Source organism: Akebia trifoliata, chromosome 6, assembly GCF_017979445.1.
Source record: "Akebia trifoliata isolate Shusen 1 chromosome 6, ASM1797944v1, whole genome shotgun sequence".
NCBI classification, from domain to species: domain Eukaryota; kingdom Viridiplantae; phylum Streptophyta; class Magnoliopsida; order Ranunculales; family Lardizabalaceae; genus Akebia; species Akebia trifoliata.
The window spans coordinates 18,845,123-18,917,211 of record NC_141380.1 but is presented as its reverse complement, the minus strand read 5'-3'; the positions used below and the strand labels follow the sequence as shown (position 1 = coordinate 18,917,211).

Here is a 72,089-nt window from a genome sequence, read left to right as displayed (position 1 = left end):
TTTAAGAATTATGCTCAGTTACCGTCGAAGGCTTTCTCGGAATTATGCTCAGTTACCGTCAAGGATTTTCTCAGAATTATTCTTAGATACCATTGATGGTTTCTCGGAATTATGTTTAGATATCATCGAGGGTTTCTCGGAATTATGCTCAGTTACCGTCGAGGGTTTTCTCGGAATTATGTTCAGATACCGTCAAGGGTTTCTCAGAATTATGCTCAGATACCGCCAAGGGTTTCTCGAAATTATGCTAAGTTACCACGGAGGGTATTCTCGGAATTATGCGCAGATACTGCCGATGATTTCTCAGAATTATAATCAGATACTGCCGAGGGTTTGTCGGAATTATGCTCAGTTACCGCCAAGGATTTTCTCGGAATTATGCTCAATTACCATCGAGGGTTTCTCGAAATTATGCTTAGTTATTGTAGACACCCCATTTTTGCACTCGCCTGATTAATCAACTCGTCAATCCGATTGCAATGATTCCCAATGATGGATGTGTATTCCGTTGCTTTATTTTGTTACCAGATGTGTTTCAGAAATCTAGATGAGGTATCTCGAATTGACAAAACCTTAGAAACCACGCTAAGCTAGGAAAATACGACCCCAGAAACATAGAAATCATCATCTTGGAGACCAAAAAGAAACTTCACGATAAAAATCACTAAAAAATTACCAAATTACCAAAATACCCCTAACCTCAAAACAACCCTAGAGCCTACGTTACGCTTAGAAAAACTCTCTCGAACACATAAAATAACAAATCGGAACCAAATAAATCATTTCACCAATTTTAACAGAATTTGACAAAATTACGAAAATGCGCCTCATAAAGTTCACAATCATTTCACATAAAAAATTTCATAAATAACACAAAATAATATTTCCATTGAATTCCTTACGAAAAAACGATTCTAAAACATCCTAGAACATTAAAAACCGACTTGAAATGTGAAAAGTCCTCTCTGGGGGCAAAACGGTAATTTCACAATTTTCATAATTAAAAAATTCGAAATTAAAAAATAAAATATTAAATAATTAAATTGAAACTTTAATAAAATTAATTTAAAAATTTGAACCTAAAAAATCGATCAATCGGACTTTCGGGTAAAATTGTTGAGGGTTCGTGGGATATTTCTTTAAGGACCCCTCCATTTGGGGGTCCAAAGAATTAAAGATATTTTAGAGGGGGGTCTCTAAAAATTAAAAGTAAATCAAGAAAGACTGAAGTCAAGGTATTAAAGTCAATCTAGTGAGACTAAAGTCAATTAAGCAAGACTGAAGTCAAGATATTAAAAGTCAATCAATTAAGACTAAAGTCAAAACATTAAAAGTCAATCAAATAAGACCAAAAGTCATAATAGAATTCTAATTAAATAATAACTCTATCTAATAGAGTTCTAACTTAAACCTTAGAAAAATGTGTCAATCACATCGATATTGGTCAGAAAAACTGCCATTTGCGCTATGGACATATCAAACCTCAATTCGATCCTCCACCGGAACTACTCCCTACTCCTTAGTGTATGGCATGGAAGCAGTCTTGCCAGTTGAAATGGAGATTCCATCTCTCAGGATTTTGTTAGAAAGTCAGTTGTCAGAAGCAGATTGGGTTCGCCAATGGTATGAAGAGTTAAATTTAATCGAGGAAAAATGACTAAGAGCGTTGTATCATGTGCAAGCTTATCAAAGAAGAGTCGCCCGTGCGTTTGACAAGAAAATCAAGGCCCGTCACTTACAAGTCGGGGATTTAGTACTCAAAGAGAACAAGGCACCTATTTTTGATCCCAGGGGGAAGTTTAAACCAAATTGGGGAGGTCCGTTCATTGTCAAAGAAATATTACTAGGAAAAGCTGTCAGACTTCAAGATCATGATGGAATCGAATTACCAGAATCAACCAACCTTGACCAAATCAAACGGTACTACATTTAAGGAGGCCATCTTTGGCCGAATCAATTCTCTTATTACCCAGTTCAATATATCCTTTCTCAACCCTTTCGCAGCCTTTTCAAAAAGAAAAAAATTATGCCTTCTTCTTTCTTAGCCCGATCACCTAACCTAAGGGAGGGAAAAATATTCGAACTACGTTTTGGTCTGATCCCAAAATTCTGGGGTACGTAGGCAACCTGAGAAGTTACTTCAGGCCCGACCACATCAAAAAAATAAAAATAGATTCCCCGACAAAGAAAAAATCTAAAAAAAAAAAAAAATTTCAAAAGAAAAAAATTGTCAAAGTGGGGAAGAAAATTAAAGGAAAAAGAAAATAATTTAAAAGGAAATGTCACACAAGGGGCATTTGGGTTTTTGAGCCTCAAAATCCTTTTCTTTTTATACCTAGTCCTAAGCTTACCCATGAAAGTCCTCCTAAGTACCGTGCGAGAAGTCAAGGAAGATAGCAAAGCATGATCAGACAGCAACTCCAGAAGTTCAGAAGGGAAGAAGAAGAAAAAAATCTGTTAAGTTGAAAACCCAAAAAAGACGGCTTAGGCAAAAATTAAGGTAAGCTCGCAAGGTTGAAGATCTGAAAGGATGACCTTGGCAACAATCAAAGCAAGGAAAAAAGAAAAAATTGTAAGCTCGCTAGATCGAAAACCTAAAAAGACGATCTAGGCAAAAGCTAGAGCATGCTCGCTAGATTGAAAACCTGGATAGGCAATCTAGGCAAAACTTAGAGCTATCAAAAAATAAAAGAAAATCTCCGTTGAGTTGAGAAGCTGAAAAGGTAGTCCGAGCCGAAATATCAGAAGTCCGAATGATCAAGTTTCAATACCCAGTTTGAACCAAATATAGACTCTGTGGATACAAGTATCTCGTCTATGATTGATCTGAAGAGTTTCATGTCCCTAAGCGAATCGACGGGGAGAAAGAACAAATTCTATGATGAATTTCAGAAAGAAATATTTTGTTCCAATGTCTTTGAGCCTGACTCAAAATCTTCAATATAAAAAGTCAAAATTAAAAGTTAAACCTTTATTGCGCTTGCGGTAATCAAGGATTTCAAACTTTCATAACAAGGGCACTTCCTTTTTTCTAAAGAGTACAGTTTCCCCCCTTATACTAGGGGCATTTATTTTCAAATTATATTCAATTATCCCTAGTGCAATGTTCCTTGTCAAACTAGGGGCATTTTTGTTCTGATGCCTGGTCAATTTCAACCCCAAAGGATAAGGTTAACTTTGCATTAAAGGTTACCCTCTTGATAACAATTTTGAAAACTCCTCAGATTCAAAGAGAGTTAAAATATTTACCAGACCTTCATAAAATCCAACTTTTTATTAAAAAAAAAGGTCAAATGCGAGGTTAATCCCCCGTTTGTTCCCTCAAAGCTTAGTTCATTATTCTTGCACCTTGGGCAGGTAGAATAGAACTTCCTAAAAAAGAAAAAAATTAGTTCATTACTCTTTCACTCCGAGTAGGTAGAGTAGAACTTCCCAGAAAAAATTAGTTCATACTCTTTCACTATGAGTAGGTAGAGTAGAACTTCCAAAAAAAAAATTAGTTCATTACTCTTTCACTCCGAGTAGGTAGAGTAGAACTTCCAAAAAAAAAAAAATTAGTTCATTACTCTTTCACCCTGGGCAGGTAGAGTAGGACTCCCAAAATAATTAGTTCATTACTCTTTCACTCCGAGTAGGTAGACTAGAACTTCCCAAAATAATTAATTCATTATTCTTTCACCCTGGGCAGGTAGAGTAGGATTCCCAAAACAATTAGTTCATTACTCTTTCACTCCGAGTAGGTAGAGTAGAACTTCCCAAAATAATTAGTTCATTACTCTTTCACCCTGGGCAGGTAGAGTAGGACTCTCAAAAAGCTTGGTTCATTACTCTTTCACTCCAAGTAGGTAGAGTAGAACTTTCCAAAAAAAAATTAGTTCATTACTCTTTTACCCTGGGCAGGTAGAGTAGGACTCCTAAAAAATTAGTTCATTACTCTTTCACTCCGAGTAGGTAGAGTAGAACTTCCCAAAAAAATTAGTTCATTACTCTTTCACCTTGGGCAGGTAGAGTAGGACTTCTAAAAAGCTTAGTTCATTACTCTTTCACTACGGGTAGGTAGAGTAGAACATCCCAAAAAAAATTTAGTTCATTACTCTTTCACTCCGAGTAGGTAGAGTAGAGTAGAACTTTCAAAAAAAAACATTAGTTCATTACTCTTTCACCCTGGGCAGGTAGAGTAGGACTCCTAAAAAATTAGTTCATTACTCTTTCACCCTGGGCAAGTAGAGTAGGACTTCTAAAAAGCTTAGTTCATTACTCTTTCACTCCGAGTAGGTAGAGTAGAACTTCCAAAAAAAAAAAAAACAAAAATAGTTCATTACTCTTTCACTCCAGGTAGGTAGAGTAGAACTTCCCAAAAAAAAATTAGTTCATTACTCTTTCACTCTGAGTAAGTAGAATAAGACTCTAAAAAAAATATAAATTTATTACTCTGTCACCTAGAGTAGGTAGAGTAGGACATTTAACTTTCTCCCAACTTTTGCTCAGATTTGTCTCAAATATCATTCAAATTTTCTCGAGTTTTGTTTTACTAAGATTTTACTCAATTTCACACAGTGCACACACTTGCACTTTTTAGTCAGGGAGAATTCTCTAAAATTCAAGGATCTGACACTGTCAGTGAGAGCTCTCGCTCAAGGACCTGACAACCTTTTAGTTCGGGGAGAGCTTTACCCTCAAGGATTCGAACACCCCGACGAATTGCTAAATCAGGCTGCAAAATGAACTGTCACTAGCTTTGGCATTCAGATATCGCACTATCTACCAAAATAGATTTGCTATCTAGTTTGCTTCAACCCTCTGCCAAAGAGGGGCATCTGTAGACACCCCATTTTTGCACTCGCCTGATTAATCAACTCGTCAATCCGATTGCAATGATTCCCAATGATGGATGTGTATTCCGTTGCTTTATTTTGTTACCAGATGTGTTTCAGAAATCCAGATGAGGTATCTCGAATTGACAAAACCTTAGAAACCACGCTACGCTAGGAAAATACGACCCCAGAAACATAGAAATCATCATCTTGGAGACCAAAAAGAAACTTCACGATAAAAATCACTAAAAAATTATCAAATTACCAAAATACCCCTAACATCAAAACAACCCTAGAGCCTACGTTACGCTTAGGAAAACTCTCTCGAACACATAAAATAACAAATCGGAACCAAATAAATCATTTCACCAATTTTAACAGAATTTGACAAAATTACGAAAATGCCCCTCATAAAGTTCACAATCATTTCACACAAAAAATTTCATAAATAACACAAAATAATATTTCCATTGAATTCCTTACGAAAAAACGATTCTAAAACATCCTAGAACATTAAAAACCGACTTGAAACGTGAAAAGTCCTCTCCGAGGGCAAAACGGTAATTTCACAATTTTCATAATTAAAAAATTCGAAATTAAAAAATAAAATATTAAATAATTAAATTGAAACTTTAATAAAATTAATTTAAAAATTTGAACTAAAAAATCGATCAATCGGACTTTCGGGTAAAATTGTTGAGGGTTCGTGGGATATTTCTTTAAGGACCCCTCCATTTGGGGGTCCAAAGAATTAAAGATATTTTAGAGGGGGGTCTCTAAAAATTAAAAGTAAATCAAGCAAGACTGAAGTCAAGGTATTAAAGTCAATCTAGTGAGACTAAAGTCAAAACCAAATTCAATTAAGCAAGACTGAAGTCAAGATATTAAAAGTCAATCAATTAAGACTAAAGTCAAAACATTAAAAGTCAATCAAATAAGACCAAAAGTCATAATAGAATTCTAATTAAATAATAACTCTATCTAATAGAGTTCTAACTTAAAAATAATTCTACCTAAAACAATTCTAATTAAAATACAATTCTACCTCAAACAATTTTAACTAAAACACAACTCTAATTAAAATATCTCTAATTAAACACTAACGCTATCCAAATCAACCTTAAAAAAAATTATATAAATAGAGGTGCTCACACCCTATTTTCGTATCAAATCATAAACCCTAAGAGAAGTAGGTCTAGAAGCTCCCCTAGCCCCCCATAAACCCTAGTTTTGGATCCCCAACTCCTTACCTAACATCCCTCCTTCAATTTTAGTCTAGAAAACACCTAAAATCCCTCCAAAAACACTCCCAAATCCGCAACAAACTTGAAGAGTTCAGATCCAAAAACAAGGAGATACCTTGATTTAGGAGATCCGAAGTCAAATCCAGAGACAGAACGAAGCAAGGGAGTACAGTACAAGGAGCTCTTTTTGTCAGATCTGAGGGAACAAAATCCTTGCTATCGGAAAGGTATGTAATTTTTTTATTTTTATCTAGGTTTTTAGCAATGTGATATATTTGGAAAGTTAGTAGAGACCGGCTTTGGCCAGGCGGGGTTGGTGCCTAACACCTTCCAAACCCGTAACATGATCCCCGAATTCAGATTTTTTGTGGTAGATTAGTTCTTTTTATCCATGTTAGAGTCAGTTTGGTTCCTAGACCACAATAACTAGGTGGCGACTCCCAAACCTCAAGGGTCAAAAGCGGATCCGCGCACCCCGCGGATCGAGGGCGCTTTCAGTTATGCTTAGTTTATGCTCATATTATGCTCAGTTTATGCCCAGTTTATGTTCAGATTATGCTCAAATTATGCTCAGTTTATGCTCAATTTATATTCACTTTGTGCTTAGATTTTACTCAGTTCCAACTTAAACTCTTTGAAATTTATCTTAGATTTTAAGTGCACACACTTGCACAGTTGTTACATTAGTCAAGGAGAATTTTCTAAAATTCAAGGATTTGACACAGTCAGTGAGAGCCCGTGTTCAATGATGGATGTTTATTCCAATGCTTTATTTTTTTACCAGATATGTTTCAGAAATCCGGATGAGGTATCTCGAATTGACAAAACTATAGAAACCACGCTACGCTAGGAAAATATAATCCCAAAAACATAGAAATCATCATTTTTCGGACAAAAAGAAGTATCACAATAAAAATCACTAAAAAATGATCAAATTACCAAAATACCCATAACCTTAAAACATCCCTAGAGCCTACATTACGCTTAGGAAAATCCTTTCAAATACATAAAACAACAAATCGAAATCAAATAAATCATTTCGCCAATTTTCACAGAATTCGACAAAATTATGAAAATGCCCCTCATAAAGTTCATGACCATTTTGGATGAAAAATTTCATAAATGATAAAAACCAACATTTCCATTGAATTTCTTACGAAAAATCGATTTCAAAACATCCTGTAACATTGAAAACCGACTTAAAGCGCAAAAAGTCCTCTCCGAGGGTAAAACGATAATTTTACAATTTTAATAATTAAAAATTCTTAAATTAATAATTAAACATTAATTAATGTAAAGTAAAATCTTAATTAAAATATTAAAGTCAATCAAGTAAGACTAAAGTCAAGAAATTAGAGTCAATCAAGTAAGACTAAAGTCAATCTTAAAGTCAATTAAGTATGACTAAAGTCAAAATCTTAAAGTCAATCAAGTGAGACTAAAAGTCAAAACCCTAATAGAATTCTAATTCAATAATAACTCTATTTAAAACAATCCTAATTAAATAATAACTTTATTTAAAACAATTCTAATTAAAATATAACTCTACCTAAAATAATTATAATTAAACAATAACTCTTTCTAAAATAATTATAATTAAACACAAACTATATCTAAAAGGCACTTAAAAAAATCTATAAATAGGGTCCCTACAACCTATTTTCGTATGAAAAAATAAATCCTAGAAAAAGTAGGTTAAAAAGCTTCCCTAGCCTCCTATAAACCCTAGTTTTGAAGTCCCAACTCTTTACCTAACATCCATACCCTAATTTTAGCTCAAAAAATACCTAGAAGCTCTTCAAAAATACTTAGAAATCCAGAAAAAGTCAAAAAATTCAGATCTAAGAAGAAAGTACCTCGTCTTGGAGATCCGAAGTAGATCCGGTAACAGAACGAAACGAGGAGTATTGTACGAAGAACTATTCTACCAGATCTGAGGGAACAAGACCGTTGACTTCAAAAAAGTATAGATTTTTTATTTTTTTTTAACGATTAGGTCTTTTTTGCAATGTAGTCTTATTTGAAAATTAGTATATACCGACGTTTGCCGAGCAGGGTTGGCGCCTAACACCTTCCAACCCCGTAACATGATCCCCGAACCTAGTTTATTTTGTAGATTAGTTTTTCTTATCTGTTTAGAGTCCAAGTTCGGTTCCTAGACCGTAATAACTAGGTGGCGACTCCCAAGCCTCAAAGGTCAAAAGTGGATCCGCGCACCCCGCAGATAGAAGGCGCTTTTAGGTAAGTTATGCGTTCCGAGTGGAGTTTGAAACTCAAAACTCCCCTCTCTCCATTCTTGCATCCGCCTATTTTCTCTATGTACGTGTTCCACTTAATATGAGACACACACTACAACATATATAATTTACCATCACATGTAATATGTATTATTCTTATTTTTATTTTAGAGAAAAAGATTTTGATTTAAATAAATCTAGAACATTAGCCCATATGATGATAATGGCCACCAATGTATACTTGGAGAGGTTATATTGCCGCTTCAACTTTCTTATGTAGCAACCCAATCAACATAAATGCATAGAGTGTTGTGCGCAGGTAGCAATTAACATTTCTAATCCCCACATAATCATGAGATTTGTTGATGAGGTTGAGCTCTTAAAGTAGCTAGAATTGACAGAAAGTATGAGGGATAATTTGGGTTTTGGGTAATCAATGCATATTTTCTTGATGATTTTTGTTGGTAATCTTGAATTATTTTGACCTCTTTTAAAAAAAATTGAATTTAGAAAGTACAACAAATATTGAAGTAAACAAAATTTTGTTGCCTAATTATATTCTCATAGATTTGGTTTGCTTTAAAGCAGTGAATGTTGTGATTAATGATGGCACAACAAGAACTGATTAGTAACAATGATGTTGAAACAGTGAATATGACTCACTTAATGTGATTTAATTTGTTTGTGCCCTGAATGTGAAGAGAATTCTTAATATATTTTTGTAAATGTTATGTGAAAGTTTGACATTTTTTTGGACTACAAAAAAACATAATAAGATTTTTTTTACTTTAGATCATCCAAAAGAATATTTAGATCAAATGGTCATGATAGTCCAATCAGGTTGATTTTTGATAATATCATATAAGGATGAATTATCTGTTGTTAGCATTTATGTGATTTTAGTCTTTTACAACTTACTTTTTTGATGATTCTTTGTGTTATTTGATCATGCATGTGAAATCGCCTCGACCTTTTCCACTAAATAGTGGATAGGGGTCCGATTGGTAAATTGGGCACTTTTAGGGAATAAGGAGTCGCCATCTAGTTTAGGTCTAGGAACCATAAATAACTCCAGATGGATATGGATCGGTTCATGGATCAAAGAAATGGGTAAGGGATCAGATTACGTGTTTCCGAAGGTATTAGGCACCGAACCCGTTCGATCAAGATGATCGGTCTCCACTACAATCCAAATTATCCTACGGTCAATGGGTAGAGACTAAAGTCAAGCTAGGGTCCTATCATCATCAAATTATATCAAATGTGCTAAACGAATCTTATGGTCAATATTTTCTCAAATATCACATGATTCTCGAATTCCACACAAAATAAAAATATTTGAAAAAGCCTAAATTCTAGATCATGCTTCGAAGTTCACATGGCAAGATTTCAATTTCAAATCTAAATATATAAAGTTTTTCTAAAACGACTAAATAAGAATTTGTGAAAATTTTCTAAAATTGAACATTGAGAATATGAAATTTCTAATTTGGGAATTCATGGAGTTTCTAAACTAGAAATTAGAAATTTCCTAGATTGAGAGTTTATAAAAATATGAGAAGCTCCCGAATTGAAAACTTGGAAAAATAAACTTCTCAAAATGAAAATTTTCAAATATAATGAGTTCCAAATTAGAAATTTATAAAAAATGATTTCCCAAAATAGAAAATTACCACATATGATAAATTCAGAAATTAGGAATTCACGAATACGAAAATTTCCAAAATAGAAAGTTATGAGCAAGGATTTTTTTCACAATGGACATTATGAACATGGACATTTCAATTTTGGTAACTCGCAAATATGAATTTTCTAAAAGAACTATGAGTATGCATTTAAATATTACGTGAGAATGACCAAGAGATTATTAACATAATAAGGAAAATCCATACACAAAAGCAACAATCATGTGGAATCAATTAATTATCAACGCATTGCAGCTCGAAACTAATATTCCACAGAATCGTTCTCAATTATATGCAAACTAATCACAAGATCACGTGCAATCCTAAAGTTGCTTAAAATCTAAAATATGAAACACGTATTGAAGTTCATATCAAAGTACCAACACCGAGTTGACTCACCATGACAAAACATCTAGCTCATTTATTTTATAGAAATCCAATGTTGAGGCTAAAAGAAAACTAAATCTGCATTGAAATCCAGCCTCGACACATATTCAGAATTCTTTGACATGTAGTCAATATCGAAAAAAAGTTTAGAACAACACACACCAATCTGAAATTCAACATGTAATTGAATTCACGTTGGATCTTAAATAGAATTATAAATCTATTAAACCCAATTTGGATTCGACTCCAATCAGTGTAAAATTGATATCAACTATATGAAGCAAGCATTGTGCAAAAGAGACGCAAAGGAGTGTTACCTGCTACAAAATCATGCCAACAAACATAAGACGTAAAACTTGAGCGACAATGATCCAAATACGACAAACGGATTCTCGTCGATCGCTGCTATCCCTTCAGGATTTATATTATTTGAGAAATGACTTGATTGCAAGTACGTTAAGTCTGTAAGAGCTTCCTAATAACAAATTCTTTGGACCTTCAACGATGATGGTTCTTATTTCTATAAGGATTGGAGAGAGACGACGTAGTGGGTTGAGAACGATGATGATGGTGTTCGGGTAAGGTATTGAACTGAAAGGACTGCAAGGGATGGTAGTGATGAGAAGGTCGTCAAAGGAGTGTTGGTTGAGAGGGAGTGCTGGTCTGCTTGAAGACGTGTGGGGTTTCTATAAGGTGGTGTTAATGGAAGCTGCTAGAGGATGTGTGGAGGCTGTTATGATGAAGAAGAAGAGGGTTGAGAGAGGGAACTCGACAGAACATGATAGAGATAGAGATAAGAGGACAGTTGCAGGCAGTGGAGAAGAAGACAACAAGGAGATTTCTGGTGGGGTGCTGTTGAGATGGAAGGAAAGGTCGTTAATGGGGGTTTAGTAGAGGACGTAATGCTGGAGGAGATGAACCCTGTGACACTCCTTCCTGATCTCTCTTTTCTTTCATTTTTTTTCCTTTTTTTCTGTTGCTTTTCAAAACTTTTCCACTTTCCTCTTTATTTAGTTACTGTCGTGTGTGATCTATGAGAGAAAAAAATTCAGAAGAGAAGTCTCTCCCTTTTGTTGTCCCAAGAACGTCAGTCTTTTTTTTATGCAAAATGTCAGCATCCTTTGATGGATTCAAAAAAATCTCTCCCTCAAGAGAACATAGGATTCTCTTTTTATAGAGTTCACTTTCTAACTTTTTTTTTTTCAATTTTCTCTTTCTTTTCTTTTTGATGCTTGTATTTAATTTCTTTTCTTTTTTATTTTATTTACTTCTTTCTTTGATCGAACTAATAGAGATAATATCTCTCTTTTAAAGTTTAGAAAGAATGGGATCATGATCCCACGCTTCGCAATACGTGGCACATTGGTGGATCATTATTGATTAAATTTTGATCTTTAATTTTGGTTGATGGTTTAGGTTGTAATTTTTAATTTTGGTTTGATTTTAATTTGATGGATTAATTATGTTTCACTTTTCGATCTTGATTGGTTGATTAAATTAAGATTTGAATTCGATTGGTTGATTGTGTTTTAATTTGAATATCGATTGGTCGATTAAGTTTTAAATTCAATTTGATTGATCGATTGAATTTTAATGTCAATGTTAATTGGTTGATCGGGTTCTAAGTTAAATGTTGATGGGTTGATTGGATTTTAATTTCAATCTGATTGGTTGGTTGGATTTTAATTTCAATTTGATTGATTGATCGAATTTTAATTTAAATGTTGACAGGTTGATTAAATTTTGGATTGAATGTTGGTTTAAAGTCTTCAAGTTGATTGTTTGAATTTTAATCTTCGTTTTGATGTAAAAAGTTTCAAGTTGGTTGTTTTATTTTGATTTTCCTACTAGTCAAGGTCTCTACGTGTAAGTTGGATATCAAGGGGCGTTTTTATCATTTTTTGATTTTTTCATAAATTTATCTGATTTCATCGATTTGGGTCCCGTTAGACTCGAAATCCTATTTTGAGTGCAATGGAGGTACTTTCGAGACTTTTCAAAAGTCTAAAATTTATGAGGGGTATTTTTGTCATTTTTTCTATTTTTGTCCATTTTGGTGAATTTTGGCGTGAAGTTTCTTTCAGATGTAACGTGATTATTTCTGAGTCTCGAGGTCATGTTTTCCTAGTATAGTGAGGTTTCTAAGTTGTCCAAATGTGTAATGAGCCTAAGCGTACGTGCTTGCTAAGTTGAGTGTATGGTGTACCGATCCTAAACGTGCGTAATTCTATGTCGCGTAGTAAGGAGAAAGAAGGGAATATAATTAGAAGAAAAAAGAAAATTAGAAGGATGCTTCTCTCAAGCTTTCGAGTTCTTTGTGCTCATCATTAGGAATCTATAGCAATCGGGTGATGGATCGCCAAGTCAGGTGGATGCAAAAATGGGGTGTCTACAGCATGTAGTGTTCTTGTTCCTTGATATTATTTTTAGTAATAGCATATAAAAATGGATTATCTGTTTTCAACATTTATGCAGTTTTTTTTAGGAACTTTTAAATTTTAATTGATCTTGGAGATGTAAGTTGAAATGCATCCCGATTCATTTGATTTGTTTTAAGTTGTCAGATGTCGAGACAAAAAGTAATAGAACCAAAAGAAACAGAGTTAAAAATTGATTCTGAAAGATGGACACCCTATCTTCATAAGATTTGGGTTCATATCTGTGTGGAATTAGTTAAGGGAAAAGACTCGATACTTCATTGAATGTATCAAGGTATTCATCTCTAATGAAACAATTCTAGACAATGACGAGGCTCAATTATACTATGAAGTAACATAATAATCATTGGGATAAAAGTAAAGCTATGTGGGCTAAATGGATTAAACTAAAACCATGTAGTGGTGTGGATTACAATATTGTTAACAATAAGGTATTAACGAGTGATGACTAGTGGAACTCTTGATTGGTCGTAATTTTCGATTAGATTACCAAATAGGAAAGTCACATTTACCTATTCAAAACTATGGAATAAATTTATTTATTATGTAGAAAAATAAAATTGATGCACAAAGGCATTATGAGGGATTGGAACATGTTGAAGAATTGGACATACTATATGGAGGGACCTATGCTACTGGAGAGTATGTCGCAAGCTCTTTTAATCCTAGTGTGCATCTATCCACTAGGTCATATAGAGTTGGAGAGCATGAGCTTTAGGACAATGATGATAATGATGGTGGTGATGATGATTTTGCATTTGTTCAAGAAATACAACCACCAGAATCCCAACCATTAGGTCTCCAGTCACTTATTGATATTTCTCCTGATATTGATGCGGGTAGTGATGGTATCCCTACATTTATTGCACCATCATGTAAGAGATATGAAGATTTCTAATCCCATTCCAAATGATAAAAAATGATGAATGCAACCATGTTGGGACAATGGATTGATCGTTTGATTGAAGCAATTTTGTTGAGGACGAGAAGAGTAGTGCATCACCTCCACCATCACCACTTACACAACTTGGTAGCATTAGGGAGTGTATTGATTTGTTGGATGAAATAATAGAAACCATCCTTAATAGTGATCGTTATCGGTTTGCATTGAAATTATTTAGTATGAAGGAGTACAGGTAAATTTGGTGCATGTTGCGAATCGATGAACTTCGTATTGGGTGGTTGGATGACAAGATGGAGGATGTTCGAGTTAATCGTTCTAAGTATTATTTGTGTGGTTTTTAATATGTATGTTTATTGTTATCTTTCATTGATGATTATGACTATATCCCACCTCTATGGTGGTATGTTATTGACAATGTCTGTTTATTTTTTTAGGCTTTGCGTGGATTGGGTAATATGCCTATTATGTGGTGAATGATAAACATGTCTGTTGTGTTATCTATGTTATTTGAGTGTTATGGTTTAGATTTATATAATTTGTAGTTGTAAATTTATACATACTTATGGATTTCGATGATGATATTTTCACGCACGATGATATGTCCAGTAACGACGAAGTTCATGACGTGAATACCATATAATCTATTGTTAGATATTTTGGTAACAGGTGTAGTTGTTGCAATACAACAATATGCCGATACCTTTATTTATAGGGAACCACATAAGAATTCTATTTATATTGGAGCAGATTATGTGCGAGACATCATTGATGGGCATGGTAACATATGCAATGATTTATTTGGATGAAACGACATATTTTCCTAAATTTGGATTACATATTAGAAGGGAGGGGTCTGTTAAAAGACAGAAAGAAGATCTCGGTCCAAGAACAAGTTGTAATGTTTGTTTATACCGTGGGTCACAATGAAAGGCATATGGTATTGAAGACCAGTTTTAGACGTTCGTTAGACACCATTCACAAATATTTTCATGTAGTTCTAAGAGGCTTAATTGAAATTTTAAGGTTTTTGATCGTTGCTCCTAATTTCAACAAAGTCTCGATGCATATACGAACCAATGGAGGATATTGGCCATATTTCGAGGTATTTTCTCAATGATTTTCTTTTATTTACCATTATTTCTAATAACGTCAAATATAGTTATTTATATTTGAAATATATAAATATAAAGACTGTGTTAGGACGATTGATGGGACACATATTAACACATATATCCCGTTCGTGCATCATAATAGATTTTGATGAGACAAAGGCATAACACAAAATGTTATGGCTACTTGTGCTTTTGATATAACATTTACATATATCGTAGTTGGATGGGAGAGATCAATTAATGATTCTCATATGTTTCTCGACACTATTACGAATCATCATTACAATTTCTACATCCTCTTCTAGGTTAGTTATTTTAAAGTTAAGATAAAATGCAATATCTATATCTTCGTTCTTAATAGGTTATTTTTTTAAGGTAAATATTATTTGATCGACTCTAGATATCCATTGATGGAAGGCTACCTTGCACCTTATCGGGATGTAACATATCATACAAGATTTTAGAAGAGAGTCGAGGTCAAGAACAGATAAAGAATTGTTTAACTATATGCATTCTTCACTTAGGAATGTATTGAGCGATGTTTTGAAGTTTTAAAGGAAAAATGGCCAATTTTGAAGCAAATGCCACCTTACAAATTCGAAACACAACGAGATATTACATTGGCTTGCATGACACTCCATAACTTCTTAAGGAAACATGCAATTGTAGATGAAGAATTCTTACGTTTTTAAGAAGAACAAATTGTGGAAGATGAAACCTAAACAAGATAATAATGGTGAGCATGTAGATCCTCGATCTCGTGTTACCATGGAGAAGACAAGGATTGAAATAACTAATGCATTATATGTTGTTTATAATAGAGCTTAAGAGTTTTGATCTATTTTGGATTTGTTCTTAATGAAAATTATATTTCTCTTTTTGTATGACATTGTAATACTTTTTATTTGATAAAATGTGGTTTATATATGGGATGTTATGTGGATGTTAGAATGTATATGGGATTGTATTATGCATGTATTTTCTTTGTTAGGAAAGTTTTATATGTCCATTTTTAAGAGGAGATGCTGCCAAAATTTTGATAGAATTATAAAATTCATAAATTTTATTAAAGTAAATAAGAAAAATGAAAGGAAAATAAAAGAAAAAGGAAAATTGATAATATAAAAATAAAAACTAAACTCTTTAAAGAGGGGGGCCTATGGTTACTCTAAAAAAAAGGACATTCTCTCCGATCATTTCCTTTTGGGGACAGCAACAAAAAGAAAAGAGGATATTTTAGGGTAGCAAGGGTCGAAGAGTAATCCTCTTAATCTCTTTCTTTCATGATTTCTTTCTTACGTCATTGCATTAGCCATTCCACGAACCAGACCCCTTTCATCCTTAAGGTCATTCTGATGATACAACAAGGGGGAGAGAACCAATCCAATAAAAGGAGAAATTAGATGAAGGAATGAAAAGAAGACACTTACCTGGTTCTTCTTCTTTAGTAGCACCATCGAAGTTAGCCTTTATCTCTCCTTCATCTACTTCTCTAGAAACTCCCATCGTCCATAACTCCTCTTGTCTTCATTATTTTTTAATTTTTTTTTTACATCTCTCTATTAACACCTATTCACTCTCTCTTCCTTTCACCACACCCACAGAACTTTTACAATTTCATCTCTTCCCATCATCAATAAAAGCCTCCCTTCATTCACAACTTCACTTTTTTTAACCTCTTCCCAGCACCATAATAACAACTCTTCTCATTCACAATTTCACCTCCTTCAATTGCTCCTATTAACATGATCAGTCGCATTGCAGCCCCATCTTCATCATTTCATTCCTAGCTCCTTTTACCACTCTTAGTTCCCATCTAACAATCACTCGCTCTTTCTTTCAGTCACATAAAATAACTCTCAGATCATCGCTCTCAAAATTTTACTCACTCTCATGATCTTCAACACTCAAGTTTTAAGAGGGACTCTTCATTACTCTGAAGGACTCTGAACACCACATTTGCATTTACTGATATCATTGCTTACCTATGAATTTGTGTCCAGGTGAACGAGCATTCAATCATGGTTTTAAGGAATTTTAATGAATTTGGTATCCAATCGGTCCTTTACTTGGGTACGTTCAAGCCACTTTAATAATTTACCAATGAACCTTAAATGAACGTGTTCATGTTTTGGAGTGATGATAGGGCTAAATATAGCCATGAGAGTTCAACCAACAATCAATTCTGTGCCTTTAAGCTAATTTAGTATTTTGGGTGCCTTAGGAGGGATCATTTTTTAACATAATTTTTCACCTCGAGAGACCCAAATTTTTGTTGGCCACCTATCCTAAAATCGTATTTTTCAGATTCAAACAATTACTTAAATCACTTTTACAAATTTCTAATTTGGGACTCGTCATATTTGAAATTTTCTATTTTGAAAAGTTTATTTTTTCAAGCTTCTAATTTGGGAGCTCATGTATTCATAAACCTCTAATTTAGGAAATTTCAAATTTCTAGTTTAGAAACTCCATAGACTGTCAAATTAGAAATTTCATATTCACAATTTTCTAACTTAGAAACTTTTCATAAATTTCTATTTTAATTAATTGAAAAAATATTTGTGTTTGTGGGTTTTAATTGAAATATTACCACGTGAACTTTGGAGCATGGAATGAAATTAAGGCTTTTCAATTTTTTTCATTTTTGTGCGGAATTCGATGAAACATGTAATATTTGGGAGAATATTAGCTATAAGATTCATTTAGCACATTCGATATAAATTGATGATGATAGGATCCTAGTTTGACTTTAGTCTCTACTTGTTGACCATAGGATAATTTTGGATCGTAGTAGAGATCGATCATCTTGATCGAGTGGATTCAGTGCCTAACCCCTTCTGAAACTCGTAATCTGACTCCATACCCATTTTTTTTACTCGTGGACCAATCTGAACCATTTTGGAGTTATTTATGGTTCATAGACCTAAACTAGGTGGCAATTACCAATTCCATAAAAATCCCTAATTTACTGATCTAACTTATTCATTATTTAGTATAACTAGGTCGAAGCGATTTTCGTGGCGACTCCACTGGGATTTTAGAGTCAAACTTGACTCGATCTAAGATTATCCCTAGGTTGACTTGTCATTCGAGTCAACCTAATTGACTCAAAGAGACTTTTAGATTAGGTTAGATTTTGTCCTTTCTTTCATGGGTATGTGATCGGATGTAATTAATTGATAATTTTTGTCATTGACTATTTTTTGTGATTGGATTGGATAAATGCATGTGACTTCCTACACATTCACAAGCATGCATAGTCATATTTGCATCATGACATGTCCTTATAAACCCCATAGCCGGATCCAAGCTAACTTGATCATTCGAGACATTGGGGATGACAGTGAACATTACAATTTCAATACAGTATCTTCGGGTATATCAAACTAGAGCACCACATACTGTTTGACCAAGTAAATTTGGGATAGTATATTGGTGTTTCAAACTAAAGTGACCTAAGCTTTGTCCTAACTTAACCTCAATTATATAGTGAGCCTAAAGACTTGAACTTAAGTATGGTCCCACTAGGCCACGAGTTGAATTGACTATGTTTACTCCTAGGTTGCTTTATAAAATCTAACAAATGGGTAAGTGGGTGGACCGATCACAACCGTTCAAATTAAACCCGCAATATCGGTTCGACCCAATAAATTCAGTTAGTAAACAAAAAGGATACTAATCATTGTAAACCAATTAAACCAGTTGGCTCAATTGGTAAATGGATCTATCCAGCCAACACCAAACTAGTTAGACCAATTGGTTTAAGTTCAAAGACTCAACCTAATTCGCACCAAGAATATACAATCAAGAGGTCAAATTAACTAGTCTAACCCAAGGTTCAACCGCAACTAAGGGTAGACCCGTAACTAACCTCTCTCACTCTTATGGTCTCTATAGACTTATAATGCATTTGGACTCAATGTTTATTGCCAGACTTAGGTTAATTTATGTCAAAATTTTAATCATATGGTTAAGAGTCAAACTTTCAAAGTCAATGGTTAATTTTTGTTTACTTCCAATCAGGTGATAATTGCTCCTAAACGTTCTAAATCACCATCTGTGCTACTTTGGATCCTTGAAAATAGTTGCCTTTCCAGGGTAACATTGTCAAGTCCAATTAGTTTACCCTTGCCATAAGAAAAAATAAGTACCATGGATGAAGCAGCATTCCGCCAAATTTTAGAATCCTTACAAGCATAGATTATTTCTTTTATTCAAACACAAATTGAAGTTCTTAAGACAGAAAAGAAAAAGAATAAAGTAATAAAATCTCAAGCTGTGTTTGACCTCACCAAAGACCTAGAAGAGGATCAATTACCCGTCGACCCTATCTTAGCTCATCAAATAATTCAAATTGAAACTGTCTTAAAGAATATCAAAGACTTCAATGATCTTGCTCTTAGATTAGAGGCAATTACATTATTTCTCACAGTCTGTCTGTTAGAGAAGTTTAAAAGGTCAGACATGGAGAAGTTTGATGCAATTGGATGCCCTATGGCTCACTTGAAAGTATATGTCGGCATCATGCAATCTCAGGGTCTGAGTGAATAACAGATGGCCCAACTTTTTCAGAGAACCCTTATAGGTCTTGCCTTACGCTGGCTAATGTCATTAGACTCATCTTGAGTAAGAACATGACATGAATTGATAAATGAGTTTATTGGTAGGTAATCATTAAATACAGACATTGAACTCACAAGAAGATATTTGGAAACGACTGAGTAGAAGTCTAGGAAAATCTTCACTGAGTTCATTACTCGATGGAGTGCTGAAACCGCTCAATTATGGGATCAACCTCAGGAAAAGGAACAAGTCAAGACCATCCTTAGGAATCTTACTCCAAATTATGCTACATACTAGATGCCTCAATACCTTTATACCTTTCAATCTGTAATACCCTATGTTTTAATTCGTATCTCGAAGAGATCAGATAATGTTAATTCAAGGAATATTCTGAAAAGATAACTTAGAGTAAAGTATCCGATTTATGTTACATTTGTTTTTTTTTAAAATTGACTTCACCATTAGTTTCAAAATGATCGTAATATATATTTTAGCCTGTAAGCAAGTTCGAATTCAAATTCGGGTAGAAAAATTAATCAATCATCGAATTTCTTGTTGAGCGTGACCCAAAATAGAAAATTTTCGTTAAAGGGAGAATCAGGAAGATTCGACCACACCATTAGGACCATAACGAAAAATTATTTGAAATGGCATACTCGTTTGTCATTTTTTGAGCCCGGATAGTTAAGTTCCGATTGAAACTAGAAATGATGGGAAAATTACAAGTATGCCCTCAGCTTTTTATAAAAGAAAGAAAACTTTCTTTCATTCTCATTTATTTCCATTTTCTCTAAATAACCTAGACATCAACTCTTTTCTCAACCTAGGGTTCTCCTCTCTTCACCTCAAGATTTATTGAGAGGAAGGACCGTTGAACCTCAACGAAGAAGACAAAGTTGTCGACTACGACGATAGCTACAACCTCACCCTCCTTGTTAACCCATTCACATTCATTTTCCTCACCCTCCATAAAAAATCAACAAGCAAATTAGGTTATCATCAAACTCAGAGCTTCAACTTGTTAGTAGAGACTCATCTTCTAGTGTAGAAGTAAAGGAGAGAGTGCCGTCGTCGAAGAAGTTGCAAACCCTCATCCACTTTGCACCAAACTCAACCCAACATCGACTCTTTTGCCATCAACCTTGATTATTGTGCGTGTTCATCACTTTCGGCGTCCACAAATCAAGTAAGGGACTTTCGATTCCTATTAGTAAACTTAGATTTCGAAATGTGCATTTAGGTTTTATAAAACTTGTTAATTGTTTGTTTTAAATCGTAGAAATCTTTGTTTGAATTGAAATTCATGTTATAAATAGATATTTGATGTGTTGTATTTATATTTTAAATGTTAAAAATTCATGGGTGGATCAAAGGGTTTGAAGAACGGAACAAAGATCCAAAGAATGAATGAAAAAATTCAAAATTTGTGAGAAAGTTCAGTGCTGTCGGCAGGACCGTCGGTCCCACCGACACCCACCAATGACCATTCTATCGGTTCCACCGATAGAATGAAGCTTCTGCCGTCGATAATTATCTTCTATCGGCAAGAACCGTCAGTTCCACCAATAGAACAACTTTCTACCGTCGACAGAACTGTTTTCAAACAGTTTCTGACTTTAACTCTTGGATTGTGATCCTTAGGACTTGCACATGATTTCCAACCCTTTATTTTATTAAAAAAATTTAAGTAAATGTTTCCATTACTTTAAGTTCTTTAATAAAATTAAGGTTTTACCCCCCCATTTCAGAACAATGAAAATGATTTTGAGATCCGAATCTCAAAGGATCAAAATCAAAATTTTGGTTTCAACAACAAAATGTAGATTTCGACGTTTTTCGGTAAATTTTCAAAATGTAATGACTTTCGCATTATTTTGAATTAGATTACAAAAACTATATAGTGTCGAATCTCGTGATCGAGACATTCATTTTCAAAAACTCGTTTTAATTTCGAGAATTTTAAAAAATTGAGTTTTCGACACTTGGTCGAATTTTCACCAGCTTTCCTTATTTTTAACAACTTTGATCCCGTGCATCGTCGTGACCTCGTTTTGAATAAACCTTGATATTTTTTCGATGGAAAGACCAAAAAAATATTTTAAAAGATTGAAAATGAATGGTTTGACTTTAAGAGACGAAAAGTAAGAATGTCGAGAGAATAATAAGGGAATGAACGGTAAAATGTCAGAATCACACCCAAAGGGTAATGTCTGCATTTTATATTGTATGTTGTGTATAGGTTGGTGAAAGGATATCCAGGTTATTAATGAAAGGGTTGCATGTTTATTTAAGATTATGTTAACGCGTGCGCTGAGTACTGTTATTTAATTTTAGGCCCGGGGACCACAGTTGCATGGTAAGAACTGGATATCCATTTTCAACCCTGTTCTGTTAATTTTCCTTTTATTTTAAATGAAAAATCATATATGTACGTAACTATTTTGTGAGCTGTTAAAGGGTTTATGAATGCCTGAAGGGATAGTGCGTCACATCATTCTGAGGGGTGCACTATCCTGGGATGTACAGTAAGGACCACCAAGCTCATACATGGTATGAGATGCGTATGAGAGTGGAGTCACAACTGGAATCCGGTTCCATTCCTTTCTTATCTTTACTAATGAATGAGTATGGATGATTGACGCTATGTGTACTTTTTAAACTGTTTAGCTGCTCATCCCTAGCTATATGTACCAGTTAATCGTAGTTTTAATTGTAAAACTTGTATGTTTTGGAATGATGCAGTATGATTATTCGATCAAGTTAGGTTAGGTTATTAGTAGGAATTGTTTGTGGACTTACTGAGCAACCATTATTACTCACCCTTTCCTTCTATATTTTTTTTAGTTGTAGAGCCTACAATTGGTGAAGCGGGTGTTGAACCATTAGCCGATGAACATCTGGTCGGTCAGATCAATGAGTAGAGTCCGTTATTCGGTAAGCATCATGTCTACTTCTACTAGGAGTCAGTTCGTCCGAGGAGAGGTCTATGTTTTTGAGATCGAGTGCTAGGTCTATGTGAGAGTGAGGAAAATTTTGTAATCCTGTATATCTTTATTCATTTCTGCGCAACTCTGACCTCGTTTTATGTTGTTTATAAAATTTTTCGTTTTTCGTTTCTTATTCATTGTGGATATGTTGCTTTATACAGGATTGTTTGAATTTGGTTTATCAGGTTTGAGTTCCGTGAAACGCTAACATAAACAGAGGAGACCATGTCGAAATTTCGAGGTGCCACCTAGTACCTCAAGGCGGGCTTGGGATTTGTGTTAGCGTTTGACGGGGTGGTACATATTATATCAGAGCTCATTAGTAGTTCCGTATTGGGATTACGAACTCTTCCGTGTCTAGAGTCCGTCGAGCTTAATAAGATTAAGATAAGATCTTAGGTTTGTTCAGTTAGTAGTAAAAATAGTGTTCATTACTAAATTCTTAATTAAGATATCGATAAATTCTTCTATAAGAACAACCTTAGCCTTATGATAATAGATGCCTTGTTGATGATGAGCAGAAACGAGATGAGCAGATGGGGCAGATGTAGAGGCCGAGGGAAAGGCCGAACTACAGTAGAAATGGGACAGGCATCGGATCAGACCTCGATCTGATAGCACAACTAATGTCATTCATTGGACAGATGGCTGAGTCCCAGAACAAGTTTAGGGAAGAGATGCTCGAGTCACAGGCTAGGCTAGCCGAGGAAGTAGCTGAGTTGAGGGAGCATCAGGCTTCTTCACAAGAGGCTGATCCTATTCCACCCCCAGAGCCACCACATGAGCCACGACCATAGGTTGTACCATTGAGGACTGCGAGAACTCTTCCACCCCAGGCACCGACAGACCCGAGGATGTGACTATAGAACTTCCAGCGACTACGTCCACCTAGATTAGGAGGTTCTTCGGACCGGGCTGAAGTCGAGGAGTAGGTTTTGAGGACCCAAGAGATTTTGAGCACTATGCAGTGCCCAAGAGACCAATGGGTACCGGTGGCCGCATTTCAATTTGACGGGGATGCCATCCATTGGTGGCATTCAGAGAAAAATGTTTTGGGGGATGGACCTTTCGAGTGGTCTGATTTCGAGAAGATGTTCCTAGACTGATTCATATCCGAGATGGTCCGAGAGATCAAGCATCAGGAATTTTCAAGTTTGGTGCAAGGCAATCTGTTCGTTACAGACTATGAGCTAAGATTTACTAGGTTGTCAAGATATGCACCCGAGCTCATTCCGACCGACCTGCAGAAAGCTCGTAGATTTTTCAGGGGACTACGACCCTACCTAAGGGCCAGGATGTCAGTGATAGAGACCATCACCTACAGAGACACAGTGAGTCGAGCTCAGAGGGTTGAGGGAGAGGATATGGAGTTACAAACTTCGAGGGGGCAGACTAGTCGACCCCAGACTTCATTTCCCCCTAGGGCCGATCCAGCCAAGAGGCCGATGTTTTCGATACCAAGTGCATCTGGACCCATGTATTCACAGTATCGAGCTCCTGCACAGCCGAGTTATGGACTAGTTGGGGCTTCAGTGAGGCCAACAGGGCCAAGGGGACCAATCAGACAGAGTGTGAGACCACCCATCCCATAAAGACCTATTCAGACAGAACCGTTAGCATGTTTTTGGTGCGGACAGATGGCATACATCAAGAGAAATTGCCTTTCATCACAGCAACAACCGAGGGTGACTCCTAGACCCCAAGGCATGGTTTACCATCTAACTCAGGAGGAGATACCAGTTTCTGACAAGGTATTAGAAAGTGCAATTTTGATTTCCAACATTAAGATTCAAGTTTTGTTTGATACCGGTTATTCTAGATCATATATTTCCATTGAGATTGCACGGTTGCTAGAATTAGAGATTTCTGACATGGGCCAGTTAATAAAACTATCTACACCGTTGGGAGATCGACAGATAACTCAGAAATTATGTTGAAACTGTGTAATTAGGATAGAGGACCAAGAGATGAGTACCAACCTCATGACATTAGATTGTTCTGACTTTGATGTCATTTTGGGGATGGATTGGCTAATGTAGAACCATGCCTACATCGATTGCTTCGCGAGATCGGTAGTCTTCAAACGGTCGGGTTATTCGAAAGTCAAGGTTCGAGGATCCAAGTATAGAGGAGATGGTCCTTTATACAACTAGTTGGGGACTTTGAGTATATCAGAACTAGAGACATCGACGAATATGGTAGAGGTAGTCAGGGGATTTGGGGATGTTTTTCCAGACGAATTATCGGGTTTGCCTCCATGTCGTGAGATAGAGTTTTCTATTGATTTGGTAACAGGCACAGGACCTATCTCCATCGCACCATACCGTATGGCCCCTGTAGAAACCCGAGAGTTGAAAACGTAGATTGATGAGCATACTAACTTGGAATTTATTCGACCGAGTTCCTCACCCTGAGGAACACTAGTTTTGTTTGTTAAGAAGAAGGATGGGTCACTCTGTTTATGTATCGACTATCGGAGGTTAAATCAAGTGACCATCAAGAATAAGTACCCCCTTCCGCGCATTGATGATTTATTCGACCAACTACAGGGTGCCCAATACTTCTCTAAGATTGATTTGCGATCTAGGTATCACCAGTTGAGGATTCGGGAAGTGGATATTTCAGAGATTGCATTTCGGACTAGGCTAGGGCACTTTGAGTATCTAGTGATGCCTTTCGGTCTAACGAATGCACCGACAACATTCATGAATTTGATGCACTGGGTATTTTGGGAGCATCTCGACAAGTTTGTCATTGTGTTCATAGATGACATCATAATCTACTCTAAGTCGAGGGAGGACCACGAGAGACACCTCAGAATTACACTTCAGATTCTACGAGAACATAAGCTATATGCCAAGTTTAGTAAGTGTGAATTCTAGTTCTAGGAGGTAAAGTTCCTAGGACACGTGGTGTTCAATGAAGGGATAGCAGTATACCCTTCTAAGGTTGAAGTCGTGCTGATGTGGAAACAGTCGAAGACAGTCACCGATATTAGGAGTTTTCTTTGGATAGTCGGCTACTATAGAAGGTTTATTAAGGGATTCTCCACTCTTGCAGCACCGTTGATGAGACTGACGCAAAAAAATATCCGATTTGAATGGGATGATAAATGCGAGACTGCATTCCAAGAATTGAAGAAAAGGTTGACGATCGCTCTAGTTTTAATATCACCAACTCCGGGTGAAAGTCTAGCAATATTTGCATATGCTTCTGGGATTGGTTTGGGAGTTGTATTGATGCAGTATGGGAAGGTAGTAGCATACGCATCGAGGAAGTTGAAAAATCATGAGAAGAATTATCCTGTCCATGATCTTGAGTTAGTCGCTATAGTGTTCGAATTACGTATTTGGAGACACTACCTATACGGAGAGAAGTTTGAAGTATTCTCCGATCATAAGAGTCTCAAGTACATATTCTCGCAACGAGAATTAAATATGAGGCAGCGACGTACCTTAAGGACTATGACTTTACCCTTGAGTATTACCCGGAGAAAGTCAATGTGGTTGCCGATGCATTGAGTAGAAACACTGTAGCTCACATGATGATGAAAGAATGGCAGTTGCTTGAGCAAGCCATAGAAATAGTGTTCGAGACTTCGAGGGAAACGTACAGACCGCACATCTACTTGGGTACATTGAAGATTGAAAACAAGTTGATAACACGTATTAAAAAAGCCCAGCAAGTAGATGAAGATGTAGGAGAATATGAACTGAGAGATAGGGACCTGACCGACTTAGATAGGTCAATAGGATTAGATCAGGTTCTCAGATTTCGAGGCAGGATGTGGATACCGAAGGACTCACAATTGAGGTCCAACATACTGGGTGAGGCACACCGTTCTCAATATTCGATACACCCAGGAGGTACGAAAATGTATAAAGACTTGCGAAGAAATTTTTGATTTTCGGGTATGAAAAAGTAATTGCAGAATATGTAGGTAGATGCCTAACTTGCCAACAAGTCAAGGTAGAACACCGCAACCCAACAGGTTTACTCCAACTACTACCCATAGCGGAATGGAAATAGGAGCATGTGACCATGGACTTCGTAGTCAAGGTTACCGAGAGCCAGTGACGGGTCAGATGCCATATGGGTAATCGTGGATCGATTAACGAAATCGGCACATTTCATCCCAATCCGAGTTTCATTTGACGTCGATAGATTGAGCTAGATAAACATAGCTGAGATAGTTCGACTACATGGGGTGCTGGTTTCTATCGTGTAAGATAGGGATCCCAGATTCACTTCGCAATTCTGGGAGAGTCTCCACAAAGCCATGGGTACTCAATTGAATCTCAGTATAGCTTTTCACCCATAGTCTGATGGACAATTCGAGCGAGTTATTCAGATTTTAGAAGACATGCTATGGGCATGTGTGTTGGATTTTGGAGGAGGTTGGAAGCGCCATTTACCGTTGGAGGAATTCTCCTACAACAACAACTTTCAAGTTAGTATTGGCATGGCACCATTTGAGGCTTTATACGGCAGGCCTTGTCGATCACCGATATGTTGGACAGAAATAGGAGATGCCATGGTGTTGGGACCCGAGATTGTTGAGGAAACTACTGAGACAGTGCACATTATACGGGACAGACTAAAAACTGCTCAGAGTAGATAGAAAAGCTATGCAGACAAGAGACGTTGACCTTTGGAATTTCAAGTTGGGGATTGATTATTTTTGAAAGAATCACTCAGAAGAGGAATCTCCAGATTTGACGTGAAGGGCAAGTTAAAGTCGCGGTTTGTGAGACCATTTGATATAGTTGAACGGATTGGTCCAGTGGCTTACAGATTGATCCTACCCCCGCAGCTTGAGTAGGTTCATAATGTATTCCACGTGTCCATGTTGAAGAAATACTTGCCAGACCCCTCACACATGGTAGACTTGCAGGAGTTAGAGGTAGACGATGATGTATCATACGAGGAAAGTGCGGTACAAATACTTGACAAGAGGGTAAAACAACTCAGGTCCAAATCCATTCCTTTAGTCAAAGTATTGTGGAGGCACCACAACGTTGAGGAAGCCACTTGCGAAAAAATGGTCGAGATGCAGGCTAAGTACCCAGAACTGTTCTGAAGACTAAGGTACTATCTTAATTTCGAGGATGAAATTTTTATTAAGGGGGGAGAATGTAACACCCCGTGTTTTAACTCATATCTCGAAGAGATCAGATAGTGTTAATTCGAGGAATATTCTAAAAAGATAACTTAGAGTAAAGTACCTGGATTATGCTACGTTCGTTTTTGTTAAAAATTGACTTCGCCATTAGTTTCAAAATAATCGTAATATATACTTTAGCCTGTAAGTAAGTTCAAATTCAAATTCGGGTGGAAAAGTTAACCAATCCTCGAATTTCGTGTTGAGCGGGACCCAAAATAGAAAATTTTTGTTAGAGGGAGAATCAGGAAGATTCGACCACACCATTAAGACCGCAATGAAAAATTATTCGAAGTGGGATACTCGTTTGTCATTTTTCGAGCCCAGATAGTTAAGTTCCGATCGAAACTAGAAATGATGGGAAAATTACAAGTATGCCCTCAGCATTTTATAAAAGAAAGCAAACTTTTTTTCTTTCTCATTTGTTTACCTTTTCTCTAAAGAACCCACACATCAACTCTTTTCTCAACCTAGGGTTCTCTTCTCTTCACCTCAAGATCCGTTGAGAAGGAAGGACTGTTGAACCCCGACGAAGAAGATAAAGTTGTCGGCTACGACGATAGCTACAACCTCACCCTCCTTGTTAACTCATTCACATTCGTTTTCCTCACCCTCCATAAAAAATCAGCAAGCAAATTAGGTTATCATCAAACTCAGAGCTTCAAGTTGTTAGTAGAGCTCGTCTTCTAGTGTAGAAGTAAAGAAGAGAGTGCCGTCGTCGAAGAAGTTGCAAACCCTCCTCCACTTTGCATCAAACTCAATCCAACATCGATTCTTTTGCCTCCAATCTTGATTATTGTGCGAGTTCATCACTTTCGACGTCCACAAACCAAGTAGGAGACTTTAGTTTCCTATTGGTAACCTTAGATTTCGAAATGTGCATTTACATTTTACAAAACTTGTTAATTATTTATTTTCAATCGTAGAAATCTTTGTTTGAATTGAAATTCATGCTAGAAATAGAGATTTGATGTGTTGTATTTATGTTTTAAATGTTAAAAATTCGTGGGTGGGTCAAAACGTTTGAAGAACGGAATAAAGATCCAAAGAATAGATCGAAAAATCCAAAATTCGCGAGAAAGTTCAGTGTTGTTGGCAAGACTTTCGGTCCCACCGACACCCACCGATGACCATTTTGTCAGTTCCATCGATAGAATGAAGTTTTTGCCGCCGATAATTATCTTCTGTCTGCAGGAACCGTTGGTTTCATCGACAGAATTGTTTTCAAATAGTTTCAGACTTTAACTCTTGGATTGTGATCCTTAGGACTTGCACATGATTTCCAACCATTTATTTCGTTAAAAACATTTAAGTAAATGTCCTATTTACTTTTCATTTACTTGTTCTTTAATGAAATTAAGGTTTTACCCCCCATTTCGGAATAATGAAAATGGTTTTGAGATCCGAATCTCAAAGGATCAAAGTCTAAATTTTGGTTTCAAGAACAAAACGTAGATTTCGACGTTTTTAGGTAAATTTTCAAAATATAATAACTTTCGCATAACTTTGAATTAGATTACAAAAACTATATGGTGTCGAATCTCGTGATCGAGACTTTCATTTCCAAAAACTCATTTTCAATTTCGAGAACTTTGAGAATTTGAGTTTCCGACACTTAGCCAAATTTTCACCAGTTTTTCTTGTTTTTAACAACTTTGGTCCCTGTAGACACCCCATTTTTGCATCTGTCTAATCAACAATTCGTCACGCGGTTACCGTGAATTCCTAATGATGAGTGTAAAGAACTCAAAGGCTTGTGAGTATTGTCCCGGATTCCTTCTGTTTCTACTCTTTTCATCTCCCCTACTCGTTACGACTCGATATAGAAACTTACACACGCCTAGGATCGCTACACGTTACACCTGATTTAGCAAGCACGTACGCTTAGGTTCGCTACACAGTTCGATAACCTAAAGACCTTACCACGCTAGGAAAATACGACTTTGAAACATAGAAATAATCACGTTGGGATTGAAAGAAACCTCACGGTAAAATTTGTAAAAATCTGTAAAAATCGACAAAATGATGAAAATACCCCGCATAAATTTTGGACCTCCGAAAGACTTCGAAAATACTTTCATTGCACTCAGAGCATGATTTCGACTATAATGAGACCCAAATCGACGAAAACAGATAACCTCACGAAAAATCACAAAAATGACCAATATGCCCCTTAAGATCCGAACTTTAACCTAGAGCCCCTAATTCTTAGGAAAACATGACAATTAAAATCTAATAAAAAAAAATCAAACCCCAAATTAAAAAAAATTAAACCTTTAAAATTTAAAATCTAATAAAAATCAAATTCAAAATTAAACAATTAAAATTTAAAGTCTAATAAAAATAAAATTCAAAATTAAACAATTAAAATTTAACCTAATAAAAATCAAAGTAAAAAAATTAAATAATTAAAATTTAAAATCTAATGAAATAAAAAATTAAATTCAAATTAAAATCAAGCATTTAAAATTAAATCAAATAATTAAAATTTAAGTAACCAAATTTAATCGATCAACCAATAAAACGAAAATCAAATCAACTTAAATTAAAAATTACATAACCCACTAAAATGAAAAATCAAATAAAAAAAAACTCAAAATTCAAACCAAAAATCTTAATTAATCGACCCACCAAAACGAATCCAATCAACAAGAAATAAAAAATCCAAGTTAAAAAAAACCAATCGACCATAGGGGGACTATCATACTACGAGTAGCACAAGATCCTCACTTCCATTCTCTTAAAAGAAGAAAGTAGAAAACGTGTAAAAGAAAAAAAAATTAGAAAGAAAAATAAAAATAGAAGTTAGATTTCTATAAAGAGAAGGACGTCTTTTCTCTTGGGGGGATCATCTTCTTCTTCTCTTCTTTCGACTCTCTCTCTCTTGGAGGTTCATCATTTCTGCCTCACCTCTCCTTCAACGTCATCTTTTCTCAAGATTTACAGCCACAGGTCCCAATCATCAGCGCCCCAGCCTTCATCTCCCTTGGCTGGTTGCTGTACCAACGCCCCATCCTTTATCTCCTTCGATTGGTTGCTGTACCAACGCCCTAGCAACTTCCTCACAGCACTGCAAAGTAGCCATAGTGCTGCCTTCATCATCTTCAACAACCCTCTCTGCAAAATGTGGTTGTTGCAGCCATTTGCTAAGCCACCTCGCGATCGACCTTCACCTCACCCTCGTCTTCTTCGTAAACCCATTGCAAACGCTTCACTCTTCCTCTCCATCACAGCAGTCACCACAGGGACTCACGAGCCTTCGATTGTACTTGAAGGGAGCAAACCATAGTTCTCAAACTAATAGGTGAGTTTATTTTTCTTTTATTTTATCTTGTTTTATATATTTTTTTTTTTTGTAATTTCTTACCTTTCCTTCTCGCTTTCTATGGCACTTTGTTGATTTTTCTATTTGTATTTGTATGATAAATTTGTCTTCATATTGAAGTTTCATGTCAATTCATGACGTCATGATAAAACTCAGTATGAGATGGATTTTTCGTGGTGCTACGTGGCGATTTCAGTTGTTTTTTTGTATATATATATATATATATTCTCTATTTTTTTTATGTTGCTATTCCTATATATTTTTTCTTTTTCTTTCTTTATATTTTTATTTATTTTCATATTTTCATCAATACGATGGAAAGAACGTTTGTTTTCTATGTGTGTTCCATATTTTTATTCTTATTGTATATCAATAGGATTAGGAAGATATTTATTATATATATATATTTTTACGCTTTTTATATTTTTTCATAGAAGTAGGACTCGGAGAGCATTTTTTTTATTTATTTTACGTAGTTTTTATATATTTTTTTCATATTGATAAGGTTAGGATAGTTCTTTTTATGTATTCTTTTCTATATTTTTCATTCTTTTTATGTTTTAGTGGAATTAGGAAAATCTGCTTTTTTGTATTATTTTGCATTATTTATTTATCTATGCATATCAATAGGGTTCGTCGAATATTTATTTTGTATATTTTCTTCATATTTAATTTTTTTATTATTTTTTTATTTTTTCATTGCATGTCAATAATATTAGGGGACTATATTTTATGCATTTTTTTATTTTATTTTTTATTAGTTATTTTCGCATGCCGATAGGATTAATAAAATATTTCTTTTATGCATTTTTTTTTATTGCATATTGATGGGATTAGAGGAGTATTATTTGTGAATCTTTTTTATGAGTTCGTGATGGCATGGTCTTTGTGTTTAAGCATGATGGTTCCATATGATTTTTGCCATAGATTTGTGATGAATTGGTGATGAGTTTAAAATATTCCCATGTGATTAGTATACCCATTGACTTGACAAATATGCTTGTTGTCGAATGATAGTTATTTGGACAAAATTAAAAATCATATATGCATGCTTGTTTTGGTTAATTTAAGGATTCATGAACACAGAAATTTTCTTGTGGATTTTTCTTTCAAATTTGAAAATTTTATACAATGATATTTGTCAATCTCCAATTTGGTAAGTATGATATCCTGGATTCTTTGTTGTTTGGTAAATTTCCAATTTTGTGATTCTTGGTAAATTCATAATCTTCTAATTTGGGATTTTATTGTTTATATAATTTTTCTTTTTAGAGATTATTTGTGGATCATTGGAAAATTCATATTTGGAAACTTTTTAATATGGGATTGCATAGTTTTCTATTTTGGGAGGATATATTCATAGGTTTCTAATTTAGAAATTTCATATTTTAACAATTTCCCAATTTAGAAGATTCTGCATTTTTATATTTAGAAGGTTTACATTCATATGAAAATTTGGGAGTTCCTAATTCAAAATTTTGTATTTCTTGAAATTTGCTATTTTGGAGGCTGTTTCTTTTAAATTTCTAATTTAAGAATTCCGCATATATTTTTGAATCATAATTTGGGGAACTTCGGATTTCCAATTTAAAAATTCTTTGAGTTCCAATTTGAGAGTTTCTACTTTGGACAGTTTAGGAAGTACTTGCATGTGGAATTTCTTAATTGATTTTAGATCATAGAACTAATTAGGGCTTTTTCAAACCCTTTTATATTTTGTGGAATTCAAAGAATGATCATGTGATAATTGAGACGATTTTAACCGTAGGATTTGTTTGGCAAACCCAACATAAATTGATGATGATGATTGGACTGTGACCTTGACTGTAGTCTTCGTATGTTGACCATAGGATGATTTTGAATTGTAGTAGAGACCGATCATCTTGATCGGACGGGTTCGGTGCCTAACACCCATATCTTTGATCCGTGGACCGATCCATATCCATTTGGAGTTATTTATGGTTTCTAGACCTAAACTAGGTGGCGACTCCCATTTATCAAAAGTCCCCCATTTACAAATCGGACCACTATTCACTATTTAATAAAAACGGGTCGAGGTGATTTCAGTCCCATGCATTGTCAGGACCTCGTTTTGAATAAACCCTGATGTTTTTTTGATGGAAAGACCAAAAAAGGACTTTGAAAGATTGAAAATGAATGGTTTGACTTGGAGAGACGAAAAGTGAGAATGTCGAGAGAATGAAAAAGTGAATGAATAGTAAAATGTCAGAATCACACCCGAAGGGTGATGTCTACAGTTTACATTGTATGTTGTGTGTAGTTTGGTGAAAGGATATTCAGGTTATTAATGAAAGGGTTGCATATTTATATAAAATTATGTTAGCGCGTGCGCTGAGTACTGTTGTTTATTTTTAGGCCGGGTGGCCACAGTTGCATGGTAGGAACTGGATATCCATTCTCAATCTTATTTTGTTAATTTCTCTTTTGTCTTAAATGAAAAATTATATATATACGTAACTATTTTGTGAGCTGTTAAGGGTTTGTGAATACCTGAAGGGATAGTGCATCATGTCATTCGGAGGGGTGCACTATCTTGGGATGTACAGTAAGGACCACCAAGCTCATACGTGGTATGAGATGCACATGAGAGTGGAGTCACAATTGGAATCTAGGTCCATTCTTTTCTTATCTTTACTAGTGAACGTATATTGTAAAGGTGGTCGTATACGAGTGGAGTGTTATTTTGGGAATCACATGCACACCTGATAGGCATAGACGAAGATAATTGGTCAGTGATCACAAACAATCTAGTAGTAGTCGAACGTTCTGACACATCGAAAAGAGACAGATTGCTTATGGTCACGTCAAACAGGTCGCCTGAGCAGAATAAATGGTCACCAGTGTGGTAAGCGCAGTGACCGGCCACAAAATCATGAACTAAAAACCAGATTTATGTTGTAACATCATGTCCCGACTGGAAGCGATCCAGTCGTGAATCCCAACGCTCAAATTCCATTACTCCACCACTTGTATTATGTATCTGTGTTATATTTCGAATTATAAATTGAAAAGCATGTCTATTATTTCAATGTTGTCAACAGTATTTACATAAAATGCAAAATGTATAATGAGTATGGATGATTGAATCTATTATTTCAATGTTGTCAACAGTCTAATCATTTGGTCCAAGCTTTGACTGAGTTGTGACGCACTAATAGGTTTCTCTTGGAAAAGTGTTCTGGCCCATATTCGAGGTTCGAGGGAACCTCTACGATTTTAAGACGGTCACAAAGCCACATATAGAGTAAGTAGGGGCTTCCTTTAAAGCTTTCCCGCTCACCATTTTTTATGGCATCTAAACCTGAGAAAGTTTCAGCTAGGTGAGAGGTACTGGGTTGGCTTTCCTTGAGAGTTGTGAGGCTATATCTATGAAGGACTCAGGGATAGTTTGGCCATAACTATTGGAAATCAGCATGTATTGGGCTAAGATTCCTAGGCACAATCGATAATCTCTAGTAGCTCGCCAGGTTTCGGGTTTTACATTGATAGGGTGACTGCGAGAGCGATACGGGCCCAGTAGGGGTACTAAATTCAATCTCCCGTCATTGACTAAGACTTTGGCTTCTTCCTTGGAAATGTTTAGTCCTGTGGCGAGTTCACCAGAATATCCGGTCTTCAATGAGGGCCTGACTAGAGGTCCTGAAGTGGATATCCTCATGATGCCGCAATAATCCTCGTGAGTGGGGCACAAATGCATATACCCCATATGGAATATATGAAGGTGGGGATTCCATCGCTTAGCCATAGCATGTAGGAGATTCCAGTCTATTTCAAACTCATGGAAGTAAAGAGCACTCCTCAACATAAATTTCCCAAAATTGATCTTCTCTACAGGGTGCATCCCTACAACGGTCGTTTTGACTAACTGTTCGATTGGATTGTCGCCTGCGACTAGCATCCTGGTTTGACACAAAAGGGTATTTTAGTACTTTTCCAAGGTCCATGTAAAAATATCAATTTTTTATTTTCTTTTGGAAATCTTATTCTTATGGAAAATATTATCTGGAAAATATTTTTTTCTGAAAAACATTTCTAGAAAATATTTTTTTCTGGAAAACATTTCTGGAAAATATTTTTTCTGGAAAAACTTCTTCTAAAGAACACTTCTTTTTGGAAAATAATTTTTTCTGGAAAACATTTCTTCTAAAGAACACTTCTTTTGGAAAATAATATTTTTTGGAAAAGATTTTCTTTCTATAAATTATTTGAAAATTTGATTTCCATTTTCAATTTAAATGACTCGGCCCACCATGATTGTTAGATCGGGATGGACTGAGTCATTATTGTAAAAGAATGGATTCTTTATTGGGTCGGTGCACCCATTTTAATTTTCAAAAACATTATTTGATCTTTGAGGACAATCATACACTCTGATCTACACCATTCACATACATTCATCAATCAACAAGTTCCAATCAACAAACAACCCGGGAACACCCACAATAAGTTCGAGTCGTGACCTATTGGGAAGGTTTCTAGACTCTAAGCTTACTACGTGCAATGCATTTTTATCTGGCCACCCTTGCCCAAGCACACCTATATACCTTTCGATACGTGGTGACTTGGTTTGATATACCATATAGGTGATAATCTAAAACCTCAATTCACTTCTCTGAAGCCAAAAACAGCCCGTTTGATCTCCAGTTGAGAGGTGGCGCACAATGCTGAGCAAGGGCCCACTTAAATACCTCTCGTCTAGAATAGACGTAGTCTATCCCCCTCGTACAGTAGGGTACAGCGGGGCAAGATCTGCTTAGGCACCGGTTTTGACCAAGAAGTGCAATTGATATACTTAGATTACTTTTTATACCCACGGGTACGAGTCAAGAGTTGTAGCTTTCATAAATGGTTTGGCATCCCACGAGGGGACCGACCACGTTGGCAATCGGGACATGTGACTGTGTGGCTTTGTAGACACCCCATTTTTGCATCCGCCTGATTAATCAACTCGTCAACCCGATCGCAAGGATTCCCAATGATGGATGTGTATTCCATTGCTTTACTTTGTTACCAGATTTGTTTCAGAAATCCAGATGAGGTATCTCGAATTGACAAAACCTTAGAAACCACGCTACGCTAGGAAAGTACGACCCCAGAAACATAGAAATTATCATCTTGCAGACCAAAAAGAAGCTTCACGATAAAAATCACTAAAAATTACCAAATTACCAAAATACCCCTAACCTCAAAACAACCTTAGAGCCTACGTTACGCTTAGGAAAACCCATTCGAACACATAAAATGACAAATTGGAACCAAATAAATCATTTCACCAATTTTAACAGAATTTGACAAAATTACGAAAATGCCCCTCATAAAGTTCACAACCATTTCACACAAAAAATTTCATAAATAACAAAAACTAATATTTCCATTGAATTCCTTACGGAAAATCGATTCTAAAACATCCTAGAACATTAAAAACTGACTTAAAATGTGAAAAGTCCTCTCCGGGGGCAAAACGGTAATTTCACAATTTTCATGATAAAAAATTTCGAAATTAATAAATAAAATATTAAATTATTAAATTTAAACATTAATGAAATTAATTTAAAATTTTGAACCTAAAAAATCGATCAATCGGACTTTCGGGTAAAATTGTTGAGGGTTCGTGGGATATTTCTTTAAGGACCCCTCCATTTGGGGGTCCAAAGAATTAAATAAATAATGGAGGGGCCTTCTCCAAAAATTAAAAGTAAATCAAGCAAGACTGAAGTCAAGGTATTAAAGTCAATCAAGTGAGACTGAAGTCAAAATTAAAGTCAATTAAGCAAGACTGAAGTCAAAATATTAAAAGTCAATCAATTAAGACTAAAGTCAAAACATTAAAAGTCAATCAAATAAGACCAAAAGTCATAATAGAATTATAATTGATTAATAACTCTATCTAATAGAGTTCTAACATAAAAATAATTCTACCTAAAACAATTCTAATTAAAACACAATTCTACCTAAAACAAGTCAAATTAAAACACAACTCTAATTAAAAGATCTCTAATTAAACACTAACTCTATCCAAATCAACCCCTAAAAATATCTATAAATAGAGGTGCTCACACCCTATTTTCGTATCAAATAATAAACCCTAGGAGAAGTAGGTCTAGAAGCTCCCCTAGCCCCCCATAAACCCTAGTTTTGGAGCCCCAACTCCTTACCTAACATCCCCCCTTCAATTTTAGTCTAGAAAACGCTTAAAAGCCCTCCAAAAATACCCCCAAATCCGTAACAAACTTGAAGAGTTCAGATTCAGAAACAAGGAGATATCTTGATCTAGGAGATCCGAAGTCAAATCCGGAGACAGAACGAAGCAAGGGAGCACGGTACAAGGAGCTCTTTTGTCAGATCTGAGGGAACCAAGTCCTTGCAATCGGAAAGGTGAGTTTTTATTTTTATTTATTTTTATCTAGGTTTTAGCAATGTGATATATTTGGGAAGTTAGTAGAGACCGGCTTTGGCTGGGCGGGGTTGGTGCCTAACACCTTCCAACCCCGTAACTTGATCCCCGAATTCAGATTTTTATGGTAGATTAGTTATTTTTGTCCATGTTAGAGTCAGTTTGGTTCCTAGACCACAATAACTAGGTGGCGACTCCCAAACCTCAAGGGTCAAAAGCGGATCCGCGCACCTCGCGGATCGAGGGCGCTTTCAGTGGCGACTCCACTGGGGACCATTGAGGATCAGACTTGAAAAACCCCAAGTATGAGAGCATTGCTAAAGCGATCTAGTTTTCATTAATTGTTAGTTCATCTATCTATTTACTTGTTTTTTATTCTTTATTTTTCTTTTGCTTTTAATATTTGATCACATGTTTAGATCATGAATATTTTTCCCTAGCATGTTCGTATTGTGTTATTACTTATAGTCCAATCAAGGGGTATTTAGAATGATCCTAAATAACTAACCAAATCAAGGAGTTTAATTGACGGTAGAATAATGATTAGTGAATCGCGTAGGGTTGTTTTCTTTTTATAAAGTCTTGGGGGATGATGTATCTTTTAATAGTTTCTTCTTTCATTTTTTTTTTTTTTTTAGTTTTTTTTTATTGTTGCTTTTTTTTAAAGATTGTTTTAGGTTCCATTGATAATGGGCTGAGGGTGTCAATGTAAAAAAAAAAAAAAAAAAAAAAAAAACTAATCCTTTTAATAGCCCCCCATTATTTATTTATTTTTTTCTGGTAAAATTTTTTTTTCTATCACAGCAACATTGGGCTGTGTTGTAGCAAAGAACAAACTGTTTTTTTTTTTTTTTTTTTTTTTTTTAAAAAAAAAAAAAAAATCTGGAATTTCTGTCAACAGCAACATGCTGGTTGGTTTGGGGTGCCACAAATAAAAGCCCGTTTTTATTTTTTCCATGCCCCCTTAACAGCATACTAATGGGAGTGGTGTGCATGCGTAGATTCTATTTTGTTCTTCTCCCACACACCGTCTTCTTCATCAGGACGCATCTGGTTTCATCGTTTAAATTCAAGAGAAACCAATTCGATCTCTCTGATTCGATCGATTGAAAGTCAGTCCAAATCGATTTGGAACTTCATAAACCGTTGCTTTTTCGTGATCTAAAGCTAAGAACCATTCTCTCTTCTTGAAACCGATTCTGGTTTGAATGTTTTTTTTTTAAAAAAAATGAATAAACATCGAAGAAAATGGCAGAGTTTTAATGAAATCACTAGCAGGAGGTCGTAGAGAGATTCCTCTCATCACAGCACTGAAATGGCGAACAATTCGTCGAAAAATCCCACGTTACAGGTTGACCTCGACGCTGGTCTGCTGTTGATCTCGACGCTGGTCTGTTGTTGATCTCGACGCTGGCCTGCTGTTATAGGATGATCTCGACGATTAAGCTGCTGATCTCGACGGTTTTACTGCTGATCTCGACGATTATGCTGCTGTTAAGGGTTGATCTCGACGTTGATCTCAACGTTAAGCTGCTGATCTCGACGTTGAGCTCGACGATATCCTGCTGTTTTAAAACAGCAAGACCGATCTCGACATGTGCCGGATGAATTCGATCATTGGCAGCGGCATATAATTTGTTTCCCAAAATTATTTTGGTTTTTTTAAGATCAGTTTGTTTTCTAAAAAGAGAGGAAATTAATTTGTTTCTAAAAAAAGAAAAAAATCAAAATAAAAAAATTGGAAGGAAGTTAGAAAAAAAACAGCAAAATCATCTTTTTGAATATTGCTAAACAGCAACACATGTTCAAGTTTTTCTGTTTTTCTGAATTTCTTTTGGGCTAGACTCGGTTTTAAAAGAGAAATAATGATAAAAAAATAAAAATAAAACCATCCTCTTTATTTCATGGATCATTATTATACACTTAATTCAAAACCCTTAGAAATTTCGAATTATTTCGGGTCACCCCAAAATGACCTTTGATTGGACTATAAAATTTATCAAATTATTGCGATGATCGGGTCTAATTGATTGCCACATACCGTATATGTGCATGTTTAAATCGTGAAGCGGACCATATTATTAATTCATGATAATTGCCTATTTAATATGCCATAATATCATTGGGAATGCATGTTTGATGTTGGTCATAATGTTGATCATGATTAACTGTTTATGTGATTGGAATAGTGCTTATATCCATATAGTTCATGTTATAATTGGTTTGATTGGGCCATGGGCCCATTTGTTTGAAAAGGCCCCGGGCACACCCTACCCTACTTTGCACACACCACATGCACGTTTACCGCTTTACTCACTTACACGTCCCATTTAGCCAACGTGGCACTAGTGCGTGGCCCGGTCTCTTCGGAGATGCGACGTCATTCATGAAACCCACAACTCCAGTCACGTACCTTAGGGTATATCGAACTGGGGCATCAATACCGTCTAATCAGGTGATTTTGAGAGACATATTGATGCACCCATGCTGGGGTGACCTGAGCCTTTGTCTTATTGTAAGCCACACAGTCACATGTCCCGATTGCCAACATAGTACTAGTACGTGGTCGGTCCCCTCGTGGGATGCCAAACCATTTATGAAAGCTACAACTCTTGACTCGTACCCGTAGGTATAAAAGGTAATCTAAGTATATCAATTGCACTTCTTGGTCAAAACCGGTGCCTAAGCAAGATCTTGCCCCGCTGTACCCTACTGTACGAGGGGGATAGACTACGTCTATTCTAGACGAGAGGTATTTAAGTGGGCCCTTGCTCAGCATTGTGCGCCACCTCTCAACTGGAGATCAAACTGGCTCTTTTTGGCTTCAGAGAAGTGAATTGAGGTTTTAGATTATCACCTATACGGTATATCAAACCAGGTCACCACGTATCGAAAGGTATATAGGTGTGCTTGGGCAAGGGTGGCCAGATAAAAATGCATTGCACGTAGTAAGCCTAGAGTCTAGAAACCTTCCCCATAGGTCACGACTCGAACTTATCGTGGGTGTTCCCGGGTTGTTTATTGAATGAATGCCTGTTGTTGGATGAATGTATGTGAGTGATGTGAATGATGAGATCAAAGTGTATGATTGTCCTCAAGGATCAAAGAAATTTTATTTTTGAAAATTAAAACGGGTGCACCGACCTAGTAAAGAATCCATTCTTTTACAATGATGACCCATTCCATCCAGATCCAACAATCATGATGGACCGTGCCAGTTAAATCAAAATGGAAATCGAATTTTCAAAGAAGAGAAAGAAAATATTTTCCAAAAGAAGTGTTTTCCAGAAAAAATGTTATTCTCTAGAAAAAATATTTTCTAAGAAAAAATGTTTTCTAAAAAAAAAAAATGTTTTCTAGAAGAAAATGTTTTCGAAAAGAAAAGAAAAAAGGAAAAATTTGCAAAAGATCTATTTTTTGCATAAAAAGTTTTTATGGACCTTGGAAAACTACCAAAAAATGTTGCAAAAATATAATCAGATTTGTGAAATAAAAACATTATTTTCCAATATTTTTCAAAAGTGCAACATAATTATTTTTCTTCTGAATAATCATTGAATGGATAAATTTTTTAATGGATTGGTGCACAAAATTCAATAAAATCTCAAGGTTCATTTAAAATGTTATCAAGGGGGTGACACTGAAATTGGTTAAATTCACCTTCAAAGAGGTTTAAGGGTTATCATTGTATCTAAGCTCAATCGTCCATCGTCTAGCTAGGGTTGTAAATCCGGTCAGTTAGAGTAAACGTCAATATCATGTCAATAGTAAGAAATGACCTCAGAATTTCTCAACATCGTCTAGTTGTTCTTTGAAGATCATAGTGCTTCAATCCTACCGGTTGTAAGCAATATCTCAGTCCTCAGTCCTAATCAAACTCGTGTGGGTACTTGTCTTGAGTTTTCATGGGTCATTTGGATTAGCTCGAGTCATTTTTTCTAGCAAGGTCATGTCTTCCTCAGATTGAGTCTACTCTTTCTTATTGAGTCAAGTTAGTTCGTCGAGTTTACAGAGGTGTCTGTCGCCCCTTCTGAATTGATCGTACAAAAGAAATTTTTGAATATCTCGAGCGCATTAATGAATTAACTAATAATCTAGCTTCAAAGACAAGAAGATAGGAGTCGGGCTCAAGAAAGCAAAGGTCATTGACCTCGGAATGGAAATAAATTCCTAAAGAGATTCAAATAGAAGCCATCTTATCTCTAGAGGAACACAAGGGGATAATGAATTCTCTCAGAAATTTCAAAAGACTTGTTCGTGTGATCATATGAGGGTATGTTAGGTACAAGCTTGGGTGTTGTTCAACATGAAATTGATATTCGTCTATATCAATGGAATCAAAGAAGATATTATAAAATGTATCAGTGCTATCCTCACTACATCTTGAGTTGCAAATCACACATTATCCATTGATATGGGGATACTTTTTGAACTGATCTCTGATAATGGGTCGTAAATCATTACTCTGTGTTCAAAGTTGAAGATCCAGAAGCACAAATCATCCCCCTACCGTCTTCAGATCAATGGAACGGTTGAAGCAATTAGTAAGAGTCTCAAAACTATCATCAGGAAAATGTGTCAATCACATCGAGATTGGTCAGAAAAATTATCATTCACGCTATGGACATATCGAACTTCAATTCGGTCCTCTACTGATACTACTCCCTACTCCTTAGTATATAGCATGGAAGCAGTCTTGCCAGTTGAAATGGAAATTTCGTCTCTCAGGGTCTTGTTAGAAAATCATTTGTTAGAAACAGATTGGGTTCGTCAGCAGTATGAAGAATTAAACTTGATCGAAGAAAACGAGTTAAAGCCCTGTACCATGTGCAAGCTTATCTAAGAAGAGTTACCCGTGCAAAAATGTCAAAGCTCATCATTTACAAGTCAAGCATTTGATAAAAAGGTCAAAGCTCATCATTTACAAGTCAATGATTTAACTATCAGAGTTCAAAGAAAATTGAACACTTCTTCTCGACTATAGGAGAAAGTCTGAACCCAATCGGAGAAATTCATTCATTAAGGAAATACTGTCTAGAAAAGTCGTCAGACTTCAAGATCATGATGGAACCGAGTTACCAGAACCAACCAACCTTGACCAAATCAAACGGTACTACATTTAAGGAGGCCATCTTTGGCCGAATCAATTTTCCTGCTACCCAGTTCATTATCTCCTTTCTCAGCCCTTTGCAGCCTTTTCAAAAAAAAAATAAAAAATAAAATGATGCCTTTTTCTTTCTCAGCCCGATCACCTAACCTAGGGGAGGGAAGGTTCGAACTACGTTTTGGTCTGATCCCAAAATTCTGGGGTACGTAGGCAACTTGAGAAATTACTTCAGGCCCGACCACATCAAAATAAAAAAAATGTATTTTCCACACAATAAAAAAAATCAAGAAAAAAATTCAAAAGAAAAGAAATATCATTCAAAGTGGGAAAGAAAATTTAAAGAAAAAGAAATAATTTAAAAGGAAATGCCACACAAGGGGCATTTGGGTTTTTGAGCCTCAAAATCCCTTTCTTTTTTATACCCAGTCCTAAGCCTACCTATAAAAGTCCTCCTAAGTACCGTGCGAAAAGTCAAGGAAGATAGCAAAGCATGATCAGGCAGTAACTCCAGAAGTTCAGAGACAAAAAAATAAAAATAAAAATAAAAAGATAAAAAATGATGAAGCCTGCTAAGTTGAAAACCCGAAAAGGGCGACTTAGGCAAAAATTAAGGCAAGCTCGCTAGATCGAAAACCTGAAAAGGCGATCTAGGCAAAAGCTAGAGCAAGCTCGCTAGATTGAAAACCTGAAAAGGCGATCTAGGCAAAAGTTAGAGCAACAAAGAAAAATAGAAAAAGATCCCAAGCTGAGAGCGGTCCGAGCTGAAACATTAGAAGTCCGAATAACCAAGTTCAATACTTAGCTTAAGCCAGGCATAGACTCAGAAGCCACAAGTATCTTGTCTATGATCGATCTGAAAATGTTTACTTCCCCAAGTGAACCAAGGGGGATAAGGGTGAATTCTATGATGAAACTCGAAAGGAAATAATTTTGTACTCTTGAGCCTGATTCAAAACCTTCAATAAAATTAATCAAAATTAAAAGTTGAGTCTTTATTGCACTTGTGGTAATCAATTATTTCAAACCTTCATACAAGGGGCATTTTCTTTCTTTTTTAATGTAACTTTCCCCCCTTATACTAGGGGCATTTTTTTATGTGTTCAATTATTTTCAAGGCCATGGTCATTGTCAAACTAGAGGCATTTTGCTTTTGAGCAGTGAGATAATGAGAACCCCAAATTTAAGGTAACCCCTTGATAACAGTTTTTCAAAAAACTCTTGAGGTTCGAAAGAAATAAAAATTCAGGTTTTAAAACTTTTTGATAAATCCTTGAGGTTCAAACAAAAGCATTTCGGATCTCACATAGGAGATATAGCATTCTTTCAGTCTCCAGATTCTTTTCCAGATTCAATCATTCTTAGAATCAATCATTTCTCTTCCAAATTCATTATCTTCCAGATTTATTCGTTCTCCGGTTTGTTCTAATCAGATTTCTCCAAAATTCATTCATCCCTCTACTAGTTTTGCTCAGTTGCCGCCAAGGGTTATCTTGGATTTTGCTCAGATTCCGCCAAGGGTTATCTTGGATTTTGCTCAGTTGCCGCCAAGGGTTAACTTGGATTTTGCTCAGTTGCCGCCAAGGGTTATCTTGGATTTTGCTCAGTCTCCGCCAAGGGTTATCTTGGATTTTGCTCAGTCTCCCCCAAGGGTTATCTTGGATTTTGCTCAGTCTCCGCCAAGTGGATTTCGCTCAGTTGCCGCCAAGGGTTATCTTGGATTTTGCTCAGTCTCCGCCAAGGGTTATCTTGGATTTTGCTCAGTCTCCGCCAAGGGTTATCTTGGATTTTGCTCAGTTGCCGCCAAGGGTTATCTTGGATTTTGCTCAGTCTCCGCCAAGGGTTATCTTGGATTTTGCTCAGTCTCCGCCAAGGGTTATCTTGGATTTCGCTCAGTTGCCGTCAAGGGTTATCTTGGATTTTGCTCAGTCTCCGCCAAGGGTTATCTTGGATTTTGCTCAGTCTCCGCCAAGGGTTATCTTGGATTTTGCTCAGTTTCCGCCAAGGGTTATCTTGGATTTTGCTCAGTCTCCGCCAAGGGTTATCTTGGATTTTGCTCAGTTTCCGCCAAGGGTTATCTTGGATTTTGCTCAGTTGCCGCCAAGGGTTATCTTGGATTTTGCTCAGTCTCCGCCAAGGGTTATCTTGGATTTTGCTCAGTTGCCGCCAAGGGTTATCTTGGATTTTGCTCAGTTTCCGCCAAGGGTTATCTTGGATTTTGCTCAGATGCCGCCAAGGGTTATCTTGGATTTTGCTCAGTTTCCGCCGAGGGTTTTCTCGGAATTATGCTCAGATACCGCCGAGGGTTTTCTCGGAATTATGCTCAGATACCGCTGAGGGTTTTCTCGGAATTATGCTCAGATACCGCCAAGGGTTATTCTCGGAATTATGCTCAGATACCGCCGAGGGTTTTCTCGGAACTATGCTCAGATACCGTCGAGGGTTTTCTCGGAACTATGCTCAGATACCGCCGAGGGTTTTCTCGGAACTATGCTCAGATACCGCCAAGGGTTATCTTGGAACTATGCTCAGATACCACCGAGGGTTTTTCTCGGAATTATGCTCAGATACCGCCGAGGGTTTTCTCGGAACTATGCTCAGATACCGCCGAGGGTTTTCTCGGATCTATGCTCAGATACCGCCGAGGGTTTTCTCGGAACTATGCTCAGATACCGCCGAGGGTTTTCTCGGAACTATGCTCAGATACCGCCAAGGGTTATCTTGGAACTATGCTCAGATACCGCCGAGGGTTTTTCTCGGAATTATGCTCAGATACCACCGAGGGTTTTCTCGGAACTATGCTCAGATACCGCCGAGGGTTTTCTCGGAACTATGCTCAGATGTCGCCGAGGGTTTTCTCGGAACTATGCTCAGATACCGCCGAGGGTTTTCTCGGAATTATGCTCAGATACCGCCGAGGGTTTTCTCGGAACTATGCTCAGGAACTATGTCCAGATTATATTCAAATTATGCTCAGTTTATATTCAAATTATGCTCAGTTTATACTCAGATTATGCTAAATTTATGCTCAGGTTTTACTCAGTTTCACACAGTGCACACACTTGCACATTTGCACTTTTTAGTCAGGGAGAATTCTCTAAAATTCAAGGATCTGACACCGTCAGTGAGAGTTTGTGCTCAAGGACCTGACAACCTTTTAATTCGGGGAGAGCTTTACCCTCAAGGATCCGAACACCTTGACAAATTGCTAAATCAGGCTGCAAAATGAACTGTCACTAGCTTTGGCATTCAGATATCGCACTATCTACCAAAATAGATTTGCTATCTAGTTTGCTTCAACCCTCTGCCAAAGAGGGGCATCTGTAGACACCCCATTTTTGCATCCGCCTGATTAATCAACTCGTCAACCCGATCGCAAGGATTCCCAATGATGGATGTGTATTCCATTGCTTTACTTTGTTACCAGATTTGTTTCAGAAATCCAGATGAGGTATCTCGAATTGACAAAACCTTAGAAACCACGCTACGCTAGGAAAGTACGACCCCAGAAACATAGAAATCATCATCTTGCAGACCAAAAAGAAGCTTCACGATAAAAATCACTAAAAATTACCAAATTACCAAAATACCCCTAACCTCAAAACAACCTTAGAGCCTACGTTACGCTTAGGAAAACCCATTCGAACACATAAAATGACAAATTGGAACCAAATAAATCATTTCACCAATTTTAACAGAATTTGACAAAATTACGAAAATGCCCCTCATAAAGTTCACAACCATTTCACACAAAAAATTTCATAAATAACAAAAACTAATATTTCCATTGAATTCCTTACGAAAAACCGATTCTAAAACATCCTAGAACATTAAAAACTGACTTAAAATGTGAAAAGTCCTCTCCGGGGGCAAAACGGTAATTTCACAATTTTCATGATAAAAAATTCCGAAATTAATAAATAAAATATTAAATTATTAAATTTAAACATTAATGAAATTAATTTAAAATTTTGAACCTAAAAAATCGATCAATCGGACTTTCGGGTAAAATTGTTGAGGGTTCGAGGGATATTTCTTTAAGGACCCCTCCATTTGGGGGTCCAAAGAATTAAATAAATAATGGAGGGGCCTTCTCCAAAAATTAAAAGTAAATCAAGCAAGACTGAAGTCAAGGTATTAAAGTCAATCAAGTGAGACTGAAGTCAAAATTAAAGTCAATTAAGCAAGACTGAAGTCAAATATTAAAAGTCAATCAATTAAGACTAAAGTCAAAACATTAAAAGTCAATCAAATAAGACCAAAAGTCATAATAGAATTATAATTGATTAATAACTCTATCTAATAGAGTTCTAACATAAAAATAATTCTACCTAAAACAATTCTAATTAAAACACAATTCTACCTAAAACAAGTCAAATTAAAACACAACTCTAATTAAAAGATCTCTAATTAAACACTAACTCTATCCAAATCAACCCTTAAAAATATCTATAAATAGAGGTGCTCACACCCTATTTTCGTATCAAATAATAAATCCTAGGAGAAGTAGGTCTAGAAGCTCCCCTAGCCCCCCATAAACCCTAGTTTTGGAGCCCCAACTCCTTACCTAACATCCCCCCTTCAATTTTAGTCTAGAAAACGCTTAAAAGCCCTCCAAAAATACCCCCAAATCCGTAACAAACTTGAAGAGTTCAGATTCAGAAACAAGGAGATATCTTGATCTAGGAGATCCGAAGTCAAATCCGGAGACAGAACGAAGCAAGGGAGCACGGTACAAGGAGTTCTTTTGTCAGATCTGAGGGAACCAAGTCCTTGCAATCGGAAAGGTGAGTTTTTATTTTTATTTATTTTTATCTAGGTTTTAGCAATGTGATATATTTGGGAAGTTAGTAGAGACCGGCTTTGGCCAGGCGGGGTAGGTGCCTAACACCTTCCAACCCCGTAACTTGATCCTCGAATTCAGATTTTTATGGTAGATTAGTTATTTTTGTCCATGTTAGAGTCAGTTTGGTTCCTAGACCACAATAACTAGGTGGCGACTCCCAAACCTCAAGGGTCAAAAGTGGATCCGCGCACCCCGCGGATCGAGGGCGCTTTTAGGCTTACAATAGGTCAAAGGCTCAGGTCGCTCCAGCCTGGGTGCATCAACATACTTCTCAGAATCACCTGATCAGATGGTATTGATGCCCCCAGTTTGATATACCCTAAGGTACGTGACTGGAGTTGTGGGTTTCATGAATGACGTCGCGTCTCCGAAGAGACCAGGCCACGCACTAGTGCCACGTTGGCTAAATGGGACGTGTAAGTGAGTAAAGCGGTAAACGTGCATGTGGTGTGTGCAAAACAGGGTGGGGTGTGCCCGGGGCTTTTTCAAACAAATGGGCCCATGGATCCAATCAAACCAATCATTACAAAATGGATCGCAATAAAACACTATCCCAATCACATGAATATTTAATCGAGATCAACACTATTCGAATCACATGATTGATCCCAATCACATGAATATTTAATCGAGATCAACACTATTCGAATCACATGATTGAAAATACACATATCAAGCATATATCCATGTTAAAAGCAAACATTTAATCCGAAATATTTATTCATGTATTTTAATCAAGGGTCATTTTGGATGGTCCAAGATAATTCCGAATTTTAAGGCACATTGGATCGAAGATAAATGGATGATCGCTAGCATGGAGATCTAAAATCAAATAACCCCCTGCCCTTTTTTTTTTTTTTTAAAATCCTGAAGTTTAACCCACAAGTGGATTGTTATTGACACATCATCTTTTGCTAGTATCACCCAAATTTCCATGTAAATCAGTAAATAATTACTATGATCAAAGTAACATTAAAAGGAATTGGTGTGTCAATAACAACTCACATAGAAATCAGAATCTTTCTCTTTTAAACCATAGAGCGGGTTGCTAATTAATCATCTTACTTTTGCTACATTTGCCAGACATCCATGACCTTGTGGGTAAATCATATAAAACAAATGTGCGAGATTTCATCTACCCATAACACGTGAGATCACATTTTTGTTTTCTTTTTTTTTTTTAAAAAAAAAAAAAAATGGAAACGAATAGAAAACGAAGTGGCCGGTCCACTCAAACAATTATCAATCTTATCAAGATTGATTTAAACCAACTAGCTCAAAATTCAACTCCAAGTAAGATTGCTTTTGGAACGTGAACCAAACAACTAAATCGGGACTCACAAAACTGATTTCAGAAATTTGATTCCATTAAAATCTGTAATTTTCTCTCAATATTCAATATTGTAAGATCTGAAATTTCGAAAAAACTGATCAGATAAACGCATTAAAACTTAAACTTTCTGAATCAAACAACCATGAAAACCGAAAATCATTTTTCAAAACATGCTCCAATCGAACCAAAAATCGGAAGTGTGGCGATGAAACTCGGTTGCAAAGAAAAACTCAACCGCTGGAAGATGGAAAAGTAGAGGGAACTCAATTGCATTCCCTTTATGAATCCTCCTCTCGTGATTTCCAAAATCGGATTTAAAAAAAAAAAATTACACTGCTGCCATTAACGTCTCATTACAGCTCAAGATTGCAGTGGAAACTCTCCACAAACTCTAATGGCCACGGTTTCATTACCTTTGTTCGTTGAATACAACTTCTTGCTTCCATTTTGAAGACCCAAGAACAGAGGAAGAATCCATGAGTTTTCTGTAAAAAATTTGTCTTTTTTTCGATGGTCCAAGCGATAGATCAATTAGTTCTATGATCTAAACCGATCTGGTAGAGTTGTTTCTTCAACAAAATGAGACAAGATACAGATTTTTTTAAAAAATCTCTTCGTTGGGGACGATAAAATAAGATGTAAAAAAAAAATCTGCGAAAGAAACTCACCTTTGAGGACGCTGAAATCGTGTTTAAATCACTTGGGAAGATGATGTGTGAATAGAAACAAAAACAGTTTCGTTATTACACACCATTCCACACACACAAACGCTGTTATTGAGTTTGGTGTGTAAACCGAAAGTTAATGTCATTGTTCATGACACACCAACCCAATTTTGTTGACAGAACCTCAAACCGAAGCATTTTCCTCTCTTCTTTTTTTTTTTTAATTTTTATTTACAAAATTCCTCCTTTGCTGTCAATGCACAGCGCCACTTTCCAAAACTCCAAAAAAAATTATTTTATTTAAAAAAAAACTAATAACACATGTTTTTTTTTTTTTTTTTTTTTTTATAATTTTTAAAACACAAAACTGTCCAATGATTAATGGCACTCACCCTTAAAAAAAATCAAAATAAAAAATAAAAAAATAAAAAATAACAGAAAAAATAAAACTACACACGTAAAATTAAATGCCAATGGTCCACCAATCATCATATTATTTTCCATACAACCAACCATTCCGAAATCCTTCATTATTTAGGACCACGTTTGATAACCCTTGATTGACTCACAAGAATAGTATGTCGAAGCCGGATATTTAAAATCAAAACACATGCTCAATAATCGGGAAAAAAAAACAAATACGCAAATAATGAATAAACAAATATACAAAGAACAAATAAATAAAAAGAAACTAGGTTATTTTAGCGATACTCTCATACTTGGGGTTTTTCAAGTTTGATCCTCAATGTCCCCAGTGGAGTCGCTACTGAAAGCGCCCTCGATCCGCGGGGTGCGCGGATCCGCTTTTGACCCTTGAGGTTTGGGAGTCGCCACCTAGTTTAAGTCTAGGAACCATAAATGACTCTACAATGGATAAAAAAGAACTAATCTACATAGAAATTTGAATCCGGGGATCATGTTACGGGGTTGGAAGGTGTTAGGCACCAACCCCGCCCGGCCAATGCCGGTCTCTACTTATCCCAAATAGATCTACATCGCTAATGATAAACTAGATTTAAAAATAATAAAAATTTACCTTTGATCTGCAAAGGTGCTATTCCCTCAGATCTGAAAATAAACAGTTCCTTGTACCGTACTCCTTGCTTCGTTTTGTCTCCGGATCTGATTCCTGATCTCCGAGGCAAGGTGTCTCTTACTTGGATCTGGATCCTTTGAATTTGTGGTGGATTTTTGGGGTATTTTTGAGAGGTTTTTGGGTATTTTTTAGGCTAAAATCGGAGTAGGGGTCTTAGGGAAGGAGTTGGGGCTCCAAAATTAGGGTTTTGGGGAGGTTATGGAGGCTTCTTCACCTACTTTTCCTAGGGTTTTTTCTTTGATACGAAAATAGGGTGTGGAGGCTCCTATTTATAAAATTTTTAGAAGCATTTAGGGTTTGATTAGGGTTTCTTTTAGGGTTTCAATTAGGGTTTTGACTTAGTCTTTAGGGTTTTAGGGTTTTGACTTTAGTCTTATGAGATTGACTTGATTAGTTTTAGATTAGGGTTTGGATTTAGGGTTTTGACCTTAGTCTTATGAGATTGACTTGATTAATTTAGATTAGGGTTTTGATTTAGGGTTTTGACCTTGGTCTTATGAGATTGACTCGATTAGTACCTTGACTTCAGTCTTGCTTGATTGACTTTAATTTTGACTTCAGTCTCACTTGATTGACTTTAGTACCTTGATTTCAGTCTTGCTTGATTTACTTTTAATTTTTGGAGAACCCCCTTCTATTATATCTTTAATTCTTTGGACCCCCAAATGGAGGGGTCCTTAAAGAAATATCCCACGAACCCTCAACAATTTTGCCTGAGAGTCCAATTAATCGATTTTTTAGGTTCAACTTTTTAAATTAATTTCATTAATGTTTCACTTTAATTATTTAATGTTTTATTTATTAATTTCGAATTTTTTAATTATGAAAATTATGAAATTACCGTTTTGCCCTCGGAGAGGATTTTTTACGTTTTAAGTCATTTTTCAATGTTCCAGGATGTTTTGGAATCAGTTTTTCGTAAGGAATTTAATGGGAATGTTGGGTTTTGTCATTTATGAAGTTTTTGTATGAAATGATCGTGAACTTTATGAGGGGTATTTTCGTAATTTTGTCAAATTTTGTGAAAATTGGCGAAGTGGTTTACTTGGTTTCGATTTGTTGTTTTATGTGTTTGAACGGATTTTCCTAAGCGTAATGTAGGCTCTAAGGTTGTTTTGAGGTTAGGGGTATTTTGGCAATTTAATCATTTTTAGTGATTTTTATCGTGAAGCTTCTTTTTGGTTTGCAAGATGATGATTTCTATGTTTCTGGGGTTGTATTTTCCTAGCGTAGCGTGGTTTCTAAGTTTTGTCAGTTCGAGATACCTCATCCGGATTTCTGAAACATATCTGGTAACAAAATAAAGCATTGGAATAGACATCCATCATTGGGAACCTTTGGATCGGGTTGACGACTTGATTAATCAGGCGGATGCAAAAATGGGGTGTCTACAGAGTCACAACTGGAATCCAGGTCCATTCTTTTGTTATCTTTACTAGTGAACGTATATTGTAAAGGTGGTCGTATACGAGTGGAGTGTTATTTTGGGAATCACATGCACGCCTGATAGGCATAGACGAAGATAATTGGTCAGTGATCACTAACAATCTAGTAGTAATCGAACGTTCTGACACATCGAAAAGAGACAGATTGCTTATGGTCACGTCAAACAGGTCGCCTGAGCAGAATAAATAGTCACCAGTGTGGTAAGCGCAGTGACCGGCCACAAAATCATGAACTAAAAACCAGATTTATGTTGTAACATCATGTCCCGACTGGAAGCGATCCAGTCGTGAATCCCAACGCTCAAATTCCATTACTCCACCACTTGTATTATGTATCTGTGTTATATTTCGAATTATAAATTGAAAAGCATGTCTATTATTTCAATGTTGTCAACAGTATTTACATAAAATGCAAAATGTATAATGAGTATGGATGATTGAAGCTATGTGTACTTTTTAAACTGTTTAGCTGCTCATCCCTGACTATATGTACCAGTTAATAGTAGTTTCAATTGTAAAACTTGCATGTTACTCACCCTTTCCTTCCATGTCTTTTTAGTTGCAGAGCCTACAGTTGGTGAAGCGTGTGTTAAGCCATTAGCCGAGGAACATCTGGTCGGTTAGATCGACAACCAGAGTCCGTTACCTGGTAAGCATCATGACTACTTCTACTAGGAGTATGTTCATCCTAGGAGAGGTCTATGATTTTGGGGCCAACTGCTAGGTCTATGTTAGAGTGAGGAAAATTTTGTAATCCTGTATATCTTTATTACTTTCTGTGCAACTCTGACCTCGCTTTATGTTGTTCATAAAATTTTTCGTTTTCTTATTCATTGTGGATATGTTGCTTTATACAGGATTGTTTGGATTTGGTTTATCAGGTTCCATGAAACGCTTACATAAACAGATGAGACCATGAAGAAATTTCGAGGTGCCACCTAGTGCCTCGAGACGGTCTTGGGATTTGTGTTAACGCGTTTGGCGGGGTGCTACACATTTTAATCAAAGAAATTTGATTTTTGGAATCACCACGTGAATAAAAATCAGTGAGTTGATCCGATAATATTAATAGTCAATGAATTGATTTATTAATATCACAAGATTAGTGAGTCAATCCAATAATGTCAACGATCAATGAGTTGATCCATTAATGTCATCATCATCATCAACTAGGGTCCCATCATCATCAATTTCTATCAAAGGTGTTAAACGAATCTTACGGCTAAAATTTTCTCCAAATATTACATGATTCCTCGAAATCCGTACAAAAGGAAAATTATGAAAATTAAATTTCCCAAATTAACAATTTGCAATTATAAATTTTTCAGAATGAAATATTATGATTTTAGTAAGGTCACCAAATCAATGAAAAATTCGAATTTACATGAATCGTCAAATTCATGTAAACTATGATTTTTTCAAAACTTATCTTTATCATGTGAATTCTCTGAATTTTGTATAGTGGAATCCCACGATTGATAATGCTTACGTGGCATCAAATATTAGTGGATCAATTCGGTCACATCTTGAAAAGTATGAAATCGATTTTTATTGCCACATACACAAAAATCAGTGAGTCAACTCACATACCCATTTTATAGAAAAATTCGATTTTAAACTTCCATTGTACACAAAATCATTGAGTTGACTCATTAATGACACTTTATTGAAAAAATCTGATCTCAAACTTTCTATCTGCACAAAAAATCGGTGAAATTTTAATCAAAGAAATTTGATATTTTGAATCGCCACGTGCACCAAAATCAGTGAGTTAGCCCACACATTTTAATCAATGAAATTTGATTTTTTGAATCGTCACGTGTGCAAAAATCAGTGAGTTAACCCACACATTTTAATTAAAGAAATTTGATTTTTTGAATCGCCACGTACACCAAAATCAGTGAGTTAATCCGATAACATTAACAATCAATGAGTTGATCCATTAGTATCACAAGATCAGTGAGTTAATTCGATAATGTTAACGATCAATGAGTTGATCCATTAATGTCACAAAATCAGTGAGTTACTCTGATAATATTGAAAAAAAATCGATGAGTCGGCTCTCTAACTTTGTATAAAAATTAACTTGACCAATTTATCAACATTAAAAGTCAGTGAATCGACCCACTAATACTTGGAAAACTCGAAGATCGCTATTAGTACCATGTAAACTAAAAATCGTTGAATCAACTCGGATACATAAAAAGTTATGAAATCAATAATAAAATAAAATAAAATAAAAAACTTACTTTCATCGAATAATTTTTGGGATTCCTACAAAAGAATCTCGAAATAGTATGTGACGTCAAAAAATATAGGAAGAAGATAAGATGATGACCGGTGTGGGATGTAAACTAAAAATCGTTGAATCAACTCGGATACATAAAAAGTTATGAAATCAATAATAAAATAAAATAAAATAAAAAACTTACTTTCACCGAATAATTTTTGGGATTCCTACAAAAGAATCTCGAAATAGTATGTGACGTCAAAAAATATAGGAAGAAGATAAGATGATGACCGGTGTGGGATATACAATAAATCAGAGATGGAGTGTTTTCATCGAGTAAATGACGTCAAAGAGAGAGGTATTTTTGTAGGTGCTGTAGCAGTGAGTTAAATTGAAGGCTGTGAGTTGGTTAGAGGGCGTTAGAGGGTTGGTTGTGTGTGTACTATAATGGAGATGGGCACAACCATGTTTAACGGTAGATAATTTGATGATGGTATGGCTGTTGGAGAAGAATGTAAAGGAAAAAAAAAGTGATGAATGGGGGCTATTGCAAGTTAATGGAGAAGAAGTTTTAATGACAGAAAAATGTGATGAATGAGGGCTGTTGGAGAAGAGTTTTAATGGCAAAAAAAAACATGATGCTTTTACCTCTAGGATCCTTTCCAACTCTTCTGACAACAAAGCTAAAAAACCCTTCACTAACTCCTAATCCAATGTCAACCATGCCTATATAGCCAACATATCCGCCATACCATTTCAACCCCTAATTCGAACCAATGCTCATGAAAATTCAGGTAGAGCTTCCCCTCTACAGTTAACAAATTTAGGGATGACACTCACCGTAACCTTCCAGAAATTATTGAAAAAAGGGCTTCTTACCCCTCTCCAACTTCGACCTTTGCTAAAATCCCTTCCAGCTTCACATAACCCTAATCTCTTTTGTGAATTCCATCAAAACCCTGGTCATCATACTAATCGATGCATCTTTTTTCGCCATGCTATTCAAAACCTCATCGATGATATAAAAAAAGTCATCATACCTACCCCAACACTGCCAAATGTTACCACCCATCCACTACTTGTATATTTACCTCTACCAACACTGAATATGGTCTCCAATATCCAATTATCATTTGACCTAGTCTTTCTCATCTACCCTATCTGCGCCAAACCATCTAATTATCCCCTTGTCGTAGTAACTTTCACTGATGAGGTATATGCCACAAGCCATGAGCCATGTGATCTAGTCGAAGATGAAACATATTGTTTATCCCCACCTCAGTATGATAGCCCATCATATACTAGTTAACTCTTGGCACAAATGATCATGAAAATTCATTCTCTATAACAGATGAAAACCCTTACTTACTGGCCGAAGAAGACGAGCCATTTTCACTTTCTTGTGATGAAGTCAAGCACGTAACATTGGGAGATAAAGTCTTTAATCCACCGAAGCTTAGCGTTGACAACCCAGCAGCCCTGACAATAAAAGAAAAAGTGGATCCCATCAAGGAAACCATTGAAGAGGATGATGTCGTGATCAAACAGTTAAAAAAATAGGTGCCAACATTTCAATTTGGGATTTGCTCATGGCCTCCATAACTTCAATAGAGGTGTTTTTGAGATTTTTCGGAAGTCCGAAATTTATGAGGGGTATTTTCATCATTTTGTTGATTTTTTTGTAGATTTTTACAAATTTTAGCAGAAGGTTTCTTTCAGTCCCTACGTGATTATTTCTAAGTTTTGAGGCAATATAAAATTGTGTAAGGTTAACATAAGATCTAAGCAATACCTAAAAAAATTGGATAAAACTAAGTAAAATATGAGCATAAACTGAGTATAATCTAAGAAAAACCAAGCAAAATCTCAACGGGGTCTGAGCAAAATCTGAGAAGAATCTCGACAGAGTCTGAATAAAATGCGATAAGAATCTCGACAGGTCTGGACAATATTAGAGAATGATCTCAACGGGTTTGTGCAATATTCTAGAATGATCTTGATGGGTTTGTGCAATATTTGAGAAGAATCTCGGTTGGTCTGAACAAAATACGTAAAGAATCTCTGCGGGTCCAAGCAAAATCTGAGGCGGATCTGAGCAAAATCTGAAGCAGGTCTAAGTATATAATCTGAGACAAATCTCAATTGGTCTGAGCAAAATTTGAGAAAAAATAGAGTAAAATCCCACTCCAAAGGATCCATTTATTTATTTTAACAAAGAGTTGGATTTTATGAACGCCAAGTCAACATTTAACTTCCTTTAAACCTCAAGGGTTTTCAAAATTGCTATCGATAGGATAACCTTTAATTCTGGATTTTCCTTATCTTCTAGGGCTGAAATTGATCAGGCTTTAGAACAAAAATGACCTTATATTGGGGATAATTGAACATGTTTTGAAAAAACATACCCCTAATATAGATGGGAAATAAATATGCTTCCGAACAAAAGGAGAAGTACCCCTCAATATGAAAATTAGAAGTCTTTGATTACCTTAAGTGCAAATAAGGATTCATTTTTAATTTTGACTTTATTGAAGATCATGAGTCAGGCTCAACCGTTGGGACCAAATATTTACTTTTGAGATTCTGGCTCACTTAAAAAAGTAAAACTCTTCAGATGAATCATAAACAAAATACATGTCACTTCTGAGTCTTTTGCCTAGTTTAAGCTGAAGCTTGGTCATTCAAACTTCTAATGTTCTGACTCAGCTCATCTTTTCAGATTCTCAAATCGTCGGAGATTTTCTTTTGGCTGCTTTATCTTTTGCTTAGATTACCTTTTTAGGTTTTCAATCTAGCTAGCGTGCTCTAATTTCTACCTAGATCGCCTTATCAGATTTTCGATCTAGCGAGCTTACAATTATTCTTTACTCTACTTGTTGTCAAGACCGTCCTTTTGGATTTTCAACCTTGTGAGCTTGCCTTGATTTTTGCCCAAGTCGCCCTTTCGGGTTTTCAACTTAGCAGGCCCTTTTTTTTTATTCCCTTTTGAACTTTTGGAGTAACTGCTTGATTTTGTTTGCTATTTTCCTCGACCTTTTTGTGCGGTACTTAGGAGGACTTCCATAGGCGAGCCTAGGAGTAGGCTAAGAAAGAAGACTTGAGGCTCAAACCCAAATGCCCCTTGTGTGGCATACAATTTTTTTTATCTTTTTCTTAGGATTTTCTTCCTCATTTTGACAAAACAAAATTTCTTTGTCTTTGTATTTTATTTATTTATAGGGGAATATATTTATTATTATTATTTTTTGAATTGGTCAGGCTTGAAGTAATTACTCAGGTTGCCTATGTACCCCAAAATTTTTGGATTAGACAAAAATGTAGTTTGATCATTCCCTCTCATGGGTTAAGTGATCAGGCTGAGAAAAAAGAAAGCAAATATATTATTATTATTATTATTTACTTATTTATTTTTTTGAAAAAGGCTGCAAGGGGCTGAGAAAAGAGATATTTAACTGGGTAACAAGTAAAATGGTTCAACCGAAGATTGCTTCCTTAAATGTTGTATCGCTTGATCTGGTCAAGGTTTGTCAGTTCTAGTAATTCGATGCCATCGTGATCTTGGAGTTTGACAGCTTTCCCAAGCAGCACCTCTTTGATAATGAAGGGACCTCCCCAATTGGGCTTGAATTTAGCTCTGGATCGAAGACGGGTGCTCAATTTTCTTTAAATATAAGTTGATCCGATAATATTAGCAATCCATGAGTTGATCCATTAATATCACAAGATCGGTGAGTCAATCTGATAATGTTAATGATCAATGAATTGATCCATTAATGTCACGAAATCAGTGACTTGCTTCGATAATATTGAAAAAAAATCGATGAGTCAGCTCTTTAACTTTGTATAAAAATTAACTTAACCAATCTATCAACATTAAAAGTCAGTGAATTGATCCACTAATACTTCAGAAACTCGAAGATCGCTATTAGTACCACGTAAACCAAAATTTGTTGAATCAACTCGGATAAGATATCCAACTTAGGCATACGCACTTACTAAATTGGGTGTAAAGTGCGTAATCTTAAGCGTGCATAAATTTCTATGTCGAGCTATGACGAGTAAGGGGATGAAAAGACTAGAAACGGAAGGAATCAATAACAATACTCACAAGCCGTCGAGTTATTTGCGCTCATCATTAGGAATTCACAACAGTAGGTTTTAATTGAAATACTGCCAAGTGAACTTTGGAGTATGGGATGAAATTAAGACCTTTCAAATATTCCATTTTTGTGCGAAATTCAACAAATCATATAATATTTGGAAAAATATTAGCCATAAATTTGTTTAGCATATCCGATATAAATTGATAGTGATAGGACCCCATCTTGACTTTAGTCTCTGTCCATTAACCATAGGATAGTTTTGGATAGTAAAAATCGATCATCTTGATCGGGTGGGTTCAGTGCCTAACCCCTTTCGAAACTCATAACCTGAACCCTTACCCATTTGTCTTACTTGTAGACCAACCCGATCCATTTTGGAGTTATCTATGGTTCCTAGACCTAAACTAAGGGACGACTCCTAATTCCATTAAAATACCCCTTTTACCAATCGGACCTATTTATTATTTAGTGAAACTAGGTCGAGGCGATTTCACATAGTATTCCAGTTTTCGAGCTCACAAGAAAAATCTCTATAAATGCTTAAAATGTTAAAAAATGACATCAAAACAGTGTAAAAAGAGAATAGGAATGAGGCATAGAGAATGAAATTCTCCAGCAAAGTGAACAAAAGATTGTATGGACATAGTGAATATGCATTCTGCTAAGAAAGCAAATGTGTGTTTTCTATGAAAGTGAATGCTTGTTCGCAAAGAAAATGAATGCTCGTTTATTAAGAAAATGAATGAGCATTCGCTATGAAAGTGAACATACATAATGAATGCATTTGTTATGCATTCACTATGACATAGTTGTAGACACCCCCATTTGAACGGGCCCCCTACTCGAAAGGACCTAAAAATAGTAGTTTTTTAATAAAAATTGGCCAACGGGCCTCAAAAGCCCGAATCATTAAAATATGACATTTTATCAAAATTGAGGGCCCCTAAGACCCCCTATGGGTCTAGTGGGCCCACCCAAAAAGATTTGGTGTACCACCACCTTCACCGCTCCGCTTCTGAAACCCAAAATACTCGATTTTTAATAAAATTTACCAACGGGTCTAAAAAGCCCAATTTGTCAACACATGGTATTTTGATCAATCCATGATCCCCAAAATCCCTGAAAAGATAAATAAATACAAAATGAGACTTGGGATACCTGCCACCCTCCCTAACCTTCACCGTTCCACCTCCAAATCCGAAAAACCTAAGCCTACCTAAAGCCCACAAACCCTCAACACTCACAAAATATATTTCTCACCTTACCCAAACTTAATCCTACATCACCTAAAAATTGAAAACATACCCACCCTCCAAAAATCCATTCCAAAATGATCCTAACCAATCTCAAACAACCCACAACCTTTCATAACCTAAGCCCAATACACTAAAGGCCAACAAACTCTTATCCATATTAAAATCCACATCCAATCCATAACCCTAACCCATAAACCACTATCCATATCAACCAATCACCATCTTAACTACCAAAGATGACACATGTCATCACCCCCTCTCACCTCCATCATTGTTACCTACCCCCATCATCTTTTTCTAATAATCCATCTACCCACATCATCTATCTCCAAAATCATCTCAACCGATATCCTTTCCTAACCTACCCACCTCACCCTTTTTCTAACACAACCAACCACCACATCACAACCCATACCATAACCCATCACTTTTCTCTAAATACTCTACCAACTCACATCATAACCCATACCTCCCCTCATTATTTCTTATAAAAATCATTTTCACAAATCAAACCCATACCCCTTATCTTCAATCCAATACTCTTTCTCTCCAATCAATTCATCTAAATCACCTCATCTCTACTTCTTTATGCCACATGTCATCATCCTCTCAATCCTCCCAAAAATCCAAACACCTAATCCCTTACACAATCCATTCTCCTAAATCTAAATACCTCACCTCTTCAACCAACCTGACACACAATCCAACACCTAACTCCTTACACCCTCATTTTCTCCATCTCACATCACTCATCTCACCAAATACTTTACCCAAATGGATTGGGTAAGATCCAAACATAACTCACTTACATTCATTACATAACTACCCTCATTCCAATCATAAATTTCATACCCCCACCTTCAAAACCTATGCTATTCTCTACTCTCCCAACAATTTACCCCACTATATTACTAAATTAACTCCTAAACATCTATAAATACCCCTCTCCTCTTTCTAAAAATGGTGATCAATTCTCCCACCAAGTCTTACACGAAAAAAAGAAAAAAAGAATATACTCTCAATTCATCTTTATTCTCTACTCTCTTCTACTTTACTCTCAACTTTCTCACATTACTCTAAAATACATAGTCATATTTTATTAAGGACTCAAAGAAGAAGGCATAGAAGAAAAATAAGGAAGAAAAGAAGAAAGACATTAAGGCTTCAAGGTGGGACATACCCCCCTCTTTCTCCCCTCTCCATTTCCCCCTTCTACCTCTCATCTCACTTCTTTTTAATTTTTATTTTAGAAATCTTCTAAGATGTGATGTTCCCCCTCTTATATCTCCGGTAGATCGAACATCGAAAGTATAGGGGTTATAACCACTTTCAAAAATAAAATCGTTTTAAAACCCTCAAATCATTTTGTGGCAACCGACATTTACATTCTTCTCGACTCATGAGAATGGATCTATAATCGAAGCCAACACTTTTCAAAAATATGATTTTCAAGGCTAATGTCCATTAGGATCATCTCTTTCGATGAGATGATCCTTACGAGCTAAAGGCAATAGTAAATCCTTACTTAAGGTCCAAGTTATCGACATGTGGCACTTTATTCTATTCATAATTTTTTAATAAGAATTCGAATATCGGTTGCTACAAAACGATTTGAGGATTTTAAAATAATTTTATTTTTGAAGGTGGTTACAACCTATATACTTTCAACCGAAGTCAGATCTATTGGAGATAGGAGAAGGAGAACATCACATCTTAGAAGTTTTCTAAAAGAAAAATTAAAAATAAGTGAGAGGGGAGGTAAAAGGGGAAAATGGAGAGGGGAGAGAGGGGGGGGGGTATGTCCCACCTTGAAGCTTTAATGTCTTTCTTCTTTTTTTCCTTCTTCTTATTCTTATATGTCTTTTTCTTTGAGTCCTTAGTAAAATATGAATATGTCTTTTAGAGTAATGTGATAAGGTTGAGAATGAAATAGAAAAGAGTAGAGAATAGAGATGAGTTGAGAGTAGATTTTTTTGTGTGTAAGACTTGGAGGGAGAATTTGTCATCATTTTTGGAAGGGGATGGTGAAAGTACCCTCGATCCGTGGGGTACGCAGATCCATTTTTGACCTTTGAGGTTTGGGAGTCGCCACCTAATTATTACGGTCTAGGAACCGAATACTGACTCTAAAAAGGTAAATACTACTAATTTACAAAAGAAAAATACAGGTCTGGGGATCACGTTACAAGGTTGGAAGGTGTTAGGCACCAACCCCGTCCGGCAAACACCGGTCTCTACTAATTCCCAAATAAAATTACATTGTTAACAAGACTTAAATAATAATAAAAAAATAAAAATAGTTATCTTTTTAGAACACAACGGTTTTGCTCCCTCAGATCTGATAGAACAACTTCTTGTACAGTATTCCTCGCGTCGTTCTGTTGTCGGATCTGATTTCTGATCTCCAAGTTAAGGTATCTTCTTCTTGGATCTGTGAATATTTTAATTTTTTTTTATATAGATTTTAAAGTATTTTAGAAGGGTTTTTGAGTATTTTTTGAGCTAAAATTGGGGTATGGATGTTAGGTAAGGAGTTAGGGCTTTAAAATTAGGATTTTGGGGAGGCTAAGGAAGCTTTTTGACCTACTTTTCTTAGGATTTTTTTAGATATGAAAATAGGTTGTAGAGACCCCTATTTATAGATTTTTTTAAGTGCCTTTTAGATAGAGTTAGTGTTTAATTATAATTTTTTTAGAGAGAGTTATTGTTTATTTATGATTGTTTTAAATAGAGTTATTATTTAATTAGGATTGTTTTAAATAGAGTTATTATTTAATTAGAATTATATTAGGATTTTGAATTTTAGTCTTACTTGATTGACTTTAAGATCTTGACTTTAGTCTTACTTTATTGACTTTAGTCTTACTTGATTGACTTTAAGATTGACTTTAGTCTTACTTGATTGACTTTAAGATTTTAATTAAGATTTCACTTTACATTAATTAATATTTTAATTATTAATTTTAGAATTTTTAATTATTAAAATTGTAATATTATCATTTTACCTTCAGAGATGACTTTTTAGGTTTTAAGTCGATTTTCAATGTTCCAAGATGTTTTGGAATTAATTTTTTATAAGAAATTCAATGGGAATATTAATTTTTATCATTTATGAAATTTTTTGTACAAAATGGTCGTGAACTTGATGAGGGGCATTTTCATAATTTTGTCAAATTTTGTGAAAATTGGCCAAATGATTTATTTGATTTCGATTTGTTATTTTATGTGTTTGAAAGGATTTTCCTAAGCATAACGTAGGCTCTAGGGATGTTTTAAGATTAGGGGTATTTTGATAATTTGATCATTTTTTAGTAATTTTTATTGTAAATCTTCTTTTTGTTTGAAAAATGATGATTTCTAAGTTTTTTGGGTTATATTTTTTTAGCGTATCGTAGTTTCTATAGTTTTGTCAGTTCGAGATACCTCATCCGGATTTCTAAAATATATCTGCTAACAAAATAAAGTATTAGAATAAACATCCATCATTGGGAACCGTTGCAATCGGGTTGACGAGTTGATTAATCAAGCCAATATAAAAATGGGGTGTCTACAGATGCCCCTCTTTGGCAGAAGGTTGAAACAAACTAGATAGCAAATCTATTTTGGTAGATAGTGCGTTATCTAAATGCCAAAGATAGTGATAGTTCATTTTATAGCCTGATTTAGCAATTCATCTAGGCGTTCGGATCCTTGAGTGTAAAACTCTCTCCAAACTAAAAACTGTCAAGTCCTCAAGCGCAAGCTCTCACTGATGGCGTCATATCCTTGAATTTTAGAGAATTCTCCCTGATTAAAAAGTGGAAGTGTGAGTGTGTGTATTGTGTGAAACTGAGTAAAAATTGAGTAAAAAATGAGCATAAACTGAGCATAACCTGAGTAAAATCTGAGCATAAACTGTGCATAACTGAGCATAATTCCTAGAAAACCCCCAGCGGCATCTGAGCGTAATTCTTTGAAACCCTCGGTGGTATCTGAAAGTACCCTCTATCCGCGGGGTGCGCGGATCCGCTTTTGACCTTTAAGGTTTGGGAGTCGCCACCTAGTTATTACGGTCTAGGAACCGAACTTTGGCTCTAAAAGGCAAATAAACTAATCTACGAAAGAAAAATATGGGTCCGGGGATCACGTTATAGGATTGGAAGGTGTTAGGCACCAACCCCGCCCGACAAATACCGATTTCTACTAATTCCCAAATAAAACTGCATTGCTAATAAGAACTAAATAATAATATAAAAAAATAAAAATACTTACCTTTTTCGAACGCAACGATTTTGTTCCCTCAGATCTGATAGAATAATTCCTCTTATAATATTTTTCACTTTATTCTGTCTACGGATCTGATCTCTGAGCTCTGTGACAATGTATCTCTTTCTTAGATCTGGATTCTTCGGATTTGTTTATAGATTTCGAGGTGTTTTTGAAGGGCTTCTAGGTGTTTTTGAGCTAAAGTTGAGGTAGAGGTGTTAGATAAGGAGTTAGGACTTCAAAATTAAGGTCTATGCGAGGCTAGGGAAGCTTTTTGACTTACTTCTCAGAGGGTTTATTTTTTCATACGAAAATAGGGTGTGAGGACCTCTATTTATAGATTTTTTTAAGGGTTTCTTTAGATAGAATTAGTGTTTAAATAAAATTCTTTTAGTTAGAGTGGTATTTTAGTTAGAATTCTATTAGATAGAGTTGTATTTTAATTAGAATTATTTTAGGTAGAGTTATATTTTAGTTAGAACTCTATTAAATAGTGTTATTATTTAATTAGAGCTAAATTAGGGTTTTGACTTTTGATCTTATTTGATTGACTTTAAGATTTTGACTTTAGTCATAATTGATTGACTTTAATATCTTGACTTTAGAATTACTTAATTGACTTTAATTGACTTAATTGACTTTAATACCTTGACTTTAGTCTTTCTTGATTGACTTTAATTTTTTGGAGAACCCCCCTCTATTATATCTTTAATTCTTTGGACCCCCAAATGGAGGAGTCCTTGAAGAAATATCTTGGCAACCCTCAACAATTTTGCCTAAGAGCCTGATTGATCGATTTTTTTAGTTTAAAATTTTAAATTAATTTTATAAATGTTTCACTTTAATTATTTAATATTTTATTTATTAATTTAAAAATTTTTAATTATAAAAATTATGAAATTACCGTTTTACCCTCGGAGAGGACTTTTCGCGTTTGAAGTCGGTTTTTTATGTTTTAGGATGTTTTAGAATTGATTTTTCGTAAGGAATTCAATGAAAATATTGGTTTGTATCATTCATGAAATTTTTTGTGTGAAATGGTCGTGAACTTTATGAGGGGCATTTTCGTAATTTTGTCAAATTTTGTGAAAATTGGCGAAATGATTTATTTGGTTTCGATTTGTTGTTTTATGTGTTCGAAAGGATTTTTCTAAGCGTAACGTAAGCTCTAGCGATATTTTAAGGTTAGGGGTATTTTGGTAATTTGATCATTTTTAGGGATTTTTATCATGAAGTTTCTTTTTGTTTGAAAAATGATGATTTCTAAGCTTTTGAGGTTATATTTTCCTAGCGTAACGTGGTTTCTACAGTTTTGTTAATTTGAGATACCTAATTCGGATTTCTGAAATATATCTGATAACAAAATAAAGCTTTGGAATAATCATCCATCATTGTGAACCGTTGCAATCGGGTTGACGAGTTGATTAATCAGGCGAGGGCAAAAATGGGGTGTCTACAGATGCCCCTTTTTGACAGAGGGTTGAAGCAAACTTGATAGTAAATCTATTTTGGTAGATAGTGCGATATCCGAATGCCAAAGCTAGTGACAGTTCATTTTGCAGCCTGATTTAGCAATTCGTTGGGGCATTCGGATCCTTGAGCGTAAAACTCTCCTCGAACTAAAAGGTTGTCAGGTCATTGAGCGAGAACTCTCATTGACAATGTCAGATCCCTGAATTTTAAAGAATTCTCCTTGACTAAAAAGTGCAAGTGTGAGTGTGTGTATGTGTGAAACTAAGTAAAAACGTGTCAGGTCCTAGAGATCTTCTCTCACTGACAATAATGATTCAAAATTGAAATGTGCTTATGCAACAAAAGCAATCATGGCAAGGTTGAACAATGAGATAATTGGAGTCATAACAATGTAGGAACTTCGCTAAATCCTATTTGAAATTCTTTTATAGAGTTCGAAAAAGTATGAGTCTCGTTTATCGAACTCGAACCTATTGTAGCCACGCTTCTCGGGCTAAATAACTTAAACAATCCTGTTAATTCAATATGATTCAAACAAAGCTGGAGTCTCGTTTCTCTGACTTTGGCAAAGGTTTACAAGAACTTAAACAATCTTATTAAAATTTGAGTCTCATTTCTCAGACTCGAACTAAGGTTTATGGACACTTCAAAAAACCTATTCATTTTATGATTCAAAAAGTTGGAGTCTCGCTTCTCGGACTCGAACCTAGGTTTGTAGGCATTTCAAAAAGCCTACTCATTCTATGATTCAAAAAGTTGGAGTCTCGTTTCTCGGACTCGAAGTTAGGTTTGTAGGCACTTCAAAAAACCTACTCAATATATGATTCAAAAAGTTGGAGTCTTGTTTCTCGGACTTGAACTTAGGTTTGTAGGCACTTCAAAAATCCTACTCATTCTATGATTCAAAAAGTTTGAGTCTCATTTCTCGGACTCAAACTTAGGTTTGTAGGCACTTCAAAAAGCCTACTTAATCTATGATTCAAAAAGTTGGAGTCTCGTTTCTCGGACTCGAACTTAGGTTTGTAGGCACTTCAAAAAGCATACTCATTTTATGATTCAAAAAGTTGGAGTCTCGTTTCTCGGACTCGAACTTAGGTTTGTATGCACTTCAAAAAGTCTATTCATTCTATGATTCAAAAAGTTGGAGTCTCGTTTCTCAGACTCAAACTTAGGTTTGTAGGCACTTCAAAAAGCCTATTCATTCTATGATTCAAAAAGTTTGAGTCCCGTTTCTCGAACTTGAACTTACTAAATCATGTTTCTCGAGCTTAGATATAGAGGAACTTAAACAATCCTATTAATCGAGCTCAAAGTTTAAAAAATCGGGCCTTTATTGGCTTATCATGCATCTAGATTCATAATTGTCATTGGACTTCATTAGACTTTTAAATAAGATTTTCCTTTTTATCATGTGATTAAAAATAAAACTTTGGAATTAAATGACTTTCGAAAAATGCCCCTAGTTTAAAGGTTGGCTTTAACTGGAACTTGACTACGAGACTGATGGAATGGGTTACGCTTGAAAAATATGGACTTTGATGAATGACAGATAGAAGAAGTGACATTCCCTTAAATTTAAGACTCTTAAAATTATCATATGTGCAATAAGGGATTAATCATTTTCTTTCGAATTTCTTTTGAAAAATGCTTGAGCTGGCCTTAAAAAATCTTGATAAATATTAGAATAAAAGATCTTTATTTTCAAAGTGGTTGATGATTCTACATCTTCCATTAGCGAACACTTGAACAAGTAAACACACTTTTAAAGATCTTACAATGTTCAAGATGACTTCTGATTTTTTTAACTTCAACATTGTCTTCGTCGAATGTGAGCTCTTGGCTGAAAAATGAATATTGTGGCTTAAATGGTTCTGATTTTTAAGTTTCTTTACAAGCTTCCTTCTAAATTTTTCTTTTTGATGAGACCTTTCCTCCCATTTGATGATGCCCTAATTTTTTTCTAGATCGTCTCTTTAGATTTTCAATCTAGTAGGATTTATTTTTCTTTCTTGATGAGCCTTGATTTTTGCCTAGGTCGTCTTTTCAGGTTTTAAACCTAGTAGGCTTTCTTTTTTATGGTTATGACCTAAATTTGGCCTAAGTCACCTTTTCGGATTTTCGACTTAGCGGGCTTCTCTTTTTTTCTTGATGATCTTGAATAACCAACTCGACAACTTCTTGGTTCCCTGCACCTTAACTGAGTCAATTAGCATTTATGAGGACTTAATAGGTGGGCTTAGGATATGATTTAGGAAGAAAAGATATAAGGCTCAACTTCCCAAAATACCCTTAGTTTGATATTCTCTCTTTTCTGTCAATTATTTTTATTTTTTCTAAATGCCCCTAGTTTGATAATTCTTTTCTTTTTATCAATTATTTTGATTCTTTTTTCTAATGCCTTTAGTTTGGCATTCTTTTCTTTTGAACATTTCAATAGGGGATCTTCCTTTTAGATGACACTTTTCTTAAGATAATACACTTATTATTTGCGTGACCGGGCCTAAAGTAACTTCTCAGGTTGCCTACTTACCCCAAATATTTCTTTTTCTTTTGCGATAAGGTCAAAATGTAGTTCATACTAAGATTTCCTCCCAAGGTTGGTCGGTATGATTTAGAAAGAAGAGGCTATTGCTTTTATTTTTTTAAAGGCTGCGAGGGGCTAAAGAAGTTTTTTTTTTTTTGGTAAGATAGGATAATTGTTCGACCAAAGAAGACCTCCTTTGGTGAATGCTGCTTGACTTGGCCAAAGTTTCAGGAATTCGATATCTAGATTGCACTGTCACGTAAGGTTTTCTTTTGGAGATGAATATTCTTCAGTCTTCTTTTATGAAATCGAGTATGATCGAGTTTTCTAACCATTCAACTCTTCTAAAACTTCAAGAAAATATTTTATTCTTTTATGAATGAAAACTCTTCTCTTTTGAGTGAAAAACATGGTAGATCTACTTGTAAGTCTTAGCGTTTTTTTTTATGCTTTCAACTATATCATTTTTGACCGATAATCTTTTAATTTGAATTCATTCTTGACTTTATGTCTTGATCTATGTTTTTGTGTGATTCATCCATATATCCTTATGAGACCATGCAAGAACATTGTTGAATTTCTCAAATAAGTTTACTATTCTCTCATGTTCTCCTAAGGATAACGTATCACCAATTTACACTTCTTAAGTATACTCTTTAATTCCAATATTTATCAAATTTGGTTAGTGAGCTTTAAATCATTTCTCATGTTAGATTTTATATTCACATCATTATTGTACACATGATAATCAAAAGTTTTTTTATTAAAATAAAAAAAACATAGACTGACAAACCTTACTAAAACCCAAAAATAAAGATGACTAACTGAATTCAAAGACTGATGCAACTGAAACTAAAAAAAAAACTAAGAAGACTTAAAAGACGACATCATTCTGAATAGAGGGACATAATTATAGAGTCTATGCCACTTCGATTATCTTCGATGGATGACTTTAACTTGCCTGCTTTTACTATCTCTTTATAGTTCGATTCAAGCCTGTCATATGCGGGACAACCCGTTGCTTCAATAATTTCTCTGTTCTTTAGTTTTGTCACTGCCATAGGGTAGTTGAGCTCATTCTGGCATGGAACGAATGCACTGTTAAGACCAATTGGGTGAATGAAGGAAACTGGGTCAACTAATTCGGGTTTGGATATTGATATTAGGTTCAGAGTAGGAAGGGGTTGATTTTGAAAGGTAGGCAAAGGATTAGTCTTAACATTGGGAGTAGTGGGAGTGGGTATGGTAACTTTTCTTTGCTCAATAAGGTCTTGGATAGCATATCGGAGAGTAATACACCTGTCAAGAACATGACCAGACATCTGATGGAATTCACATAATTGCCCATTATCCATGTTTGGGGAAAGAGGATTAGGCAAAGGCTCAGGTAGTAAAGGTGCCAGTAATCCCCTTTTCATCAATTTTTAATAAGCAACACTAAGGGACATTCCAAGATTGGTAAACTGTCTCCTAGGCTTAGTTTGTGAAAGCTAAGTAGCTTGAGAAGAAAGTGCGAAGGAGGTGTTGGCAACTTGTAAGGAATTGACATTAGGTTTAAAATGTTTGGATTTTGACTCAGACGAGTTACCAAAAAGTCCTGAAGAGTAAGCATCATCAACTTGATTTCTAGCCGCAAGGAGAGATTGAAAAGTGAGGAGGTACTGAGGCATCAAGTACTTGGCATAATTTGGAGTGAGATTCCTGAGGATGATCTTGACTTGCTCCTTCTCTTGAGGTCGGTCCCACAATTGAGCTGTTTTAGCTCTCCATCGAGCAATGAACTCAGTGAAAGTTTCCCCGGGTTTCTGTTTAGTAGTTTCTAAGTCTCTTCTTGTGAGTTCGATATCCGTGTTGAATGAATATCGACTAATAAATTCTTTCATCAACTCATGCCATGTTCTTACCCGAGATGAGTCCAATGACATTAACCGGCAGGACCTATAAGGGTTCTTTGAAAAAGTTGAGCCATCTGTTTTTTACTCAGACCTTGAGATTGTATTATGCCGACATATACTTTTAAGTGAGTCTTAGGACATCCAATACTGTCAAAATTCTCCATATCTGGCATTGTGAACTTCTCTGGCAGACGGACTGTGGGAAACAAGGTCATTGCCCCTAAGCCAAGGGTAAGATCGTCGGGGTCTTTAATATTCTTCAAAGCAGTTTCAACCTGAGTTATTCGATGAGGTAGGATAGGGCGACGTGTAACTGATCATCTTCTTGGTTTTCAACGATGTCAAACACATCCTGAGGTTCTATAGCTTTATCTTTTCCCTTTTCAATTTTCAGGGATTCGATTTGTGTTTGGACTGAAGCAATAATCTGTACTTGAAAAGATTCTAAAATCTGACGGAGCGCAACTTCATCCATGGTACTCATTTTTTCTAGTGGCAAAGAGTGACTACTTGGCAATGGTACTCTAGATAGACGACTTTTTTCACGGATCCAAAGTGGTACAGATGGAGATTTAGAATGTTTGGGACCAATTATCACCTGATTGGAAGTAAACCAAGGTTAACCATTGACTCTAAAGGTTTGACTCTTAACCACATGATTAAAGTTTCGATATAGAATAGCCCAAGTCCTGTGGGAAATATCGAATCCAAATGCACTATAAGTCTATGGTGACCAAGAAAGTGAGAAAGATTAGACACGGGTCTACCCCTGATTGGGATAAAACCTTTGATCAGACAAATTAATTTGATCCTAAGATTGAATCTTTTTATATAAAGTGGTCTGGATCTTTAAAAGTGAAATCAATTAGTCTAACTGATTTGGTATTGATCAGTTGATCCATTTGTCAATTGGGCCAACTGGTTTAATTGATTCAAATTGATCGGTACATTTCACTGATTGGGTCGGATAGATATAGTGGGCTTAGTTTGAACAGTCTGGATCAGTCCACCCACTTAGCTGTTGTTGGATTAAATTGAGCAACCAGAGAACACCCATAGTCAGTTCAGGTCGTGACCTACAAGGAGGTTTCTAGACTCTAGGTTTACTACGTGCAATGCATTTTTATCTGGTTACCCTTGCCCAAGTACACTTATATATCTCTCGAGTATACTCAATCGGACGGGACGTGGTGACTTGGTTTGATATACCGTATAGGTGATAATCTAAAACTCCAACTCACTTCTCTAAAGTAAAAAACAACCAGTTTGATCCCCAGTTGAGAGGTGGCGCGTGATGCTGAGCAAGGGCTCACTTAAATACCTCTCGTCTATAATAGACGTAGTTTATCCCCCTCGTACAGTAGGGAACAACGGGGCAGGATCTCGCTCAGGCACTGGTTTTGACCAAGAAGTACAATTGATGTACTTGGATTATCTTTGATATACCTACGGGTACGAGTCAAGAGTTGTAGCTTTCATAAATGGTTTGGCATCCCACGAGGGGACCGATCAGGTACTAGTACTACGTTGGCAAACGGGATATGTGACTTTGCGGCTTACAATAGGTCAAAGGCTCAGGTCGCTTCAGCCTGGGTGCATCGATATACCTTTCAGAGTCACCTGATCAGACGGTACTGATGCCCCCAGTTTTATATACCCTAAGGTACGTGACTGGAGTTGTGGTTTTCATGAATGACGTCACATCTCCAAAAAGACCGGGCCATGCACTAGTGCCACGTTTGCTATATGGGACATACAAGCATGTAAAACAGTAAACGTGCATGTGGTGTGTGCAAAAGAGGGTGAGGTGTGCCTGGGGCATTTTCATATAAATGGGCCCGTTGGCCAAATCAAACCATCAACATATGAATATCAAATAGATACTGATCAAAAAATATAAAATCCATAGCATCAAAAATTAAGATTGAGGCATGCACATAAAAAGTATATATCAATTAAGAACATGGCATGTCAAATAGGCGGCAATTGGTATAGCACAAGGAATAATCAATTAGATCTAATATTGAAACATGCACGAAGAAAGAAAAAAACAAAAGGAATTTTATTTTATTTTATTATTATTATTATTATTTTTTTTTTTGCACTTTTGAATTTATTACTTAACAAGCTTAGGTTTTCTCGACTAACACATTAAGATTTCAAATTTTACAAGGAGTCATTAGGCCACCGTGATCGACAATCCAATGCTACGGCCTTTTAGATTTGATGGAAACAATGTGAATCCGAAAATAAAATTTAAAAAAAAAATGAAACTTATGTCCAAAGTTTTGAAAATGGGTGGCAAAGAAATTCCATCAAAATGCCAAATTTAGAATCGAAATTCTATGATAAAGTAAATAATTATAAAGGATAAAATTCTAAGAATCTTAAAAATGTTCAATTTTCACGTTGGATTTCAATTTTCAAATTGGAAAATTATAGCCACCTACTTTCAATATCGACGATTAAGATCGATTTTATTTTTATTTTTATTTTTTTAGAAAATCGAAAAGGCTGCGGCATCAAATTTTTAATTTGACGTTCCAAGTGGACCCAATGACACCTAGTAAGATTCAAATCTTACTAAGTGAGTCATAAT

The 72,089-nt window shown here is 35.7% G+C and overlaps 1 long non-coding RNA gene across 1 annotated transcript; it reads left to right on the top strand.

The window, feature by feature from the left end:
* The first annotated feature begins 21,917 nt into the window (after positions 1–21,917).
* Positions 21,918–52,593, top strand: LOC147400360 (uncharacterized). The gene is made up of 2 exons (XR_015178996.1): positions 21,918–22,321; positions 52,324–52,593. It is a non-coding gene; the product is annotated as an uncharacterized LOC147400360 (long non-coding RNA).
* The last annotated feature ends 19,496 nt before the right edge of the window (positions 52,594–72,089 follow it).